At 52.5% G+C, this 70075-nt stretch overlaps 2 protein-coding genes across 3 annotated transcripts; one reads left to right on the top strand and one right to left on the bottom strand.

Moving 5' to 3' along the window:
- Positions 1–12845: 12845 nt before the first annotated feature.
- Positions 12846–55837, bottom strand: LOC129132863 (WD repeat-containing protein 7). 2 transcript variants are annotated; one of them, XM_077171151.1, is made up of 29 exons: positions 55682–55837; positions 49526–49694; positions 48757–48863; positions 48313–48391; positions 47376–47550; positions 46802–46878; positions 46020–46139; positions 45561–45706; positions 45067–45169; positions 44823–44964; positions 43688–43936; positions 42979–43199; positions 42293–42488; positions 41152–41366; positions 39436–40205; positions 39242–39330; positions 38029–38109; positions 37407–37525; positions 35995–36118; positions 34294–34407; positions 30085–30306; positions 27413–27599; positions 24697–24814; positions 23283–23432; positions 22977–23059; positions 20667–20766; positions 15606–15710; positions 14661–14864; positions 12846–13970 (listed from the first exon to the last, which is right to left on the bottom strand). In XM_077171151.1, the coding sequence occupies exons 2-28, from the start codon at positions 49679–49681 to the stop codon at positions 14661–14663; spliced, it is 4452 nt and encodes a 1483-aa protein (XP_077027266.1). In that variant the 5' UTR covers positions 49682–49694; positions 55682–55837; the 3' UTR covers positions 12846–13970. The 2 variants fall into 2 exon arrangements, with proteins under 2 accessions (XP_077027266.1, XP_077027264.1); XM_077171149.1 differs by having other exon boundaries at positions 12846–13967.
- Positions 55838–56537: 700 nt separating this feature from the next.
- LOC143692102 (thioredoxin-like protein 1) lies at positions 56538–65961 on the top strand. Its single transcript, XM_077171661.1, has 8 exons — positions 56538–56719; positions 57922–58018; positions 58354–58527; positions 58771–58893; positions 59796–59865; positions 62350–62522; positions 63555–63659; positions 65740–65961. Exons 1-8 carry the CDS (start codon positions 56622–56624, stop codon positions 65767–65769), a joined length of 870 nt encoding a protein of 289 aa, XP_077027776.1. The 5' UTR covers positions 56538–56621; the 3' UTR covers positions 65770–65961.
- The last annotated feature ends 4114 nt before the right edge of the window (positions 65962–70075 follow it).

Here is a 70075-nt window from a genome sequence, read left to right as displayed (position 1 = left end):
ACATACCATTTAAATAGAAATCAATTTCCCTTTCATGTATATCTTCCTAGCTGCTGCCCGAAATTAATAGTTTTTAGATATTTGTGTGGGAGAGGAGAGGCTCCCCTCGTAAAGCACTTCCCTCTCCTCCTCCTCCTCCTCCTCCCCCGGCTCCGGGGCTCTCCCACGCCGCTTCCCTCTCCGGCAGAGGGGCTGCAGCTCGGCGAGGAGCGCCTGCATTTCCTCCTCCCTGCTCATCTTTCCGGGCCATCATTAGCCACTTCTCCATGGGAAACTCTTTAACTGGAGCACGGATAAACAGCGGGGCCGCAGCGCAGGGACCCCAGGCAGCGCCGGATCTTCATCTCAACCCGAGCGCCAATTACCCTCCCGGGGAGAGCAAGGCGGGGATCAAGGCATGGTCCCTCCGGAGCCGGGCCAGCCCCAGCAGCCCCAGGCACCCCTAAACGGGCGGGGTCCCTCCTTGGGTCAGCTCCGGTGCCACTGGGCTCCGAGCTGGGGACAAAAGCCAGGGGAAATCCCCAGAACACACAAAAGCACCTCTTTGTTCAGGGCAGCTCTGAGTGGAGCCGGCTGAGCTGAGGTGCCCCTGCCAGTGCAGCCTGGGCTTGGTGGCTGTACTCATCCTGGCCCTCCCAGCCGCCCCAGTAAGATGGCCCTGGAACTCTGTCCTGCTGAAATGCCGTGATTTTCCCAAAGCCCAAATAAGTGCATGAGCCAGCTAAAAAGAAAAAAAAAAAAGCTTTTTTTTTTTTTTTGCTAAAGTTTCCTGGAAAATTGTGACCACAGGATCCTTGTCCTGTGCTCCATAGATCCCCTGAAGGAGGAATTTCCCCTGGGCTAAAGCAGCTCTCAGCAGTCAGGAGATGACCTTTGGTAGGGTGCCCTAAAACTGACCCGTCCCCTCATCCCTGGCTCTTAATGCCAAGGGTCTTCCCAGCCTGCTTGTCCACAGGGACCAGCCCTTTAATGCCATAATCATTTCATTTATTATCTTCTTTAGGCTACAAAATCTAATCCCCAAATTTAGGCAAGCATCTGTCCCCCTCATTTCCCACAAGGCACCGAATTATCGCTCAGCCCCTCTGCTACGCCCTGATCCCTTCGATCTGGTTTTCTATCAGTGTTATTATTAATCTCCTCCTCCAATCATTTTCCTCACCATCTGTTTTCCAGCAGGACTCTGGTGCTTAGGGGAGGACCCTGAGCCCTGAGACTCCCTGCTCTAATCCCATGGCAGGGAGGCCGTGGCCATCCTGCTCCCGTGACCTCCTTGTGTCCCGGGGTGGAAGTGGGGCAGCAGGAAAGCTGCGGTGCTGCACTGCTGCTGGGCTCTCATGGGGAAACGCGGTGCAAGGGCCAATTAGGTCAATATTTTTAGGAAATGGGGGCAGTTCTCCCAGGGGTGAGGTGGTGAAGTGTCCTGAGAGGCTGTGGATCCCAGGCTGGAGGTCTGAGCCTGCCCTGGGAGTGGGGCTGATCCAGGTGCTCAGGAGCAAGCCCCGTGCTGGGATTATTGTCTGCGGGACGATGCATCTCCAGGTCTGAGCTCTTCCCTGCTCATTCCATCCTCACCATGGGTGAGCTGGAGAATGGATGTTTGCCATCCACTCTGGATGCCCCAGACCCCCTCCAGCACCCTCAGGGCAGCAGCAGCAGCAGCAGGCAGTCACTGTCTGGGGACAGAGGCACATTCCCTGATCCCTGGGCTGGGCTGTGCCCCTGTGGTGGGGCAGAGATGCCCCAGGGTCCCCTTTCCCTGTGTCAGGACCCCCATCCAGCCTCTGGGAGCAGCTCAGGAGTGCTAAAGGCACAGGGACACCTTGCAGTCGATGCCCTCATTTACATGTTTCATTTTTAGTAATTTCTGAACTATGTCTGTGAATTCTCTAAGAGAAATCAGGTTTTCAGCTCAGCCCCTGGTAGCACAGGTCAGGAATAAAACCTGTTCACATTCTCTGTGTTTCTGGTCTCCAGGTATTGATCGCCGTCTCCATTTTCCCCACTCTCGGCTTGATTCCCGCCACTGCCTATTTTTGGTTTATGCTTCCTGCCAGCAGATCCTTCTGGAGCTTTTCTCTGTCTCCTGCCTTGCCTCCCACTGGCACTGCAGCATCTCCAGCCCCCCCAGGCCCTTCTGGCTGGCTCCCAGCCCTGCTGCTGCCCTGTGCCCATGGAGGGGCTTGGGAGCCTGGGATCAGCTTTGTAGTTACAGCACATGTTCATATTTTAATGCAGGGATTTCATTCACCTCCCAGCCAACCCCTCTGCGTTGCTAGGATTTGTATCCCCCTCATATTTTTAGATCTAGATATTTGCTAAAAGTATAGATTTTCACCCTTCTCTCAGGCTGGCAATCACTCTGTGTGGGTAGGACTGCAAATCTGAGTTATTAAATCTTTACATATCCAGGACACCATGCTAAAGGCTTATTTGGGGTTCTGTTTGCTTGCAGGGTGTAAATAGAGTCTGAGGTACCCAAATCCCTGTCCTGCCCCCATCCATTCGTTTTGCTGTGACTGTGATCTCTGTGATTTCCCAATTTTTCCCTCCCTGTGTTATTTGTTACCCGCTCAGACGAATGCAGGCTGGCAGGCTCAGAAATCAATTCAGCAGTGGAGTCTCAGTCTCAGAAGAGCTGTGTGGGGATGGCTGCCACCTTCCTGGGATGGTTGGTGACAGAAGATAAATCGCCGTGGATTTTTTGCCAACGTGCCATATTTCAAACTCATAATCAGTCCAGCATCACCCTGGGCTTCCTTCAGCAGCTCCTTCCACCGCGGGTGATTTATGGCCCCGGGTAGCGACACCAATTGTACATTTCTAATCCTCTCTTGTATAATTTCTCTTTGCTGCATTTCCTTAATTACCCTCTTTCTGACCTTCCTTTTCCTTCCTTACCCCTGCTTCCAGCTTGCTCCTGGGCTTCCTTGCCCTCACTTGACTCTTTCATTTAATTCATGGTGTGAACGTGGTTTATGAGCCCCCTCAGCCCTGGTGACATTGGGGTTTTGGGGTGGAGTGTTCCTGAGGATGGAGCAGAGGTGGGAGCAGCCCCTTGCCAGGCTGGATTTGCCTGGAAAAGCTCCACAGCAAAGGAGGTGGACAATCTCTCCTTTGGGCTGTTGAAACCACCCCAACATCCTTTCCCTGTGTGTAAAGGACTCCTGGTCCCAGTGCTGGCATTTGCCACCCTGCTGTCAGTAATTCCAAAGAGCCAAAGCCATGGAGACATCCTGGCTGTTCCCTGTGCAGAGGATCTGGGACAAAGCACCCCTCTGGTCCCAGTGCTGCAGGGACACAAATCCATGGCCAGGCGCCAGCTCTGGCATCCTGGAATAAGGGCACAGAGGAATTATAGAGTCCCTACAGGCTGGGAAAGCCCTCCAAGTTCATTGAGACCAAACATTTCCCCAGCAGTGCCAGGGTCACCACTGCCCCATGTTCCCAAGTGCCACATCCCCAAAGCTTTCAATCCCTCCAGGGACGGGGATGCTACTCTGGGCAGTGCTGGCTGGGCTGGGGCCTGAGGGCAGAGGGAAAGCACAACAGTTAACTTTAAGCAATCACTGGAACATCTTCTTCATAATTAATAAATGGGAGATGTTACTGCAGCTAATCAATAAAGTTGTTAGAGGGAATTGATCGCAGGGGGAACTCTTTTTGTGGGTACAATTTTTCACCTCTGTGGAACAAAGGGCTCCCCGGGGTGCTCTCACTGTGATGGGCGCGGGGAGCCTGACCCAAACAGCCAATGAGGGAGAGACGATTGATTAATTAATGAATTAATTAATTAACACCCTGAGAGCGGGCGGAGGGGCAGACACTGGTGGCTGTGAACATGCCACTCCTGGGGTGTGCCACTCGTGCCAGCACCGCGCAGGCAGTGCCCCTGGAATGCTCATGGCAGGATGCTTTCCCAGCTCCCTCTGGCTGGGTCAGGTTTTCCACGACACACCCCAGTGCCAGGCAGGAAACATCCCTCCAGCAGGGGCTTTACAGGGTGATAATGAGCACAAGAAACCTGGGACTGACGCTTGACCTTAAAGGATTTGCCTTGGGAGATGAAATTTGAAGCGCTTGTTTTGGGTTCTCTACTTGTTTGGGTTTTTTGACTTGTTTGGGGTTTTTTAAAGTAGTTTGTTCCTTTTCCACTGGAGAAACCATTTGTGCCCCAGCGTGTTTGGCTCCCGAACAAGGCTCAGGGCAGGGAGGGACATCCTGGAACGCTCCTGGGGACAGGGCAGGGACAGCTGTGGGCCCTGGAGGCGGTGGCTGCCCCACGGCAGGGCCATGGGCAGCGCGGCCCTTCCTCTGCTCCCTTTCCTGCCTCCTGTTCCTCCTGGCCTCGAGCACTTCCAGGGATAGCCATTGCTCAAATCAAGGGGAATATTCTTGGCTTTAGTGCCCCAGGTAGCTGTGCCAAGCCTGGGGGACAGCTTGGGACAGCCTGGTCAGAGCAGGCACTGCCAGGATGGCCCTGCAGCGGCAGCCAGCGCAGCCAGTTATTGCTTGTAATTAACTCCAGCCAGCAAATCTCCTCTAAATCAATCACAGCCTGACTAATAAATAAATCTTGGCTCAATCACTACCTGTAGAACGTGTAGGCAAGGGTGAGTGTCTCTGATTTCCCCCTTCCTTGTGCTGGGCTGGGGAATCACGGACTGACGGCAGGAGGGACACAGGGATCCGAGCGTGATGCATTATTTAAAACTTCAGAGATAATAAAATTCTGGAGGAGACCAGCCCATTAGCTCAGCGTCCCCATTGACATTTCTCCCACTGTATTAGGCACTGTGTTAATGATTTTATATTCCCCACTCATTTTTCTTTGTCATTTTGGCAGGGCAGTGGGACAGGTTCCACGGTGACACCCCAGCAGCCAGAGCCTCCCTGGCCCCTCGGAGCAGAGCACTCACCCCTGGTTTGACTGAGCTCCTGTGGCACCAGCTCAGCATCACACACGTGCCTTTGCTAATTCCAGGGCCGTGTACCTTAATCTAATGGCTAATTCCAGGAATCTGTCACTCCGTAATGGGCTGTGCCCCCCGGGATGAGCCAGGATCTGCTGCTGAGACGCTGAGCAGGCAGGATCCCGTGGGCTCTCAGATGAGAGGGAAGCTGGCTAGAATTCCCTCATTAGCTCATTAACTCACTAATTGTGGAGTATTTGTAAAACCCAGAAAATATCCTGGAAATGGAGGGAAAGGAGGGAGTCGCCCAGCCAGGAGACTCCGTGGGAGGTGGCACCTGGACCCAAAGCCGTGGACGCGCTCCCACCCTCGCTGTGAGTGCCGGGGAGGTGCTTCCTCGGGGGAAAGGAGCTGTGTGAGCCCGGCCCGTGCTGGGATACCCGGAGGAGCTTTCTGCCAGCCAGGGAATGCCGCGGCTCGGGTGGCGCGGCGGGCAGGAGCAGAGCAGCGGGCAGGAGCCGCGGGAAGGGACTGGGTCCCCCTCACACAATGCACCTTCGACTCATATATTTTTCATCCCAGTCGAGGGTACAGTGTCAGCCGATGACCTTTGTCACACCCCAGTGCTTTCTGGGATGTAAATTAGGGCCTTTTTTTCCCCCCATCTGGACAGATAAGACGGACTCCGACTCGCCCGTCTCGGAAGCCGATATTTATTGTGAGCCCACCGCTCCTCTCAGCAGGTGGACAAAGATAATACTGTCATTATGTGCTCAGAAAATGCTTTGTAAAATTTGGTAAAGTCCGCGAGATAACATCTGCCTCGAGGACCGCTCCGCTGTAAACAGGGCTTGGAAAAATAGCACCCACTGCTTCTCCCCGGGAATATCGATTTTTGGTGTTGGAAAGGGTCAAATTCAAATCGGCGGCACAAAGAGCGGCTGCAGCTCCCGCTTTTCACAAAGAACAAAGTGCTGCGGCGGCGGGAGCGGCGCGGGGCCGGCGCGGCGCCTTTCCCACGGGAGCGGGCAGCTGCTGCCCGCGGGGACCGTCCCGTCCTGCCGCGTCCCGCCGGGGGCTGCCGGGGGCTGCCGGGGGCCCGGGGCGCCGCGGCCACACCTGAGCCTCGGCCCGGCACCGCCGGCTCCGCCAGCGCCGCTGCGCTGGGACGGGGAGGAGGAGCGAGGGCTGCCCCGGCTGCTCCTGCAGCTTCTGGGGACAGTGACATTCCGGGCTGCTCCTGCAGCTCCTGGGCACAGTGACATTCCGGGCTGCTCCTGCAGCTCCTGGGCACAGTGACATTCCGGGCTGCCCCGGCTGCTCCTGCAGCTCCTGGGCACAGTGACATTCCTGGCTGCTCCTGCAGCTCCTGGGCACAGTGGCATTCCGGGCTGCCCCGGCTGCTCCCTGGGCACAGTGACATTTCGGGCTGCTCCTGCAGATCCCTGGGGACAGTGACATTGCGGGCTGCTCCTGCAGCTCCTGGGCACAGTGGCATTCCGGGCTCCTGCAGCTCCTGGGCACAGTGACATTCCGGGCTGCCCTGGCTGCTCCTGCAGCTCCTGGGCACAGTGGCATTCCGGGCTGCTCCTGCAGCTCCTGGGCACAGTGACATTCCTGGCTGCTCCTGCAGCTCCCTGGGGACAGTGACATTCCTGGCTGCTCCTGCAGCTCCTGGGCACAGTGACATTCCTGGCTGCCCCGGCTGCTCCTGCAGCTCCTGGGCACAGTGACATTCCGGGCTGTCCCGGCTGCTCCTGGGGACAGTGACATTCCGGGCTGCTCCTGGGCACAGTGGCATTCCGGGCTGCTCCTGCAGCTCCTGGGGACAGTGACATTGCGGGCTGCTCCTGCAGCTCCTGGGGACAGTGACATTCCTGGCTGCTCCTGCAGCTCCCTGGGGACAGTGACATTCCACCAAGGGCTTTCCCTGTCTCTCCGGGTCAGAGGAGTGTGGGCATCAGAGGTGCTGGAAGCTCAGAGCCTGTGGTGTGCCCCAGGTGTGTCCCATCATCCCCTGGCACCTTCCTGGGCACCTCTGCTGTGCCCCAGCAGGGAACAACCCCCAGCCTGTGCCCTAGGCACGCTCCCCCAGCAGAGGGACTCGGCATTTCCCAAATCCCTCCTTGCTGCTGAAAACCAAGCCCCTGCCTCGCAGCACCACCCCACAGCAGAGGGTCCTGGAGCACTGATAGCATCGAGTCAGCCCTGGAAATTCAGCAGCCGAGCTCTTGTCCCTCAGGAGTGCCTTGGACACAGCTCCTGCTCTAACGGGAAGCAAAAGCCTCGGCAGCAGAAAAGAAAATGCAGGAGTGGCACAGGCTGTTGGAAGGGAAGGGTTTTACCCCAGGAGCACGTGGCAGCTCCAAATCCCCTCCATCCCCAGGGCATTATTTATTCATATTCCCGTGTACAGACCGGGGGCTCGGGCAGACACAATCGATGGAGAGCACAAAAAGGGAACCTGGGATGGGCTGGGAAGGGAGGGGATCTTGCACAGCAGGCCCTGAAAGCAGGATGTGCTGTCCAGGGACGTGCAGGGCAGGGCATCCCCCATGGCATGGCTGGGGTGTAGGACAGCAGGGCAGGGCAGTGGCACCATGGCAGCTCCCAGGGGCCCTCGGAGGCTGCCAGGGATGTGCCACCGCCCTGGAGTGCCCCTCCATCCCTCAGCTCCAGAAGGCACAAGGAGAAAAGGGGGTTCAGAAGGGACCTCCTGGCTCTCCACAACCCCCTGACAGCAGGATGGAGCTGGGCAGGCATCGGGCTCTGCTCCCAGGGAACAGGAGCAGGAGGAGAGCTGGAGGAGCACGTGCTGCTCCCCAAGGCGAGGAGGTGCCCCTGGATTGTTTGGGTCTCCCCTCCCGGTGGGCAGTGCGCTGGGCTCTGCCTGCAGGACAGGGAGATGATGCTCTGTGGTTACACACAGGAGGGAGCTGGCATCTTGTAAGGGAAAAATAAACGTGCTTCCCACTCAGTGAAATGTAACTGGAGGCTTTGGAAAAGCCAGTGGGCTCCATTTGTGGCTTTGGGATGGCTTTGAGAACCGGATCGTGCTGGGAGCCCATTTGGGGGAGAGCTGCTTGTTCAGCATGTGGATTGCTTTTGTTGTGTGAGAATTACACACAGCACTCCAACGCCCCATTTTCCAGAGCAAGCTGCTCCATGTGCTGTTTTCCAGGGATGCAGGTGAGTGGCTGGAGCAGGCAGGAGGAAGGCAGGGTGACAGTGAGGACACACTGGGCTGTGCCCCTTCCTGAGTGGGTTTGGGCCTTTAGGACACCTGTGCACAGCCATGTGTGACAGGGACAGCCTCCCTGTCCCTGTGGGTGCACAGCCAGGGAATCTGCACCTCTGATCCCGAGGGCTGTCCTGCACAGCCCCATCCTCCATCCCTGTGCCCTGCTGGGTGCTCTGAGCCCGGCTGCACCCTCACGCCCTGGATGGATGTGGGAACAGCAGCTCCCAGAGATGGGCCATCTTTCACCTCCAAATCCCCAGCACTGCTGCCACAGAGCTTTAAGCTGCTTCAAAATCCATCTCCCAGCTCATTATTATGCCGGGCAATTTTTCATTCATCGGGAATCTACGGCAGCATTTTAATGTGAGAAGCTCCCTGCTCTGTTTCTCTTCCCCTGAAGAAAAATAGCTTAATTTCTGCAGTTTGATAGATTTTCCTAAGCCTTCAAAAGGTAGAGAAAGACTCTTGAAAATCGGTCGTTGAACTATCCACAGGCATTTTATAATGGCCGTAAATAGGCCTGGACTGAATAGCTCTCCAGGCATCAGCTTGAATGGTGTCCTTGACACTGTTATTATTATCCCCACGGAGAAAAAAGGGAAAAAAGAAAGGGAAAGAAAGTCTGGGAGCCTCTCCACACTGCAGTTGGTGTGTCTCTAGGCTGGAAGAGCTAAATCCCCCCCACTGGATCTACGCCCCCGGACATGTGCTGGTTTTCACCTCCTAGAATTGTCATAAATTTCATGGCATTTCCTGCATTAAAAAAAAGTCAATGAACTTGAGAAATTTTGCAAACTCTGGAGCAAATGAAGTACAATAAGTTTATGGGAATTTATTTTTTGCCTTTTTGTCCCTTTGCCCACCTAAATCTGTGGTTGCTTTCCATCAGGGAATTACTTTTGTAACTTGTAAGCTGTCGTGTCCCACTGCTCTTTGCTGAGGAGCAGCCTCTGACTGCCAGTTTTGGGGGGTTACTTTTCAGAGTGACCATTTTCAGCACCCCAACACATCCCCATGGAGCAGCTTGAGAGGTTTCCAAACCCCATTTGGACCCTTCCCCGCTGCATATCCAACAGCTCCACCACACCTGTCCTCGCCTTAGATCCTGTGGGATTGTGTCACCAGAGACACTGTGGAAAAGCTCGAGGTTAATCAGCAAGAACAATTTTCTCAGCTTAAATAGGGTGCTTTCATTTCTTGAAAGCCATTCTGATGTTTCCAGCCCCCTCACAAGGCAAAAATAGCGTGTCCTAGAAATGTCAGCGGCGTATGGATCCTTCCATATGGAAAACGAGCTCGGTGATCGGCCGTGTCTCTCCTGGAGCACCCTCCCCGTGGGGTGATGTTCTGCCAGCCTGTGGGCTGTGCTGCGAGTCACAGAATTCTGGGATGGCTTGGGTTGGAAAGGAGCTTAGAGCCCATCCAGTGCCAGCTCTGCCATGGCAGGGACACCTCCCACTGTCCCAGCCTGCTCTGGGGCACTGCCAGGGACCCAGGGGCAGCCACAGCTGCTCTGGGCACCTGTGCCAGGGCCTGCCCGCCCTCCCAGCCAGGAATGTGCTCCTTATTCCCTCCTTCCTCTGGGGGCTAAAACAGAATAAATAAATCTGCATTTTACCCCTTGGCCCGTGTTCAAACAGGGCAAACAGCTCAGCCTGGGGCTGGACTCGGTCCCTGCTGTGGGAACAGGGGAGAGCACGGCACTGCTGCTCTGCCAGTGCTGCTTCATCCACGGCTGCATCCTCGGAGTGCCCTGGGTCCCTCTGTGTGCCCTGCGCGCCCCGGGGTCCCGGCAGGTCCCCAGCAGCCCCCCGAGGCTGGCAGCCCCTCCCGCGCTCGGCAGGGCTGGCAGCGCCGCCGCCCTTCCCGGCAGAGCCGCGCTAATTGCTCGGCTCCGTTAGGGAGCGACGGCCGCGCTCCCTCCGCGCCGCTCCCCGGGGGCTCCTCTGCCGCCTTTCCTGGAAGTGTTTCCTCCTGCAGTTCCGCCTCCATCCATTATTGATGCCAGGGACGGAGCGGGCTGGTTTGGATGGAAACCTGCCCTCCGTGGGCTCGATATCGGGGATGAGCTTCGGGCGAGCTGCGCGAGTGCCGCCGCCAGCCCCGGAGCCTCCCTCCCCTTCCCAGATCCGCCGCTGTCCCAGGGAGGCGGCTCGGGACGGATTTTCAGCCCTGCCAATCTCCTGGCTTGCCGGGAAACCCAAAGTCCCCGACCCAAACTCTGTATTTAATGCCCCCAGCCCACCCAGTGGTTACATAATTCCCAGCTCCGGGCTCGGTGCAGCAAGGAGCACCCAGAGTTTTTAATTGTCTCCCTCCTCCCCGGCAGTGCAGGAGAACAGACAGAGCAGGCACGAAATGAATCCCACAAAACCACAGCTGACAGGTTTAAAAATCTATTTTCCTGCAAGGATCTACGGGAAGGACGGGTGATTAATGAAGACTATGAAGAAAAGGTTTTATCCAGCAGATTAATTCCAACGGGTGTTTAAATCCTTAGCAGAGCTGGACAAGATGCTCCGAGGAGCAACTGGGGGGGCTCCCCGGGCACCTTCCCAGCAGGGCACAGCATTCCATCCATCCAGCCAGGGCTCCATGTCCCCCAGCAGGGGCTCCCCGGGCACCTTCCCAGCAGGGCACAGCATTCCATCCATCCAGCCAGGGCTCCATGTCCCCCAGCAGGGGCTCCCTGTCCTTGTCCCCTCAGGCACCCCCTTTGGCTGAGGCTGCTCCAAGCAGTTTGGTTGCAATAATGCAGTGTTTTACGAAAAAGAGGAGTATCTGTTACCCTCCATGTGTGTTTTCCCTGCAGGGACAGCCAAGGAGAGCAGCAGAAGGAATCTGGTGTAGATGGAGGGTGACCATTTCCAGCTCCCATGTTCAGGAGCAGTTAACTATCCAAACCTCCAGTTTGGGAGAAAAAGCTGTTTAATCTCTTTTAATCCCTCAGGACTCGGACCTCTGAGCTGGAACCCACATCCCACGGGACAGGACCCAGGCACAGAGGATTCCCTGCATCCCAGAAGTGCTGCCCAGGTAAGCTTTGCTGCCAGCTGCCTCTGCAGGTGGGCTCCAGATCCATCCTGGAAGGAGGTGACCCACACCCTGCTGAGTCCCTGCACGGTTTGGCTTGGGAAGGACCATCCAGTCCTGCTGGGCTGTTGGGACAGGCAGGTCTGGAGCTGCAGCTCTCACTCCCTCACACAGAGAATAAGCCCCAGCACTGCAGAGGGAATGCCTAAGCTGTCCCTGACGGGCAGTGTGTGGTTCTGAGTGCACAAGTCCCATTTTCCTCCTTCCCAGTGCCCCCACCGTGTGTCTGACAGAATTCCATTAGGGAATCTGCTATCCTGAGCTGTGTCCCTGCCTGTGGCAGGGGCTGGAACTGGCTGAGCTTTAAGGTCCCTTCCAGCCCAAACCACTCCAGGACTCCAGGATTCTGTACCCCCCTCCCACAGCCAGGAGCAGGTGACGGCTCTGGACAACTGAAACCCACAGAAAATTGACTCTGAAAGGAGCAATCACAGCAGAGGCGGCTGCAGCTCTTCCCATTTCCCCTGGCAGAGCTCCCCCCGGGACCGTCTGCGCCTGACCCCAAACCTTCCCCATTTTCCAAGCCAATGCACTTGATGGGAGCTGATCTCAGCTCTCCCCAGGCTCCCTGGCGTGCCCGGGCTGGGACACAGCCGCTTTCGGCTCGGCTGAGTCCCTGACTCCACTGCACACACCCTGGACTGGGGCTCCCACTCCTTCCAGCTCAGCAGGCATCCTCGTCTACCGAGCACAGGCTGTCCTGCTCTCCTCAGGAGGACAGGGATTCCCCTCCGTGCCCCACAGAACACAGACCCGTGCTGCACAAACAGCCCGGCAGGGCCAAGGAAACCCCTCTGCCATGACCCTAGGGCCGTCCCTCTCCCTCCTGCCCCGAGGCACCTGCAGCAGCACCATCTCTGCTGCCTGCTCCTGGACTAAAGTGCATTCTAACCTGTTTTATGCCTGAATCCATTCTTTTATAATTAAACCTTGCAAGGAACGCAGATTCCAGCATCACTTCCAAGCTGGAAGCATCGGTCTCCTTCCACTGTGTTGTAAACTGTGAGTAGCTCTGCAGGAGTGAGTAAATGCCTGTTTAAGGTTATTTACATCAATAAATAAATATTTACCCCTTTTTAAGCATCTCCAGTCCTTGCAAACAGGTTTCCAATTTACAAAAATCAATTAAAATCTGATATTAGAATGCACCAGCCCACGGTGATGTTCCCGGAGATGTCACTCAGCCTCCATTCCAAGCCCCACATCAGCATTCCAAAAGCTCTGCTGCTGAAAGAGCAGAAAGTTTCACCTTTTAATTTTTCATAGCGGATTAATTTTTAATTTTCAGACATCAGAGAGAGGGGGAAGTTCCCCAGGAGCCTCTCCCGCTTCAAAGCGCGCTCCAGGCAACCGCTGGACCGAGTGTCAATTTATCACACCGGAGGCTCCCTTCCAGATTTTTCATGAGGGTTTTTTTGTTGCTGTTCAGACAAAAGTATTAATGCTGGTGAAGTTTCCTACAGGATTTCTTACTATCCTTCCAACCCAAACCATTGCAGGATTCTGCTCTCATTCCAAAGGAAACGGGGGAAATTGAGATTCCTGATGAGTGGGCAAAGAACCATCAGCAGGAGATCACTGACACCCACACAAACCAACGCGTTTCAGTCCAGTTTTATTCCACAGGCAAATTTACACCAGGAATGTTGATCCACAGAGGGCAGGGGTTGGTGGAGAAGCGGGGACCATCCCAGGGTGACTGCCTCCCCCCCTCATCCAGGGACACCTGCACACGCACAGGGAAGAGGCCAACAGCGCCAAGGGCACGCAAAGCTGGCAGCAGGGATGGGCACAGCCCTGGCACAGACCCACCTCAGCAGCCTGGGTTCAACCCTGCGCAGGCTCTGAGCCTCCTGACGGGAGCAGCACACAGACATGGAGCTTCTGGGCTGCAAATCCCACCTGGGCACTACACAGATACTCATCTATCTCCTCTTTTGGAGCCATGTGAAGAATGGATTCCTTCACTTTTGGAACAAGTACCGTGTTTAGCTTAGCAGGTAGTGCCAGCCTCAGGTCTGAGCTCTGCAGCCAAGGAAAAGCTGCACAAAGAGAGATACTGAAATAAAAGGATTTGAGAGATTTTTTCTCTTTCCCATGAACAGAAAACAGAAAATTTCACACAAAATATTCCACAGAATCAGATATGTAAGAAGGAAACACAGTCACAGCGGGTGTCACACAGGAATATTCCTACTGAAGGAAATATTTCAGTACATCCAGTCAATAATTCATTTTTTCCATAATTTTGATAAATTTTCCATTCAAAATGGCCCCCTTTGTCCTTTATTTAAATAAATACCTGCACTGGTGGCAAAAACCACCTTTCTATATAAATACTGCTTTTTTCCAAGTCTGCCATTGAACAGGATTTTTAAATTATTTATTTACACATGTATTATCATTTTTCCTTCGGGCCTGGGCACAGCAGCACTTCCAATCCCCCGAGGAAGGAGGATCGGCACAGGCCACGGCCCCACATTCCAGCCCCATTCCCAGGCAGGTGCCTGGCTCTGGGGACAGCACTCCGCGGTCACCAGGAGCACGTCCATGTAAACACGAGCCTTTTTGGTAAACACTGACATTCTGGGAGGCTCCGCAGGGAAAAGGGGTCGGGTGACATCCAGCGCCGCGGGGCCGGGCTCGGCCGGCTTCGGGAGGAGCTGCTCCTGCTCCTGCATCCTGATCCCGCTCTGCCCGGAGCGCCCCCGCGCCCTCTCCTGCTGGAGGCACGGAAAGGCGGTCAGAGCCACCGGCCGGCCGGCAAAGACGGGTCAGCCCCCGCAGCTGGGCAGGGCTCCCGCACAGCTGGGCAGGGATCCCTCAGACCTGGGCACGGATCCCTCAGATCCTGGCAAGATCCCCTCAGATCCCGGCTGAGCCCCTCAGATGCTGCCTGATCCCCTCAGATCCTGGCTGATCCCCTCAGATCATGGCTGATCCCCTCAGATCCCGGCTGATCCCCTCAGATCATGGCTGAGCCCCTCAGATCATGGCTGAGCCCCTCAGATGCTGCCTGATCCCCTCAGACCCTGGCAGGGTCCCCTCAGATCCCAGCTGATCCCCTCAGACCCTGGCAGGCCCTTCCCAGGTCCCGGTGCTCCCTGGCACAGTTCTGGCACAGCTCCTGGTGCCCGGGCAGGCTCACTCAGGCCATGCAGCCATGCTCCCTGTGCCCATGCTCACCCAGGCCATGCAGCCATGCTCCCTGTGCCCATGCTCACCCAGGCCATGCAGCCGTGCTCCCTGCTCTCACCCAGACCATGCAGCTCCCTGTGCCCATGCTCACCCAGACCATGAAGCTCCCTGCTCTCACCCAGACCATGCAGCTCCCTGTGCCCATGCTCACCCAGGCCATGCAGCTCCCTGTGCCCATGCTCACCCAGGCCATGCAGCTCCCTGCCCATGCTCACCTAGACCATGAAGCGGTGCTCCCTGCCGTCGTGGGCCATGAGGATGATGTTGCGGTTGGAGGTCCAGATGAGGCGGGCCAGGCGCAGCGCGGTGTGCGAGCCGGGCGAGGCCGGCTGCACCGGCGGCACCTGGTACGTCTTGACGCAGCGCAGCTGGGGCGCCGAGTTCAGCATGCCGATGCTCCCCAGCAGGGAGGTGTTCATCTGGGGACACAGCCTGCCTCAGCCCGGCCCCGAGGGTCCCCACAGCACAGAGAGCACGGGGGCCGGGCTCTGACACTGCCCAGCAAGAGGCTGCGCTGAGGAGCAGGGGCTCTTTCGGGTGGGAGGGACCTCAGAGCCCACCCGGCCATCCCCGCTATGCTCTCCAAGCCTGTCTACCCTTGGAACCCTCCAGGGGTCTGCTGGCTTCCACTCTTGGGAAACAGGCTGAGCACTGCTGGTGCCAGCTCCAAACTCCCCATGCCCCCACAAGCATGGCAGCCTGGGGTTCCTGTGCCCAGCAAACCCCGGGTGTTTCACTGCCATGCCCTGAATCCCGAGCAGCGCCCTGTCCCAGCCACCCTTGTCCCAGCTCTCCCGTGTCAGGGTGTAAATCACGGCATCCGGGCGGGCAGCGTGCGAGCCCCGCTGACATTTTCACAATTTAAATCATCCTGAGTAATAACCCTTTTAGGATGACTAATGTGCCTGATTTTCCTGCATTAATAATCGTGCCAAACGGGACACGGAAGGGAAAAATCACCAGCGCACGAGGTCACATTTGAGAACTGCACAGAGGCTGTTTAACCCCTTGTGTCTGGGCTGGGAGGGGTTTCAAGGACCGGCTCGTTCCACCAGCCCAGGCTGCTCCGAGCCCAGCCCCGCTGTGACCTGCCCTCCGTGGGGATTTTCTCCCTGCTGGAAATGCTGTAAAGAGGGGACAAACCCCTCAGGTGTGCTCACCTGCCAGAAGCAGAGGTGGCTGTCGGAGTTGGAGTAGGTGGCCAGGTAGCGGCCGTCGGGGGCGAACGCCACGGCAGTGATGGGCCCCTTGTGGCCGTGGATAGTCTGGGAACAGGGCACACAATGGCAATGAGGGACAGCCACCAGCTGGCAGCCCCAACACAACAGCCCCCGTGGAAATGCCTCCCCAGAGAGCTCCTCTCCCACAGCAGCTCCCCAAAAGCACCAAAAAGCCCAAGTCTGTATGAAGCCCAAGGTGCCACATGATTTTCTCCTGGAAAATCCCATTCCCTCCTGGACCAGCGCTAGCAAAACCCCATTAGCAGGGCTCCTGTGCCCATGCCCAGGTTATTAAAAGCCCTGCTCGGGGTGTGCACCTGGAATGAGCCTGATATATTAACAATCCATTAAGATATTCATTTATTCCTGGTGGAAGAGGTGGGTGAACCCCGGATCTCTCGCTTTAATGGGATCCCCACAGTTAATTAGTTTAGCCCCATCCCGCTCTTTAGCACTTAACAAGCACGGAACACTTGTCAATAAAATATGTTTTGGTGAGACAAAGGTAGAAATCAATAGGAGCAGCACACTTGTTGCTCTTTTTACTCCTGGAACACGTTCCAAGAAGTACAAATCCTTCAGGGAATCCAGCTGCTTTGTTATTTAAAGGAAGCGCTTCTCTAATTGATGCTAATCCTTCCCAGCCAGGATTTCTGTGCTCTTAGCTCGTGTTTTCCAGCAGGAAGTGAAGCAGCTGCTTCCAGCTTCCCTCTGCCAGGGCTTGAACGGGAAGGGAGCACTCCTGGGAGCGCCCGCTGCAGAAATCCCAGACACCCAACCCCAAACCCAGCGCTTGGCAAAGAATCCCCTGAACTGCTCCGTGCCACTAAAGGTGATGTGAACACCGGATCAATTCTATATTCATCAATACCAAATGGTCCCACCATGCCTTTCACAAGAAATCCCTATTTTTGGAGCAATGTAAGGGAAATCTCTATGAACCCACACGGGTTTCAGCACCTTCAATAATTTGATTCATATATAAATCAATGAAAATCCCTTCCTCTGTTATTTCTGTGTTTAGAAAAGGCCTTTATCCAGCTGAGGTTACACTCAGGAATTCCCTTTTCTCTGAAATTTCAGGATGTGCTTTCCATGACCTGGAAATGCAGGTGTGGAGTGCAGGATAAACACCTTTAAAGCGCTGTTTTCAAGAACAGCATCTTCTACCCTGTAATTAATTAAGCCAAGCCACAATTCATTCCAAATGGAATATTAAATCCTTTTCTGCCTTCCACATAAATCAAACTTTGCCAAGGCATCCAGGACTGAAATAAAATCAGCCCTGCACAATCCAATTAATGCTCGGATTGCTGGGATTTTAATTCTGGAAGGACCCAGGACCAAACAGTATTGATTCCAGCCCAGGCTTAAAAGTAGTTTTTGCTTTGAAATAAACCCAAAATAACTTATGTTTCCCTTTAATCTTCCGGTGCAAATGACCCAGGTTTTAGGTACAAAAATTACATGTATTTCTGAAATGCAGCTCTAAATATTTATGATGAATCCCAAGATTTAATCAATAAAAATGGAATATTTCAGAGTCTCTCCTTATAGACCCAAATACGGTCGTAAAGGAAAAGAAGATAATTAAAGAACCTGTACTGAGGAATTAATTGGGGGATTTTGGGCCAGACTCCGGTACTCAGCAAGAATTTACCTGGGAAAATATGAATATTTTCCCATCATCCCAAAAGCAACTATCAGGTATCCTAAAATTCAGTTACCTGCAATCTCTCTCTCCAGCCTCATTTTAGTGTTTAATTTGATGTAAAATAGTATTTATGGCATCAGCATTTTCCTGTGTTACTGCACCTTTAAGTGCAGGATTTTTAGCTGTGTGTTAGTAATTAGGAATCTTATACAAAATATTAATAATTTGGTTGGAATTTAATATTATTTTAGTGTTTAATTGGGCAAACAGAGCTTGTGTTCAACGATACCTTAATCCTGTTGTCTAATCCTTTTAGTATTGTTATAGATGAATTACAGCTGTAATTATTAATCCCAGTGGTTTATTTTGGGATAAAAATTGCCATTTGTGTTCAATCCTGTGTGCCTGTCTGGGCTGTGGCCGTGGGGCTCCGAGCTGGGCAAACAAAGGGCACATTTCCAGGTGGAGCTGCTGCTCTCAGAACTGTTTTCCAATTCCCTGTGCAGCATCAATTATCTTTATCAAATCCCAGATCTCATCTCAGCCCTGATCAAGATGGAGCCCCGCTGGAGCAGGACTGCCAGAGCCAGGGAAAAGCTGGGGAGGGAGGGAGGGATCGATAGTCATCATCGGATTGTGCTGCAGCTCCGAGGTGCGCAGGGAAGCTCCACCTTCTTTTTGGGAAGCTGCTCGAGTTTAACCTCTGCCTCACCTGAGACAGGAGAGCTCCAAATCCTGCTGGAATGGCGGGAGAGCCGCCCAGCACAGGGATGGAGCTCAGGAGCAGCACAGCCCGGGCTCCCCAGCCCGCCGGGAGAGCCATGTGCAGGGACAGCCCCGGGACAGCCCGGGCAGGGATCTGCCTCTGGAACGGCAGGCACAGGCTTGATCCTGTGCTCCAGGAAAAACACCAGGAGAAAATCATACTGAGCCCTTGTGTGGGGAACTGGATCCTCCAGGGGCCGGATCACTCCCCAGCCAGCAGGGAAACCCTCGCTCAGAGCCTGAGCTCCCACCTGTCCAGGCTTTTCAGGAGCTAAAGAACCTGCCCAAAGCCACTGCTGCTCCAGCTGGGAAAGCAGGGATCCCACAGCAAAGACTGCTGCTGCTTATTCCCAAAATTCAAATGGAGCTGGTTCGGGAGGAATTCGGAGCTTCAGAATGGAATCCCTGCAATCTCTGAGGGGGAATGTGGGAGGGGGAACATGGAGGAGGAATATGGAGGAGGAATATGAGGGGGAATATGAGGAGGAATGTGTGAGGGGGAATATGGAGGAGGAATACAGAGGGGGAATATGAGGAGGAATATGAGGGGGAATATGGAGGGGGAATACAGAGGGGGAATATGAGGAGGAATATGAGGGGGAATATGGAGGGGGAATACAGAGGGGGAATATGAGGAGGAATATGAGGGGGAATATGGGAATATGGAGGAATATGTGAGGGGGAATGTGTGAGGGGGAACATGGAGCAGGATTGTGTGAGAGGAATATGGAGGGGGAAAGAGTGAGGGGGAATATGGAGGAGCAGTGAGTGAGGGGAAACATGGAACAGAAATGTATGAGGGGGAATGTGTGAGGGGGAACATGGAGGAGGATTGTGTGAGGGGGAATATGGAGCAGGAATGTGTGAGGGGGAACATGGAGGAGCAGTGAGTGAGGGGAAACATGGAACAGAAATGTATGAGGGGGAATGTGTGAGGGGGAACACAGAGGGGGATTGTGTGAGGGGGAACACGGAGCAGGATTGTGTGAGGGGGAACATGGAGGGGGAATGTGTGAGGGGGAACACGGAGCAGGATTGTGTGAGGGGGAACATGGAGCAGGATTGTGTGAGGGGGAACATGGAGGGGGAATGTGTGAGGGGGAACATGGAGGGGGATTGTGTGAGGGGGAACATGGAGGGGGATTGTGTGAGGGGGAACATGGAGCGGGATTGTGCGAGGGGGAACATGGAGCAGGATTGTGCGAGGGGGAACATGGAGGGGGATTGTGTGAGGGGGAACATGGAGGGGGATTGTGCGAGGGGGAACATGGAGGGGGAATGTGTGAGGGGGAACATGGAGGGGGAATGTGTGAGGGGGAACATGGAGCGGGATTGTGCGAGGGGGAACATGGAGGGGGAATGTGTGAGGGGGAACATGGAGGGGGAATGTGTGAGGGGGAACATGGAGGGGGATTGTGCGAGGGGGAACATGGAGGGGGAATGTGTGAGGGGGAACATGGAGCAGGATTGTGCGAGGGGGAACATGGAGCAGGATTGTGTGAGGGGGAACATGGAGGGGGAATATAGAAGGCTGCTGCTGCTGGTGCTGGTGCTGCCGTGTGGGACAGCACCTGAGTGCAGGGCATGGACCCTCCCTGGTGCCCTGCTGAGGAGGAGCTGCTCCCAGAGGGAGAAGGCCTGGCTGAGGAGGAGCTGCTCCCAGAGGGAGAAGGCCTGGCTGAGGAGGAGCTGCTCCCAGAGGGAGAAGGCCTGGCTGAGGAGGAGCTGCTCCCAGAGGGAGAAGGCCTGGCTGAGGACAGGCTGGCTCCCGGAGGCACGGAGCTCCCAGGCAGTTTATCAGGAGCATCATGGAGATGGGTGAGGGAGCAGAGCCATTGCAGCGAGCGGCTCTGGGTCAATACCCTGTGAGCTGCTGTGGGAATGAATAATCAACACCCAGCCCTGGGAGCAGCCGGCAGCTGAAGGACAGATCAATGGCCATGGGAAGGGCACTGCCCGGCCCCAAACACCCCATGGAGCCAGCAGCAACACCCAGGGAGGGGTCACAAACTCATTTCATGGCAGGAGGAGGAGAAAGAACCTGCTTGGATATGGACTTACGGAAAAATAGATTCAGTGTTTGCATTTGGAATAGTCATAATACAGTCTACTAACATAGTAAATTTTCCTGAGGGGAAACCCCCTCCTAGATAAATGCTGGTTTATTTTTTGTTAATAAGGGGGGATTTTTGACATCCATCATCCTATTGATCATTCCAAGTAATTTCTCAGTCAGTTCCTACAACCATCTTTCTTAAAAAAATTAAAAGGGGAAAAAAACCAAACCCAAAATGTTTTTCAGGATCTCAAAACCCCTCAACAGGAAAGGAAATTAAAACCCTGAGCTTTTCTCCATTGGCACAGCTTTTTCAAGTTATTCCATGTTTTTGAGCAGCCACAAAAATCTGCCTTTGTGAGAAATTACGTATAGAATCAGAGGCAGGAATCTGTATCCAATAGATGGTGCTGCCCCACAGTAACCTATCTGGAAATATTTTGTACCTCATGAGTAGCAATGAACCCTGAAGAGGACCTGTCCTACTTATCCCGGGGGTCCCTTTGGTCAGCCCAGCCGCTCTCACCTGGCACTTGCCCGTGCGGATGTCGTAGAGGGCCACGGAGCCGTGGCGGGCGCCCACGGCGATGCGGTGGCTGCGCTCGTAGTAACTCACCATGTAGAACCTGGGGGCACAACAACGGGCACGAGAGCTGGGGCTGGCACGTCACACCCATCTGGGCTGGGGCTGGCACATCACACCCATCTGGGGTGAGACTGGAATGGGGCTGGCACGTCACACCCATCTGGGGTGAGACTGGCACATCTGGGGTGCCACTGAGAGCTGGGGCTGGCACGTCACACCCATCTGGAGTGAGACTGGCACGTCACACCCATCTGGGGTGCCACTGGGCTGGGGCTGGCACATCACACCCATCTGGGGTGCCACAGAGAACTGGGGCTGGCACATCACACCCATCTGGGGTGAGACTGGCACATCACACCCATCTGGGCTGGGGCTGGCACATCAGACCCATCTGGGGTGAGACTGGCACATCACACCCATCTGGGCTGGGGCTGGCACATCAGACCCATCTGGGGTGCCACTGGAATGGGGCTGGCACATCACACCCATCTGGGGTGCCACTGAGAGCTGGGGCTGGCACGTCACACCCATCTGGGCTGGGGCTGGCACATCACACCCATCTGGGGTGCCACAGAGAGCTGGGGCTGGCAGGTCACACCCATCTGAGGTGCCACTGGCACATCACACCCATCTGGGACTCACTAAGGGCTGGAACTCAGAGATGATTTAAAGATGCACTCGCTGCCAGTGTAACACCTGGCATTGCTCAAAACCAGCTGATGTTACCATGGAACCTGATCAGATATACCCAACGGATTTATTTAGTTATTTGGGAATAATCTATGGGATAACCCCCAGCTCCCTGATGGCCATGGGTGTGCCCTCCCTGTGCTGGAACACCTCAGTAAAACTGTCAAAGTGCCCATCCTCTGTGTGACAGACAGAGGGCATTGCCCATGACAGAGGGCATTGCCCATGGAAGTCACACAGGAAGGAAGGGAAGTGGAAGGAGAAATAAATAAACTCATCAGTTTCTGATGGGCATAAAGAAAAAGGAAGAGGGAAATGGGCCATCACACACTCTGTACTCCAGGAACACCCTTGGGGTAAAGGCTGCAACAGTCCTGAACACACGGTGTGACTACGTGGCATTTACTGGAATTCCAGCAGCTGCAAATTCCAAGGAATTTCACCACTTTGAAACCCAAGAGACCCTAAATCCTAATTGCAGATTCGAATCCTTGGGGATATCACTGTGCCTTATCACAGGAGAACACACCTGTGGAAGTGCCAGCCACATTCCAAAGTGTGCTGGAATTTTGCAGCTAAATTTTCCTCTACCAAAATGCACCAGAAATACCTGGAATTAGTCCCAAAACTGCATTGCTGAGCATATTTAGGGCTTCAAACCAGCCACCCTTCAGACTTGTCTCCCGGTTCCTGGGGATTCCCAGTGCCACAGCAACTGCTGTGTACGAGACACGTCCTGCACTGCAGGATGGCAGCTGGCAAGGAAGGCAGATGAAACACGGGGCAAAACCAACAAAGAGCAGCAGGGAAGGAAGAGAATCCCTGGTTTTTGTGCAGGGAAAAGGGAACTGCAGCTCAGCTGCAGCTTTGCAGGGCAGCGTGTCCCTCCCTGAGGTATGACCACCGTCCTTGAACTATGACCCAGGGATTTGGCCACACAGCTCCAGTCCAGCATGGGAACACTGGGAAAATCAGAGGGATTAACCATGGGATGCTGCAGGTGCTACCCTGGAATCCCTGCAGAGATCCCCCACCTGCTATGGCCCGCTGGCAATTCCCCCTGGGCTCTCTCCATCGCTGGGTGCTGGATCATTTTTACACTGGCTATAACCAGGAAATATTAGCAGAGAATGTAAAATACTGGATGGCTATAAATATACACAGCAATAGGGAGATTGGGCACTAATTCCCATTTATCCTTCCCTTCATGTTTTAAGGAAAGCCACTTAAAGCATCAGGAAGGAGGAAGATCATTCCATCAGGATCCAGCCTGGCAACGGGATAATTGTTCTTTCCATGAAACTATTCCATATTTTAATAGGTTATTAAATTAAAATGTAATGGCCGACAGGTGATTATTAGAATTTATTGGCCGGACCAGTTTAAGAGGATGACTGGGATATTTATCCACCTTTAAAGATACTGGAAATGCTCCCATTTTATAAATCACCTTTTACTCTTTGTTGTGTCACCTAAAAGACTGTTTCACTCTTAATTAGGAAATAGATCCTGCTGCTGACCCTATCATTTACTTCACAGTGTTCCCAGAGGAAGGCTCACCTGCAGATGGCTGGAAAACACTCCTGGAGACCCTTCTTCTTAACTAAAGATCCTTCCAGGCAGTACATGATGATGTCCATCACCTTGGAAACAAAAATTACCAGCAGCTGACAATCGCGTTCTGAAGGTCATCCCATCCCAACAGATCAGGCCATTCCAAGCTGTGTCCAACCTGGCTTTGACCTTCTTCAGCTTGGGATATTCTCCCCAACCATTTAAAGTTTCTGCAGTACAAAGCAAATCCTTCCTACTCCCAAGGTCCACACGGAAAGCAGCTCCTGGAGCGGAGCCTCGTCCCTGCCTCACCTCCACCAGCAGGTCCACGACGTCGGAGGGCATCTTGTCGATGAGGATCTCGATGACGCGCAGGATCTCGCCCTTGGCGCGGGCCAGCGTGCTGGTGTGGATGTTCTGCTGCGACTGCGTGTTGGCCGCCAGCGCCGTGTGCCGGTGCACCTGGGGACCAGGGACAGCTCTGACACCGGGGAAGGGCCTCCTGGACCATGGCGCTGGCCCTGGACCTGCACCACCACCAGGGCTGGCCCTGGACACTGCACCTCCTCATGGCCAACAGGGCTGGCCTTGATCCCAGCACCTCCTCCATGGCCACCAGGGCTGGCCTTGAACCCAGCACCACCCCATGGTCACCAGGGCTGGCTCGGGACCCTGCACCACCTCATGGCCACCATGAGGCCACCCTTGAACCCAGCACCACCCCATGGCCACCAGGGCTGGCCCTGGACACTGCACCACCCCATGGCCACCAGGGCTGGCCTTGAACCCAGCACCACCCCATGGCCACCAGGGCTGGCCTTGAACCCAGCACCACCTCCATGGTCACCAGGGCTGGCCTTGAACCCAGCACCTCCTCCATGGTCACCATGAGGCCACCCTTGAACCAGCAGCACCTCCATGGTCACCATGAGGCCACCCTTGAACCCAGCACCTCCTCCATGGGCCTCCAGGGCCGGCCCTGGACCCAGCACCACCTCACGGCCACCAGGGCTGGCCCTGGACACTGCACCAGCCCATGGCCACCAGGGCTGGCCTTGAAACAGCACCTCCTCATGGTCACCATGAGGCCATCCTTGAACCCAGCACCACCCCATGGCCACCATGAGGCCACCCTTGAACCCAGCACCACCCCATGGCCACCAGGGCTGGCCTTGAAACAGCACCTCCTCATGGTCACCATGAGGCCATCCTTGAACCCAGCACCACCCCATGGCCACCATGAGGCCACCCTTGAACCCAGCGTCACCTCCATGTCCCCACCAAGCCCTGTGTGTCCCTGAGCTCCGCTGGGCTCCGGGCGGGGCTGGGGCGGCTCAGCCCAGCCTGGGACAGGACGGGCCGTGCCCGGGCACACCGAGCCCCCAGCCCCGCGGTGCCCTCACCTCCAGGTGGCTCAGCCCAGCCTGGGACAGGACGGGCCGTGCTCGGGCACACCGAGCCCCCAGCCCCGCGGTGCCCTCACCTCCAGGCGGCTCAGCCCAGCCTGGGACAGGACAGGCCGTGCTCGGGCACACCGAGCCCCCAGCCCCGCGGTGCCCTCACCTCCAGGCGGCTCAGCCCAGCCTGGGATAGGCCGTGCCCGGGCACACCGAGCCTCAGCCCCGGCCGGCGCTGGCCACCCTGCCCAGCCCGGGGAGAGCCCCCGGCCCCGCGGTGCCCACCCTGCCCAGCCCGGGGAGAGCCCCCGGCCCCGCGGTGCCCTCACCTCCTTGGCGATGGTGGTGATGAAGGCGGGCGGGCGGGCGGTGGCGATCAGGGACAGCGCGTGGCGAGCCGAGCGCGCCGAGTCGGCCGCGGGGCTCAGGGGCAGCCCCATTGTGATGCTAAACGGGAGCCGCACAAAGGCAGGCACAAAGGGAAGAAATATAGAGTGAAAAGATTAGAACCAGCTTATAATGTCAGTTCAAGGTCACCGGGAGCACTCCGGCAGTTCCAGGATAATGGACTCCCAACAAAGAGCAGTGATTAGGAGTCAGGGTGTTCCAGCATCAACCCCAAATCGAATAATTAACCATGAAGATTGAAAACAGTAAGTGCATCTGTCCAAAGTGGGCAAAAGGCCTTGTTAACAAATTATCTGTATGTGCTGAATACATATCACCCCACGGAGGCCCACGGCGTCTTGCCAAGGATTTATGGTTTGGTCTTTTACAGTATTTTAAACACAGCCTGAAAAATCCCCTGGCCAGAGTAATTCTCCTTAATTCAAGGCTTTTACTGGCTGTGACAAGATAAAAGCAAAAAGCAATAAGGTGGTAAGTACCCAGTAACTGCAAAAATAAAATTTCTACGTGCCCTGCACATTATCCAAAAATTCCCCAAAATGTAGGAACATGGACTCACGGGCTGGCTTGGGTTGGAGTAGGGGTTTTATAATCACCTATTCCACCCCTGGCGTGGGCAGGGACACCTTCCACTACCCCAGACTGCTCCGAGCCCTGTCCAGCCCAGCCTTGAACACTTCCAGGGATGGGGCAGCCACTTATTTTTCTGGATAACCTGTGGAAGGGGTTCCTCCTTCTCCCCTGTGCCCTCTGACTGATTTTTTGGGAAGAGAATAGCAGTGTATAATCCCAAGCAGTTTATTTTCCTTTCCCATCCCTCACCATCACTGCACAAATTAAAACTCCCAAATGTGAAACTAAATAAAGTCTCTTCCACAAGGTGATGTCCCCACTGGCCTTTCCCTGGAAAAGCACATGCAAATGTAAGTTCCAAACCCCTGTCCATGAGGTGTTCCATGGAAAAGGGGTGAGCCAGGGAAGGAGTTATCCCGGTTAACTTCTGGAGGAGTTGCCAAAGCCAGCAAACCCCAAGTGCCTTTTTCCCTCTCTGAAGGCTCAGTGCCACACCAGCAGTGCTTTCCCTTCAGGATGTAATACCAAATGTGCATTTTCCTGGAGAGCAACAGGCTGTTGGTGAACTCCATGCCTCGGGAGGATGTGACAGGGAGAGCGTGGGGCAGCGCTGGCGTTGCAGCCAGGACAAAAGCACCCCCCAGACCATCCTGGGGTCAGAGCGCTCCAAGGCACAGATGAAATGCATGGATTGATCCGAAGGTGGTGTGCTGAGCTGGCTGCTCACATCACAACAGCCCAGAGAAGCTGTGGCTGCCCCATCCCTGGAATTGTTCCCGGCCAGGCTGGATGGGACTCGGAGCAGCCTGGACAAGTGGAATCTGTGTGAAACACAGCTTAACTCAGAAAGCAAAAACACAGCCACAAATGATTCCCATCATCATCCCAGCCACGACCCCAGAGGCTCAGAATGCTGGGAGAACAGAGTTCATCCTCAGAGCTGAGCAGCCTCCCTTGGCACAGCGTCACCTCCGGAGCCGGGGCGAGCGGAGGAGTTCCGAGCACCTGAGTTTTGCCTAACAGCTCGGATATTCCCTTGATTCAGCAGGGAAAAAAGAACCCCACTCGTTTTGCTGGTCAATAAACGTGATTTCTTCTTTTCTATCTAAAAGCAGAAGCTTGACATAAAAGCTCTTTAATAAAACCTCCGGGAGAGGCGCCGGCAGCTGTGTGCCGTTATTGTGTCCACGGCAAATCCGGCACAAAGCGGGAGCTCAGCGGGGCTCCGCCAGGGTGAGATCCACACTTAACCCCTGCACACATTGTTGCTCCATTTCTTTCCATCTCCCTCCATCCTGGATCTGTCAGCAATGTAACAGGCCATTTTCAATCTAAATCTTGTTATGGATTAATAAGCAAACGCTTTCGCGCTTATTATGCAATTTATCATGAGGAAAATTGTGCCGGGCTCCTCAAGGCTCCACGCTGATCCCTTCATTTATTCCCTGCTCTTTGGAGGGAGAGCCAGACTAATCTTCCTGACAGCTGAGGGTGGAATCACACCAGCACAAGGACTTGCTGAAGAGCTGTGGGCGCTGGGATCCTGGAAGTCGGGATTTACATAAAACGGGGCTTTGGGAAGGGACGAGGTGCTGCTGCCTCCTGTCACACTACACCGGAATTCACACAACAAACAATGGTAATCCAATTTGTCCATATTTCTCCTGCCAACACAGGGCAAGGACCCGTTCTTTGTATCTTGAGGAAATTAAAACTTACATAAAATGGGCTTAGAACAGTGTCAGAACCCTGAAGACTGATGGATGTGGGAACACATTTCTGGGATGGAAACAGCCCTGGGCAGCTCCTTATTGCAGGAGCCATTTAAATTCTGTGTTTGCCAACAAACATTTCATGGAATTACGGAATGATCCGGGATGAAAGGGACCTTAAGGACGCCACGGGCAGGGGACCCTGTCCTGTCCACCAGTGCAGGCTGCTCCGTGCCTTGTCCAGGCAGGCTTTGGGCCCTTCGGGGATGGAGCAGCCAGGGCTCCTCCCCGGCACCCGCCCGTCCTTGCCCCGGGGGCCGCCCGAGCCTGGCACGGCTGGCGCTGTACCCACTTGGCCAGCTGCTTCTCGGCGTCGGCGCAGAGCTCCAGCAGCCCCATGAGCACGGCCGACACGTCCATGTAGGGCTCCCAGACGGTGAAGCCGCGGCCGATGAGGTCGATGGCGGTGCGGCGGATGGTGCTGTGCGCCGGGAGCCGCGCGCTGGCCGGCTGCAGCAGCAGGAACGTCAGCGCCTTGCCTGCAGGAGAGCGGGGCTCTCAGGGCATGCACACACCCTGGGCACCCTGGGCACCCTGGGCACCCTGGGCACCTTCCCCCGGCCCAGCCTGCCCCGAGCGGCTGAGCCAGCCTGAGTGCCAAACACAGCCCTGCCTAAGGAACAGCAGCAATGCACACTGCGGGGGGAATAGAAACGGAATCCTGAACCTCGATCCAGGCTCTGCACGTTTGGGAATATTCATACTGAACTGAACAGCCCACTTTACTCACATGTAAACAGAGGAGGGCAGCGCTGGCCAGTAATTTATTATTATCTCGCCATCGTTATTTATTACCCCTCAAAGCTGCTTCTTGTGGTAAAGATAATTGCTGATTTTATCAGGGTTCGCTTGAACTGTCCTCAACAAGTTGCTTGGTTTGTTTATTAAACAAGACCAGGAAAAGCCAACAGAGCTTCTCTGGTTAATTCACACCAACCACTCCTGATCCGTGTGGAACAGCCCCCAAAATCCCCTCCTGTCATGCCACCAGGCTGATTTCCTGCCTCAAAACCAAACCCTTGTTAAAAAGGTGCTCAGATAAACCCTCTGCCCTCAGCACCCAGCAGCAGCCCTGACCAGAGGCGGTGCCAGGCTGGGACATCTTTGTTTAAAGCTCTGCCCGGGCTGGAGGCAAGGAATGAATATTGACAGAAGCATCCCGGCGCTAATGAGCTGTTCGTTAGGGCAATAAACATGTCACATTAGAGTCGGCAGACGAGGTAATTAGCCCTGGAAAGGCTCTGGAAAAGCCCAGCACCCATGCACCTTCAAAAATGCAGCTGGGCACAATTCCTCAGGCAGCCCGGGAATGCCATTGCCACTCCAAGTGGTGCTAAAACAGAGCTTTACTGCAGGTGCTTCACTCTGCACTGGCACATTTGCTTCTTGCATCACTTTATTAACCCAGATGTGCCCAAATGTGCAAATTCATCCGTTTTTGTCAGTGCACAGAAGCCCCTGGATTCCCAAAATGTCTCTCCTTGCTGTGGGATCTCTGTGAGCACACGGCTCCAGGCAGCCTTGTTATCCCCAGTTTGCCAATGGGTTTTAAAAAATGAAATTATTTGCTGGGCAAAATCAATAGCCCAGGCAGGAATGAGCCACTGAGAACTCTGATCAAGATCCAACTAAATCCAAATGATGGACTCCAAGAATAGGATTTAACTTGATTGTGACCCTTTCTAGATGATTTTTTTTCCCCTGATTTTCCACAGAGAGACAGAAATTTGGAGATTTTCTGGGTTAAGACTCCATATCCCTTCATCCCTTTCTGCTCAGTGGATTTTTAGTCTTTTGTTTTTACACCAGATCTTGTCTCAGGTATCAAATCAAAATATAATTGAAAATCACTTGGTTTTTTTTGCATAATGATGATCAGATTATTTTTTCCCCCAGTTTCAATCAATCACCTCCCATCTGGAATTGCTCCAGGGCAGGCTGGACAAGCTTGGAGCACCCTGGGCTGGCGGGAGCTGTCCTTGCCCATGGGATGGGGCAGCCACAGCTGTCCAGGGCCTCTGGGCAAGAGCTGTGAGGGATTAATGCAGGTGCCAGGCAAGGGCACAGCTGGAATTCCTGGAGAATTCCACCCTCTCCAGAACACTCAAATCCCAGCTCCTGCCACTGGAAGGCACAGAAACTCCTTGATGGATTTAGGCTTGCCCAGAGAAGCTCTGGATTGCCCACCCTGGAAGTGCCCAAGGCTGGGCTGGGTGGGACTTGGAGCACCCTGGGGCAGTGGAAGGTGACAAACAACAAAGGACAAACCAGATAAAAGCAGTGACAGTGCTCTGCACTCCCTAATCCCGCTCTTTTCCAGGAAAACTGAATGAAGACATCCCCAGGGGAGGCAGGAGATGCTGGGGGTGCTCCCAGCCCATTCCCATTCCCCAATCCCACTGATCAAACCCATCCCCAGGGATGCTGGGGGTGCTCCCAGCCCATTCCCACTCCCCAGTCCTGCCCTTTTCCAGCTAAACTGAACAGACCCATCCCCAGGGGATGCTGGGGGCACTCCCAGCCCATTCCCATTCCCATTCCCATTCCCATTCCCATTCCCATTCCCATTCCCATTCCCCAATCCCACTGAACAGTCCCATCCCCAGGGGATGTGCAGGGGGCACTCACAGCCCATTCCCATTCCCCAATCCCACTGAAGGAGCCCATCCCCAGGGATGCTGGGGGTGCTCCCATTCCCACTCCCCTTTTCCAGGCACACTGATCAGACCCCTCCCCAGGGGATGTGCAGGGGGCACTCCCAGCCCATTCCCACTCCCCAATCCCAATCCCACTGATCAAACCCCTCCCCAGGGGTTCCAGGGGCACTCCCAGCCCATTCCCACTCCCCAATCCCACGGATCAGTCCCATCCCCAGGGGTTCCAGGGGCACTCCCAGCCCATTCCCACTCCCCTTTTCCAGTCCCACTGATCAGTCCCCTCCCCAGGGGTTCCAGGGGCACTCACAGGTGTGCCGGGCCAGGGAGTAGTTGGCGCCGGCGCTGGTGAGGCCGAAGCCCTCGGGGATCTGGCTGGAGCTGCGGGGCCGCGCCAGCAGCTTGGGGGGCTCGATCTCAGCGCCGAACTCGGCGCCGATGACGCCCAGCAGCACGATGGCCGTGGCCTGCTTGCGCCGCTCCTCGTAGGACGAGGACGCCTTCCTGGGCTGGGGCAGCGCCGCCGGGCAGCCTGCGGGACACACGGACGGACGGACGGACGGACGGGGCACGGGGTTAGTGCGGAAAGCGGCGGCATCGGCGCCTCGGCCGCGCCCTGCGAGCACCGCCGCGCCCCCATCCACCCCCAAACACCTCCGGGCAACGACAGAAAGTTCTGTGTTTATCTGAGGATTTCTGGGCTGCTTCTCGCTCACTTTAAACTGACAGGCTGGAATTGTTATTGGTTTTAAAAGGTGGGGTTTTTCAGGATAGGTTCTTTGCATTATATAAAAGCATCTTTTTGATATAGGATCCATCACCACATCCAGCCTCCTATTAAATGTCAGGATATTTAACTTTTAGGATAACACCATTAAACCAAAGGGATATTTTCATACAGCAAAATGGCACCCATGGAATTACAAAACCACAATTATGAATTGTACATAGAAGTGAAATATTTGTTATTAGTTTAACGCAGTCCAGAGATTCTGAATCCCACCAAGCAGAGGAGGTTTTTTTATTTGGAGTAAAATCCCAAAATCTGGGAAGAAATTATTGGAACAAAACCAGATTCATTTTAACAAATAAAGCCCACTCTCACCTAGCTGTTGATTTCCAGCATCCTGGGAAATTCCCTACAATGTATTCCAAAATTTAAGAAGTTTTAATCCTTCCCAAGTGCTGTTTGCTGAGGAATTGGGAGGCATCCCCTGGATTAATGAAGGGTGGATTAATGAAGCGCACGGGATGTCCCTGTTAATGACATCCATGGGGCTCCCGAGGAAAACAAGGAATTAACCAAAATTTAGGAGCTGTGCTCGAGCCAAAAGGGAGAGAAAAACAAGGGAAACCTTAACAATGGGAAGGGAGGCAGAAAAGAGGGAAAAAATCGATAGCAACTGCCTTTGGAGGAAGAAGGATGCGAAGGGGCTGGAACAAAGCAGGGCAGGAGCAGCTGGAGGTGCCCAGGAGCCGCCGGAGCCTGTCCCACACGCTGTTAACCCTTGCACAGCCGCAGGGAGCCTCCCTCACACACGGAATGGGCTGGGCTGTGCGGGACCCAGGGCCCATCCCTCACCCACAGCCCAGGCACTGCCCAGCCTGGCTCTGGGCACTTCCAGGGTGGGGAGCCCTCGAGCTCTGCGGGCCACAGAATCTGCACCAAGGGAATTTTCATGTATCGACCTGGAACGGCCCAAGAATCCTGCTGGGAATGCGTGGATTCCCCTGGGAAAGCTGCCAGCCCGGGCACCAGGAGCTGAGCTCCCTCCTGCTGCTGCTGCTGTGCCAGGACATTGCTCCTTATCCACCCCACAGCAATTGCAGCCAGCACAGGGGGGAAAGACCCACAGTGTCCCATGAGCTCCATCCTCGCAGCTGCAGGGCAGGATTTGCTGCCTCAAACAGAGAACAACCCCCAAAATCAACTCCAAGGAACCCAAAGCGAGCCAAGGCAAGCCCTGAGGTGCAGCAGAACCCCCTCTGGAAGAGGAGATCCCACCTGGCCGTGCCACTTGGGTGCTTTGTCCCCATGCTGGGCGCCCCTTTAATCACAGATCCATTTTCCTGACAGGAGCCTGGATCAGCCCATCAGGGGCAGGAAATGAATAACCCCAATGGCTCCACGGGAAAGCACAAGCTGTGCTGCCAGGAGGGCAAAAACCCCGGGACTGCAGCTGGAAAAATCCCAGTCCAGGCTGAGGGAAGGACAAAACAATCCCCGGTGTTCCCACTGCAAGCCCTGCGGCCTGGGGGCATGGAAACAGGGGGGAAAGTGCCTAAACCTGCCTGGATTGCAGGATGGAAACAGGGAAAGTGCCTAAACCTGCCTGGATTGCAGGATGGAAACAGGGGGAAGTGCCTAAACCTGCCTGGATTGCAGGATGGAAACAGGGGGAAAGTGCCTAAACCTGCCTGGATTGCAGGCTGGGCAGGAAGGAGGTGCCCAAAGCCCCTTGGCTGCAGGCTGGGCAGGGGGAAGGAGGTGCCCAAAGCCCCTCGGTTGGGAGGCTGGGATGGAAGGAGGTGCCCAAACCCCCTTGGCTGCAGGCTGGGCAGGGGGAAGGAGGTGCCCAAAGCCCCCTCGGCCGTTCCTGGGTGCGCGGCTCCCTCTGCTGGCTCCACTCACGGAGCGGGAGCTGCAATTCCCGCAGAATTTGGGAATTCCTCCCTGCCGGCCCATCCTCTGCGATGGCTGCCATCACTAATCCGGTGCCGGCTGCTTCTGACAACAAATGCAACCGGTGCTCTGGAATAGCTGGGATTCTGAATGGGGAATAATGGAATGGCAGAGCTCTTTAGGAGCTGGGAGCTGTCATGCATTAGAAATCACACCTTCATTTCTTTTATTGCAGGTAGAAGATGTGCTTTGCTTTAAATGAGGGTGTTTTTCATTCCCATCTGCTGCAGTTCAGTGGAATTTGCTGAGGGAATGTTTCCCTGTGCTGCAGCAGCACCTGGGAACACAAAATGGGTGAGGATGCTGCAGCCTTCCCAGGGAAACAGGCAGAGACAAAATGGACCCTGTGCTGCTCAGATGGGGAATTTCAGGCACCTTTCAGCCAGGTTTGACAGCACTGGGCCCACCCATCAAAATTTCCCTCACTGAAGGGATGAGAATCTCAATTTTTTAAAGATCTGGTTATTGTTAATGGGATCTCAATATAAAGTCTGCAGAGCAATGATATTTAATACTGGATTTGAACTTCAGTGGCAACTTCCCAATGGGATCACTTGGAACAAGCAGTGATGAGCAAGGTTTAATTTGGAGTAGTTGCAGCCAAAATAAAATTAAAGAAAAAAGCAGCACACACCCTTCCACCAGATTTCTGATGTGCAGGAATGGGATTGTGGAGTTTCAGAGTCACTGGCATCAATTTTCCTACAAAAACTCACCCAAAAAACCAGACCCACAAACCAAAAAATACCATTTCAGAAGTGATGTCATGGCTTTAATGGCAGCAGGCCTGGAGCTCAGGAATCCATCCCAAAAGGAAAATGCTGGGAAGAAACCTGGGAAGCTTTAATGGCAGCAGGCCTGGAGCTCAGGAATCCATCCCAAAAGGAAAATGCTGGGAAGAAACCTGGGAAGCTTTAATGGCAGCAGGCCTGGAGCTCAGAGGAATCCATCTCAAAAGGAAAATGCAGGAACCCAGGTTGTTAAAATTCACACTGCTACAAGCCCAACAGGAGCAACTACAATTAAAACTGCACTTACCATTTGTTACAAAGCTTCCTTGTGAAGGATTTGATTTCTCCAAGTAAAACAGTTGTAATATCACACAGGACAAATAATGAATCACTTGGGAATTCATTTGAGGTTACCCAAAATCAGAAAGTCTGTAATTTACACAATTCAAAATATACCCTGAATAAGCCAATTCACCAAATTCCCAAATTCTGACCACTGGAGCCAGGAGAATTTATGCCCAAGTGGGAAAAAACGCTGCTGCCCATGTGTGAAGTATTTAAACAAAACATTTGGTCTATTTTTAGTTATCCAAAAAAACTTTTCAGGCATTAAAAGGAAATTTGAGGACAGACCGAATTTTCTAAGTAACTTCTGAATAAGAACCACTGGAGTGTATTAAGGATCCTCAGCTAAAATGTTTCCTTGTCCTTTAGTTCTGAGGTGCAAATGATCCTTTTAAGAAATGATCTTTATGAGGGGAAGCTTTGGGGAATCCCAAGTTGGAAAAGATCCTATTGAGAGGCAATCCCATCAACAAACATTGGTGCTCATGGGACCATCAGAAACTGAGCTGAAGGTGTCTGAAAATTCTTATTTTCCCTCTCTTGCCCCCGTACAAAGCTCACTGTGTGCCCCGGCACCCAACATTTGGGATGCAGCCCCTTGGTTCAGCTCCTGCCCCGGAAGGGACGGTGTGGGGAGCCAGTGTAAGGGATGACAACAGCCCAGAGACCCTTTACTCCTGCAGAGCTCCTGTGGGCAGCTCTGAGAGCATTAATTAAGCACCTTCGTTATGCTGGGAGCATTAATGGTCCCGGGGCTCACCTGCTGCGATGTCGTCATCCACCAGGTCGTGCTCCTCCTCCTGCGCCTTGGCCTCGGCTCCCGCGGGCTCTGCGGCGGTGCCCGCGCTCTGCAGGGCGTCTGTGGTCACCCCGGCTGGAGAACAACCAAATCCAGGGCTGGCAACGGCTCCCTGCTCCTGCAGCAGCAGCTGAACCTCACTGCAGCCCTCCCTGCCCCTGCAGCAGCAGCTGAACCTCACTGCAGCCCTCCCTGCCCCTGCAGCAGCAGCTGAACCTCACTGCAGCCCTCCCTGCCCTGCTCCTTCCCCTCCGGCCTCGCACGAGATCCTCGGCCCCAGCCAGGAACAGCAGAGTCTGGAACGGGTCTGGCTCTGGCATGGATTGCTCCCCATTGCTCCCCATTCCAGCCAGGAACAGCAGAGTCTGCAGTGGATCTGCCTCTGGCATGGATTGCTGCCCATCCCTGGGAGTGTCCAGGCCACTCTGGCACAGCCTGCTCTGCTGGGATGTGTCCCTGCCTGCTCCACAGCATCCAGGACAGCCAGCACATCCCATTTTCTGCTGCCACACTGCAGGTTTCCCTTCAAAACAAACCACAGTGCATCCAAACTAAAAGAGCTTTAGGAATAGGAGAAGCACAAGGCCCCACAGGTCATTTCTGGGCAGAAAGGAGCTAGAATAAGGAACATTTCTTTATCTTTCCTATGGTCCTCCCTCTCCTAGCAGAGAGCTTTTCACAAGTCTGTTAGATCCCAAATAATTCTTATTCCCTTCAATTCCTCCAGCTCTGCACCCTTCATTCCAAGAGTTTCAACGCTTACCATAAAAACCTAATCCCAAATTTGCCAGTTTTGACCCACAGGAATGACTTCCAGTCTAACTGAGCTCAAACCACATCCCAACATGTTCCATTAGGATTCAATACCACGGACACTGGAAAACCAGCTGGGGAATACGAATGAAAAATCATTTCCAGGGGAAAAAAGCTCCTGGGAATGCCCTGAATGCCTGCAGGGAGAATCTCGTGCCAGGATGGATAACTGGGAATGTGGGGTTCCCAGGATAGATGGGAATGTGGGGTTCCTCAATGGATAACTGGGAATGTGGGGTTCATTCAGTGGGTAATTGGGAATGTGGGGTTCCCTCAGTGGATAACTGGGAATGTGGGGTTCCCTCAATGGATGAGTGGGAATGTGGGGTTCACTCAGTGGATAATTGGGAATGTGGGGTTCATTCAGTGGGTAATTGGGAATGTGGGGTTCCCTCAGTGGATAACTGGGAATGTGGGGTTCCCTCAGTGGATAACTGGGAATGTGGGGTTCCTCAATGGATAACTGGGAATGTGGGGTTCCCTCAATGGATAACTGTGAATGTGGGGTTCCCAGGATCAATAACTGTGATTGTGGGGTTCCCAGGATCAATGACTGTGAATGTGGGGTTCCCTCAAGGAATGACTGTGAATGTGGGGTCCCAGGCCCTGTCCCTCAATGGATAACTGGGAATGTGGGGTTCCCTCAATGGATAACTGTGAATGTGGGGTTCCCAGGATCAATAACTGGGAATGTGGGGTTCCCAGGATCAATGACTGTGAATGTGGGGTTCCCAGGATGGATAACTGTGAATGTGGGGTTCCCTCAAGGAATGACTGTGAATGAGGGGTTCCCAGGCCCCGCGCCCCCGTTTCCCGGGCGAGGGCAGTGCCTGCCAGGGTGCTCCTTACGGGAGATGACGCTGTCCATGTACTGGGGCAGGTAGGGAGCCCAGGTGTCGATGGTCTCCTTGCGGCCGGCCTGCTCGATCCTGCGCAGCTCCGCCAGCAGCAGCGCCTGCGCCGCCTCCCGCACCTGCAACGGGGCAAACTCAGCTCCAGAGGGGCACCACAGGAACTGCACAGACAAACACAGCTCCAGAGGGGCACCAGCCACACCAACACCCAGCCCTAGTGCCCTTCCTGAGGGTAAAACCGGGATTGAACTGGGAACTGTTCCAGCAGCAGCGCCTGCGCCGCCTCCCGCACCTGCAACGGGGCAAACACAGCTCCAGAGGGGCAACAGGAACTGCACAGACACAGCTCCACAGGAACTGCACAGACACAGCTCCAGAGGGGCACCAGGAACTGCACAGACACAGCTCCACAGGAACTGCACAGACACAGCTCCAGAGGAACTGCACAGACACAGCTCCAGAGGGGCAACAGGAACTGCACAGACACAGCTCCAGAGGGGCACCACAGGAACTGCACAGACACAGCTCCACAGGAACTGCACAGACACAGCTCCAGAGGGGCACCAGCCACACCAACACCCAGCCCTAATGCCCTTCCTGAGGGTTAAACTGGGCTTGAACTGGGAGCTGTTCCAGCAGCAGCGCCTGCGCCGCCTCCCGCAGCTGCAGGAACACCCAGCACAGCAAACACAGCTCCAGAGGGGCACACACTGAACAGGCACCAAGGCTTAGTGCTGTTCCTGAGAGTCAAACCAGGCTTTAAATTCCATGAAAATGGAAATGGAAACTATTCCAGCACAAACACAGTTCTGATGCCTTCGGTTTCAGCGTTCACGTTTTCCACGTTCTGCACTGCATTAGTGTGTAACTCTGAATTTCACATAAAGTGTTGGCAAGTTCTCTTCAGAGTTTAGTTCAGAGTTTAGTCACACCAAACAATCTTTTTCCAGCCACAGAGCCACAAGCACAAACAACAGAGAATTGAGGAGAACAAACTGGGAGGGTGGGACTGCACAACCTGGAGATGGGATTGGACAAGGAACCCCGATATGGAAATGGAGCAAAACTTATAAAAGTGTGAAATTTGTGACCTGGAGTCCATCAGGGGTGCAGCCCTTGCACTAGCCAAGGTGTTTCCTTTAAAAGCCTTTTATTAAGGCAGAAGGGTGATGGAAAACATTTCCTTTTAAACTGGTGCAGCATGGTATTTAAAAGACAAAAAAGACCAAGAAGGACTCTCATATTAAGAAGTAATTGTGCTTTGTTGGACTCAAACCTGCTTTTGCTGTTACTCCTTTTTTCTCGCGGTGGAAATAACAGTGGCAACAGCAGGAAGGATGATGATGATGAGCAGCAGTTAATAACAACAACAATAACAGTAACAAAGAAGAGGAGGGCTGGGCTCACCTCCAGGCAGCGATCCTGCCACCGCCGGGCCAGCATCTCCAGCAGGGGCGGCCGGAACCTGTCGAGCCCCAGCAGGTCGGGCAGCATCACGCAGTGCATGGCAGCCAGCTGGCTCCAGCCTGGGGAGCACAGACAGTGAGCCCACGGTCCCCAGCACGGCCCTGAGCATCACCCAGCCCAGCCTCACTGCCCTCTGCTCGCGTTTCAATAGCAGCAGGGACACCAAACCCATCCTCGCTTAAAGGCGTGCAGACAGAGCCGAGCGCAGCTCATCCTCATCTGCACACTGCTGTCCTTATTCTCCACCTGGGGTCTTTATCTTAGCACACTCAGTCCAGGGGCATTCCTACTACAGCTCTGGGCAGGTAAAACCAGGAGAGAAAGCCAGAGTTCAAATAAAAATGTCCCATATTCTATTAAATACATGTCCGGTGTTCAATTCAAATCTCCACCAACACCGAAACTCAGCTTGAAGCGGTGTGAAAAGCCAGCAGGAAAGCCTAGCCCAGGCACCCTTGGAAGAATTCCCTTAGAAATCAAATACATGATTTGGAAATCAAAGAACAATGAGGAGGGCTCTTAGCTGGAGTAAAGGACAAGTAGAAAGTGAGGAAGGAAATACCTTCGTTGACTAAGAAACAGGAATGGAAAGCAGAAGTGTCAGAGTGCCCAGATTCCGTGCTGGAAGCAGCAGCAGGAGCAACTTGCAGAGGAAAGAAGAAGAAATAAAAAGAGAGAGAAAAAAAAGAGAGGGAAGTGAGGAGAGCAGCAGCAGAAGAACGGGTTAGTATCACTGGAGAATGGAAAACAAGGGGAGGCTGGCGTGATCTTCAACTTAAATATTCAGCTTAAAAGTAACACTCAGCTTCAAAGTAATATTCAACTCAAAAGAATATCCAACTTAATGAGAATTCCAGGTTTTCCAAGAAGGAAGAGGCAGACATGCAGCTGCAGAGGAACATGGAGACAGTGGCAGGAGCTGGGATGTTTTGAAAAGACCCAAGTACATCTAAATCGAGTGATTTAAAATATGTTTATGGGCAGGTGGCTTTGCTTTAACCTCATGCTTGACTGTAAGCTAGAAACCCAGGAATTTTTCTGCTTCTTCCTGTGCTTTTCCCACATTTCCACAGATTTGGAAGTTGTGCACCAAAGGCCAAGAAATAACCCCCAATCAGCCCGAGCTGCCCCGTCTGTCACTCCAAGATGTCCAGGATGAATTCCTGCCTGGAATTTACCTTCATTTTAAACGGGCCTCTAGGCAGAAATGCAACTCTTTACCCCAGGAATGCCAAAAAGCCTGAAGGAGAAGGACACAAGCCCCCTTTTTTCCAGGCCTTCCACCCCACCAGCACATGGGAGGCACAGAGTAGCTGCAGTAAATCCCTTCCCACCCCACTGGCACAGGGTGCACCAAATTTAGGAAAAACAGAAATGACAGCTGCAACAAAACCCCCCAGCCTGAAACCAAAGCCTCACTCCAGAGTTTTTTGCCTGGTTCTGCTGGATTTGCTCACTCTGTTCCAACGTGAGCAGCTCCAACCAGGCGAGGGGTGATCCTGGCACTGGGATCATTCCTTCCCACAGAAACACTTTGGGAGAGCCTGCAGAGCCTTTAGCTGCAGGCTTTAAAGCCCCCTCAGAATGTGTGGGAGCACTCGAAACAGGCAATGGTGATGCCAGGGCAGAATCAGCAATTGTAGTGGTTCTTAAACAAGTCCCCAGTAATTTCATGGAGATTAACACTGCCTTACTCTGTCCTCCCATGCAGCCATTGCCAGCGAGGTGTAATGGGCTGCAGTAACAGATGCAAGGGTGCAAAGCTGTGGCTTTACCTTGTTTGATTTGCCCTTGTGCTGCATGGCTGGACACGGGAGGGGGCGGCTTCGCCTTGGCCGTCTCGGGGGTGCCCGGCCGGGGTGGCCTGAAAGGGGAGACCCATCAGAGGCAGCCATCACCCAGAGTGACCAAAGCACAGCAAACCCCGCATCCCAGAGGGGCCCGCCCAGCCACGGCAGCGCTCCCCTACCTGCTGGGGCCTTTCTTCATGTGCTCCCCGATGAAGGTGGCGTTGGTCATGCTCATCAGCGTGTTGGCCAGGGAGATGACGGACAGCAGGTGCTGTGTGGTGACGGCCCGCGACACGCCGTAGGTGCCCTTGCCCGGGCCCTCCGTCACCGACGCCTTCCTGCCCAGCTGCTCCAGGGGCAGGGCCGCCCTGCCCACGGGCTGGTTGTAGCCGGGCAGCATCAGGGACATGTGGCCGCCCCGCGACAGGAGGCCGAAGGACACGGAGCAGTGCGGCTTCAGCATGCCCAGGCGATCCAGGCACAGCTCGTCCAGCACCGAGTTGAGGCCCCAGGCGTGCAGGCAGGACATGAAGAGCTTGGCCGTGTCCATGGTCAGGTTGTACTCCAGCAGAGTCAGCGGTTTGGATTTGCTGGAGCGGTACTCCGGGTCGCCGTCCTCCCTCCTCTGCCGCGCCGCCTCCTCGTCCTCATCCTCATCGTCCAGCAGGTGCTCCTTGATGTTCTCCTTGATGGTCTCCTTGACCTGCTGGAAGAGCACGGCCGCGCGCTTGCCGGCCAGGAAGGAGCCGCCCTTGTCGGCGCCGCCGGGCGCCTTCTGCAGGCTCTCCGGGGAGGCGGCGCCGGCGCTGGGCCGCGAGGCCTCCTCGGTCAGCAGCTGGATGATCAGCGCCTCCACGTCGAAGAACAGCACGTGGATGTCGGGGTCCGTCACGTTGGTCTTGATGGCCTGCACCGTCAGCGAGTTGTGCGAGTATTTGGGTAAATTCCCCTGGAAAGGACAGAGCCGGGTCTGAAAGGCACCCACAAACCACAGAAATCCCGTTTCCCAATAGATGAACAGAGCTCTCCAGGGGAGACACAAGCTCACACCTCCTTCTCCTGAACCCTGTGAGAGTGGAGCTCTATTCCAAGCAACAGCAACGTTGTTATTCAGCTTAAAACGCAGGAAATATTTCATGTTTGGAGGGTGAACCATGGAATCCATATATGGCATTGGAAAAGCAAGACCTGCAGGTACTGCACCACTTGGGCACTCCCTTCAGTTCATCTTCCTCCAAGGGGGAAAAAAGGGAGGAGGCAGGGAATGAAGGGAACAAAGCTGGAGAATGTCAGAAAGGAGACCGGAAACCAGAGCGTTAACAGGAGTTTTTAAGCACTCTTGTCCCTAATCCCTTCATTCCCAGCACCCTCACTGGATGAGGAGCCCACACACAAACCCTGCAGCTACCAGGGCTCCCAGCTCTGCCTGGATGCAGCAGAAGCAGCAGCAGAGACCCCGAGCAGACAGTTTTTAATGGGAACATGCTGGTGGCGCTCCAGGGAATGTTCTCAGCACATCACTCCCAGATTCCTCTCCTGACAGAAGGTGACAGCGCCAGGCGCAGAAAGGGATGCATGGAGAAGCTGGGAACGGAGTTTTGCTGCTCTCTGCTGGCCACAAGCTGTGCCAGGGGGAACAGCTCCTCATGGAATGGGCTGGCCAAACCCAGGGCAGGGGGAATTAAAGCTTGGACTTCATTTTACAGCCTACAGCACTGCATGGGTGCAGATTCTGGAACTCGACCTGCATAAAACCAGAGAGCAGGACATGACCAGCAGCATACCCTGGGGAAGAACCGTGTTTGTGTTGCTCTGGCCGAGAACCTCACCCACAGGTTTTGGGAGGACAGAAACCTCCCAACTCTCATTTCCCTCTGGCAGCACAGCCCACGCACCTTGTCCGAGGCCTCGGGGGCCAGCAGGTTGGTGGCCAGGGTCTGCAGCTTCTGGTGGGCCACGTTCTTGAGGGCGGCCAGGCTGCGGCGGGTCATGGCCTGCTTCAGGTTGACGGCGGGGTGGCTGAGCGCGTCCAGGGCCGCCGGCACGGCCTCGTCGCAGGCGCTCAGGATCTCCACGGCCGTGATCCCCATCACGCAGCGGTCCAGAGCCCCTGCAAGGGCACAGGCACAGCTCAGTGTCCCCCTGTGTGGGCGGGACAGCCGGCTGTGACGTGCGAGCAGCTGGCTCTGAAAGGATCACGGGAATTCCTGTGTTTCCACGAGGGTCACACAGCCCCCAGCGTGAGGCTCCTAATGGAATGTGCCAAAGTGCTTGAATTCTCCCTCTGTTGGGGAGATGAAACAGGAAAGCTGTACAGATATGATTGCCTGGCCAAAGATTGTGAGAATATGGGAACTGTAAGTGAGATTGAAATGGAAGCAAGCTTTGAGATCCCTCAGTTACTGAACAACTGGAAAACAATGGTGTGGTTGGCTGAATTGATGGACAACACCCTCTGCTTGCAGGCAGGCCCAAGGGTCACAGCTTGGCAGAAGGGACCTAAAGAGGAGTTTTTAGGGTTTAAAATGTAACACAGCGTGGTAATGTAGTGACTCTTACAGGCTGTATGGAAATGCTGTAGGATTTACATGAGTCCAGATTCTGGAACTCAACCTGCATAAAACCAGAGAGCAGGACATGACCAGCAACATACCCTGGGGAAGAACCGTGTTTGTGTTGCTCTGGCTGATACCTCCTGGTTCCAAGGAGCTATCTTGTACCAGGTTGGTCAGTGAGAATCAGAATATTCAGCACAGAAGATTTATGGTATTGTAACGGGAACCTCGCTCTCTCATCCCCTCTCTGCCCCTCTCTTTACTTCTCTCAGGCTGCTCCAGCTGTGGCTGGCAGCTCCAGCAGGGCCCTGCCCCAGGCCCTGTGCAATGAACCCCACATTCCACAGCCTGGCTGCAGAGATCTCTGCTCTCCATCCTACCCCCCTCACACTCTGGCAGCACTAGCAGCAGATCTGTCCTCCTGCATTCCAGATCCCTCTCTCTGCCCACGAAGAGGGATCAGCAGGAGGTCTGAGCTCACCGGTGTCCATCTGCCAGACGTACACGGAGCCGTCGGAGCAGCCCACCACCAGGTAGTCGTCGGCTGGCCTCCACTTGATCACCTGGATGGGGAACAGGTGCCGGGACGCCAGCATGATGCACTTCTTCTCCCTCAGACTCAGCAGCCCCACCGAGTGGTCGCTGGCCACAGAGCAGACGCAGTGCTGCACGCGGGCCTGATGGGGGAAAACAGAAACAGCTTCAGCATCATGCAGAGCTGGTGTGAAAAACTCTAAAAACTCTTGCCCGCTGGGCCGAGTGGGGTGACCAAAGTCAGGCACCTAAAGCAATGTTCAAACTCACTGAGGTCACTGGGAACAGAATTCCCTGACCAGAAATGAAGAGAAAATGGGTATTAAACCCCATTTTGCTAAGCAGACCCCAGTTTTCAGTCAATGTCACTTGGTTCATTAAATTCTATTTATACAGCTAAGTTTCAAGAGGCAAGATTGTCTCTAAACCCCATTTTTAATAGGTTTGATAAAGCCCCTATTTTCAACCCTTTATAGAATTAAAACCTGGTGGCAGAAAGCATAAAGAACAGAATAGCCAAGCTCTCCTTTGTGAAGCTCTTGCAAGAGCTGGGTCAGCGATGCATGCCCAGCACTCACTCCCTGCTGCATTCCCAGCCCCGAGGAGCACTGAGGCTCATCCTGGAGAACTCACGCTGCAGTTTTCTGGTGGAACCAGCAGCTGGGTGATCTCCCCGCCGTGCACACAGAAGATATGTTTCATCTCTCCCGAGAAGATATCCCAGATGATGACCGAGAAATCCACGCCTCCTGAGATGAGGTACCTCTGGTCGTAGCGGGAGGACACCTGGTGAGGGTACAGCAGGCAGGTGACCTTGTTCCGGTGGCCTCGCAGCGTCCTGTGAGGGGGCCAGCCTGCCGGGGAAAAGCACAAGAGAGGAGAGGAAAATCAGGCATTCAATGAACAATGCACTGCCAAGGGTTTGCTCTGCACCCAGAGCCCCAGCTGTGACGATAGTGTCACATGGAGCCCACACCCCAAAGCGACCCAGGCACAGCACACGGGTCCCACCCTGGCAGCTTTCCCACTGAGACTGCGACTGGAGCAATCCTGGCAGCACAGGAGATGCTCCCTCACCTTATCCCCCGCAGAAACACCCACACTGACCCGGCCAGGCTGGCTGGACACCTGCAGGACTGCCAGCACAGAGGGCACTGCAGACTGCTGGGGCTGCTCCTGCACGCTGTGCCTTGGTGCTGCCCTGCAGCAGCTGCACCATGGCAGCAGATTGGTGCATTCCCACCCATGCATGGCTGTACCTCGGCGCAGCGTGTGCTCGCCCTGCAGCAGCTGCACGATGGCAGCAGATTGCTGGTGCATTCCCAGCCGTGCATGGCCGTACCTCGGCGCAGCGTGTGCTCGCCCTGCAGCAGCTGCACGATGGCGGTCTGCGTGGCGGGCACGATGACGATGCTGCCGTCCTCGCGGCCGCACACCAGCCGCCCGTGGGCCGGCATGTAGACGCTGGCGGTGACGCGCAGGGGCTCGCTGGCGCTGGCCACCATGCTCAGCTGGTCGATGATGCCCGCGGGCCGCGGGCTCAGCTGGTCAAAGGCCTCCTGCAGGGACCTGGACGTGGCTGCCGGCAGGCCTGGGAAGGGAGGGAGATGCCAGGGCTGAGCTGGGAGGGGCTGGGAGATGGAACTGGGTGGGTAAGATGTCCCCAGCCCACGGTGGGAATGAAGGCACTACAAGAATAATGCTAATTAAGATTTTGGGCATCTCTGATAAGGTGAAGATGCTACAACTCCTGCAAGGAGGCAACAATTAAACCCAACTTCGTGTTCTGTGGGAGAACCAGCACGGATTCATCCAGCACAAACACACAGAGAGCACCAAGACCTGGCTGTGACTGAGGCACCTTTTGCACCCTCATCCAGCACAGATTCATCAGCACAAACACACAGAGAGCACCAAGACCTGGCAGTGACTGAGGCACCTTTTGCACCCTCACCCAGCACAAACACACAGAGAGCACCAAGACCTGGCTGTGACTGAGGCACCTTTTGCACCCTCATCAGCACAAACACACAGAGAGCACCAAGACCCGGCTGTGACTGAGGCACCTTTTGCACTCTCACCCAGCACAGATTCATCCAGCACAAACACACAGAGAGCACCAAGACCTGGCTGTGACTGAGGCACCTTTTGCACCCTCATCCAGCACAAACACACAGAGAGCACCAAGACCTGGCTGTGACTGAGGCACCTTTTGCACTCTCACCCAGCACAAACACACAGAGAGCACCAACACCTGGCTATTAATGAGGCACCTTTTGCACTCTCACCCAGCACAGATTCATCAGCACAAACACACAGAGAGCACCAAGACCTGCCGTGACTGAGGCACCTTTTGCACCCTCACCCAGCACAAACACACAGAGAGCACCAAGACCTGGCTGTGACTGAGGCACCTCTTGCACCCTCACCCAGCACAAACACACAGAGAGCACCAAGACCTGCCGTGACTGAGGCACCTTTTGCACCCTCCTGCTGGTCCAGGCTGTCGGGCACGCTCCAGAGGCAGAGCCTCCCCGAGGAGTCCCCTTGGATTAACAGCCTGTAGGCAAACTCCCTCTGGCCACAGAAGAAGCGAGTCACTGGAGGACATATGAGGAGCTGTTGGAAAAGCAAGGAACAAGCTCAGAGCAGGCACAAAGCAGGTGCTCAGCTCCAAGCTTCCCTCCTTTCAAACCAACTCAGCCCCTCACAAAGGTGTACCTGCTTCTCTGCTCTGTCCAACACGCTGTACAGCAAAGGGGGGATGGAGTTCTCCACTGCCTTCCCCACATCCCTGCGGAATGAGTCACTGGCTGGGAGGCAGCTGGGGGCAGGAACAGACACAGGAGATAATAAATTTATAATAATAACATTTAAAGAGTGATTCCCGCAGCAGGACATGGGTGCTGCTGCCATCCTCATGCTCTGATCACATGAGGGCAAGGAAGGAGTTCCCACATGATTTATGTGGGAATATCCAAGACAAAACACAATCACTACCCAGAACAAATCTGCACACCATGAAGATGTCAGAATGAAAGTCTTTGGTTTTACTCCTGTCATTTTTAACCTCTTTGATGCCAAATTTTGAATTGATTTTATAGCTTTATATTTACATGTCTTCCCTTAGTGAACCAATATTTCAGTATGTCTTCAATAAACTCAATTCAAATTGATCAAAAATTAAATAAAGGGGGTATTTTTCTGTTGAGTACCTGGCTGGTAATTTATAGATGAAACTCTGTCCATCCTCTGTCCATACAATCACTTTATCAGCTGCCACAAAGTCCCCACCAGTCCAGGTCTGCTCATTTTCACTGGGCACTGAACATAAGAGGGAATAATCTCCAGCATCAAAGACCTGAGAGGAAACAAAGTCTCTGGTTATTAACCAATCAATTAAATATTAAAATGCCCAAGCAGCAGCTGGTTTTGGGTTCAGTATCACAGAATCATGGAATGGTTTGGGTTGTTAAAGACATTTAGGGCCATCTCGTTCCAAAGCTCACCACGGGCAGAGACTTGGATCAAATATCTAGAAATAGATTAAATATATGTGTATTTACATTAAATGTATTTCAGTGCAGGGGTGCACTGGAGAGACCTGGAGCCCCTTCACCTGGGTGTTTGGTGTGGTTTAATGCAGGCTCCTGAGGCAGGAGGCTGAGCCTTACCCTCCAGTACTTGGAGCACACGACGAGGAGCGAGCGCTGCGTGAAGGCGCAGAAGGAGATGCTCTGGCAGTTCTCGCAGTAGATGGGCTTGGACTCCTCCTCAAACACCGGGGTGGTGTCCTGGAGCAAACAGAACGGGCCCTCAGCTGCCTGCCCCTGCTCCCACTGCCCCCAGCCCCTCCTGCAGGTGGGTTCCTGTGGGCAAACCCAAACCCTCGGGGCAGGCTTTATCCCACACCTCCTCCTAGCAGACCTGCAGGGCACGTGGTGTCCCCTCTGCAGGGCACACCATCCCCAGGCTCCCCAGCAGCACAGATCAGTGCTGCTGATCTCACAGCCACTGAGGCAGATTCCACTCCCAAAGACAAGATGATACCATTCTACATGAGGTTTCCCCCTGAGGTCTGGGGCAAATCTCCTTTAAGACTTTTATTCATTAGTACCCAGGAAATGCCAACTAACAATTGCCAATGATCTCCAGGGAGCTGGAGATAATCCCATATAATGAATATTCCTGAAAATGGTATGGTCTGCTCAGAAAAACGTTAACCCAAATCACTACATGGGCCAAATAAAAAACGGATTTGGAAAAACTGGACACAATCCTACACTTCATTTGGAAATCAGTTCTCTGAGAAGTATTAGGAGTTCTGGTGGCAACTTAAATCAGTAAAGGAAAATTCAGCAATTATTTTCCACTGGAATAGGGACAGGGCTATCAGCAGAATATCAGGGACAGAGCCCTCCATCCCACCAGAAGTGCCACTGATGCCCGTGCCCACCTGCATCCGATTGACTTCCGAGGTGATGATCCAGACCTTCAGGATGCCAGTCACGGACACGGCCACCACGGTGTCCTCTGGGAAACACAAAAGGAGCCTGAGGCACAGGGAGCTCCTCAGCTGGGCGGGAGGGAACCCTGGCCCAAGCATTCCTGAGCATGTGCTTCCAGATGGAATGTTTATTGAATGGAAGCCTTCACAGCAGAGCTCATTTCCAGCTCTCCCAGCAATTTATCTGCTGTGGGGATAAGAGCCGAGCTTTCCCACCCCAGGATTTTGGGAATGCCCAGTTTACAACTGTTGCTGAGCCTTAACTCAAGGGAGAAGTCCTTTAGTCGGGATTTTCTCCCCAGTGCTCCCCAAACCTCTCAGGAATTCCACTCTCCACAATAGGAACACCCCAACAAGACACTTGTCTGCCAGAAACTGAAGCCCACCAAATTAACAGAATGAGCAGAACCAACCCAGTCTGTGCTCAGCTGATCCAGGATTCCCAGGAAAGCCTGGCAGTGCCCAAGGCCAGGCTGGATGCAGTGGGATGCTGGGAGGAGTCCCTGCCACGAGAAACACTCACCTTGTGTCCTGTTGGAGCGGATGATGGTCATGGAGCTGATCCAGTCAGGAGAGATCTTGGATATCAGAGAGTACAGGACCTCAAGGCTGGTTGCATCCACCACCAGAATCTCAGGGTAATGCCCGTGGCACAGGAGTCTCCCCTCCCTCTGCGTGCCGACTGTGAACTGATAGAACTGCGGAGAGGGGAGCAGACACAGGAATCTGTGCAGGGCAGGGATGAACCAGGCTGGGCCCGAGGGTGCTCCCAGACCCACTGTGCTGCCTGCACTGATAGAACTGCAGAGAGGGGAGCAGACACAGACAGGAATCCGTGCAGGGCAGGGATGAACCAGCCTGGGCCCGAGGGTGCTCCCAGACCCACTGTGCTGCCTGCACTGATAGAACTGCAGAGAGGGGAGCAAACACAGGAATCTGTGCAGGGCAGGGATGAACCAGCCTGGGCCCGAGGGTGCTCCCAGACCCACTGTGCTGCCTGCACTGATAGAACTGCAGCAATGGGAGCAGACACAGACAGGAATCCATGCAGGGCAGGGATGAACCAGCCTGGGCCCGAGGGTGCTCCCAGACCCACTGTGCTGCCTGCACTGATAGAACTGCAGCAATGGGAGCAGACACAGACAGGAATCCGTGCAGGGTGAGGATGAACCAGGCTGGGCCCGAGGGTGCTCCCAGACCCACTGTGCTGCCTGCACTGATAGAACTGCGGAGAGGGGAGCAGACACAGACAGGAATCCATGCAGGGTGAGGATGAACCAGGCTGGGCCCGAGGGTGCTCCCAGACCCACTGTGCTGCCTGCACTGATAGAACTGCGGAGAGGGGAGCAGACAGGAATCCGTGCGGGGCAGGGATGAACCAGGCTGGGCCCGAGGGTGCTCCCAGACCCACTGTGCTGCCTGCAGAGCACCCTTCCCTCCCTGGCAGCCCTCACGCTCACCTGGATGCCCGTGTGTGCGCAGGCCAGCTTGGTGAACTCGATGCACCGCCCGTCGTTCACATCCCACAGGCACATCTCCCTGGAACACAGGGAAAGCACCACCTGGAAAACAGGCACTTCAAACCCCTCACAGGGGGGGAACTTCACTCAAACTGTATTAGGGCTGTGTTTAGAGAAACTCAAAATCAACTGGACTTTGCAGTCCTCCTAAATCCACACAACCTCCTGTTCCCTGTGAGGAAAAATTACAGAACCTGAGCAGCTATTACCCCCTTCTACCACTTAACTGCTGCTCTCTGATTAATAAACAAAACGAATCAAAAAATAAAATGTACTTCTTGAGGAATTTTCTCTTGAGGATAAAAATCAAACACAGTGTTGAGTATATGGATAAACTGGGCACAAATTCCCATTATTGCACATAATAAACACTTAGAAACTCACCCACTCTCTGATGCACTCACTATATATTGCTTTTCACTGGAAGCTGAGGCCTTGGATAAACAAGTAACTGAGGCTGTATGACCAAAGAGCAGAGCTCTGGGATTGATCTGGGAGCAGGGAAAGAAAACAGGGAGTCAAAATCACACAAATGACCAGAATATCCATATTCCAGCCTTCTACTTCATGTGTTATATGTGCATTAATATGTGCACACATGTTCAATTAACACAGCAGTGAAGGGATCATCTTGGAAGATTTTCTACTTCACACAGGAATGAGAATTTGGGGGGAAAAAAAGCATTTTGCAAACTCCTCTCAATGTTTACAAATCAGGAGCTGAATTTGGCTCAATTCAATTTCAATTGAGTTTGGCCAAATATAAAAGATTGTGTTGCACATTAAGAGTTTTCCCCATAAATCCATAAATAAGGGGAGACCTCAGAGCCCCTTCCAGTGCCAAAAGGGGCTCCAAGAGAGCTGGAGAGGGACTTGGGACAGGGAATGGAGTGCCAGGAAAAGGGGGAATGGCTTCCCACTGCCAGATGGGATATTGGGAAGGAGCTCCCTTCCACAACACAATATTAAACACCTCAACTAGAAAGCAACTGGTTTAGAGCAGCTCCAAGAAACTGGAACGAGTTGAAAAAGGTGCTGCTCCTGTTGGAAGACCAGGAGGCAAAACCCCTCTTTGTAACCCCCGACAGCGCTGTGGGCAGGGCAGAGCGTGGGGAGAGGGAGGACAGGCCAAGGAGCACGGCGCCTCCATTACCTGCAGGTCAGGAGCCAGGTCCCAGAGGCAGATCTGCCCGTCGTGGCAGCCGGTGACGATGACAGAGCCATCCACGAGCAGCAGGGAGGACACGCAGTGCGTGGGGGCGCGCCGGCCCCACAGCACGATGGGCAGCACCAGGCTGTTCCCGGCCATGGCCTCCGCGCGCCTGCAATCCCAACAGCGCAACAGCATCAGCCACGTCCCGGCTGCTCCCTTCCCGCAGGTGTCTGCCATCTCTTCCCCTCATGTTTCTACTATCCTGCCCCTCCCTGTCTCTGCCGTTCTGTCCCCTCAGAGTTCCCGCCCTTTTCCCCTCACGTTCCCTGCTCTTTTCCCCTCAGGTTTCCGGCTCTTTCCCCCTCATGTTCCCTGCTCTTTTTCCCTCAGAGTTCCCGCCCTTTTCCCCTCACGTTCCCTGCTCTTTCCCCCTCATGTTTCCTGCTCTTTTTCCCTCATGTTTTTGCCATCTTTCCCCTCACGTTTCCTGCTCTTTTTCCCTCATGTTTTTGCCATCTTTTCCGCTCATGTTTTCTGTCCTTTTCCCCTCATGTTTCCTGCTCTTTTTCCCTCATGTTTTTGACATCTTTTCCCCTCACGCTTGCTGCTCTTTTCCCCTCATGTTTCTGCCATCTTTTCCCCTCATGTTTTCTGTCCTTTTCCCCTCATGTTCCCTGCTCTTTTCCCCTCATGTTTCTGCCATCTTTTCCCCTCATGTTTTCTGTCCTTTTTCCCTCATGTTCCCTGCTCTTTTCCTCTCATGTTTTTGCCATCTTTCCCCTCATGTTTCCTGCTCTTTTTCCCTCATGTTTTTGCCATCTTTTCCCCTCATGTTTTCTGTCCTTTTCCCCTCATGTTTCCTGCTCTTTTCCCCTCATGTTTCTGCCATCTTTTCCCCTCACGCTTGCTGCTCTTTTTCCCTCATGTTTCTGCCATCTTTTCCCCTCATGTTTCTGCCATCTTTTCCCCTCATGTTTTCTGTCCTTTTCCCCTCATGTTCCCTGCTCTTTTCCCCTCATGTTTCTGCCATCTTTTCCCCTCATGTTTTCTGTCCTTTTCCCCTCATGTTCCCTGCTCTTTTCCCCTCATGTTTTTGCCATCTTTTCCCCTCATGTTTTCTGTCCTTTTCCCCTCATGTTCCCTGCTCTTTTCCCCTCACGTTTCTGCCATCTTTTCCCCTCACATTTCCCGCTCTTTCCCCCTCATGTTTTTTCCATCTTTTCCCCTCACGTTCCCTGCTCTTTTTCCCTCATGTTCCCTGCTCTTTTTCCCTCATGTTTTTGCCATCTTTTCCCCTCATGTTCCCTGCTCTTTTTCCCTCATGTTTTTGCCATCTTTTCCCCTCATGTTTTCTGTCCTTTTCCCCTCATGTTTCCTGCTCTTTTTCCCTCATGTTCCCTGCTCTTTTCCCCTCATGCTTGCTGCTCTTTTCCCCTCATGTTTCTACCATCTTTTCCCCTCATGCTTGCTGCTCTTTTCCTCTCATGTTTTTGCCATCTTTTCCCCTCATGTTTTCCATCCTTTTCACCTCATGTTTCCTGCTCTTTTCCCCTCATGTTTCTGCCATCTTTTCCCCCATGTTTTCTGTCCTTTTCCCCTCATGTTCCCTGCTCTTTTCCCCTCATGTTTTTGCCATCTTTTCCCCTCATGTTTTCTGTCCTTTTCCCCTCATGTTCCCTGCTCTTTTCCCCTCATGTTTTCTGTCCTTTTCCCCTCATGTTCCCTGCTCTTTTCCCCTCATGTTTCTGCCATCTTTTCCCCTTACATTTCCCACTCTTTTCCCCTCACGTTCCCTGCTCTTTTTCCCTCACGTTCCCTGCTCTTTTTCCCTCATGTTTCCTGCTCTTTTTCCCTCATGTTTTTGCCATCTTCCCCTCACGTTTTTGCCATCTTTTCCCCTCACATTTCCTGCTCTTTTCCCCTCACATTCCCTGCTCTTTTTCCCTCATGTTTTTGCCATCTTTCCCCCTCATGTTTCCCACCCTTTCCCCCTCATGTTTTTCTATCTTTTCCCCTCATGTTCCCTGCTCTTTTTCCCTCGTGTTTTTGCCATCTTTTCCCCTCACGTTCCCTGCTTTTTCCCTCATGTTTCTGCCATATTTTCCCCTCATGTTTCTGCCATTCTGTCCCCTCATGTTTCCCACCATTTTCCCCTCACATTTGGGAGGCCCCAGGATGCAGCAGATGAGGAACAGCAGACGGACAGACAGACATGACCCCCCAGGTATGAGGCAATAGTGCTGTTTATTTACTTTATGGGGGGGTGGGGGGGGGAAGGCTGCAATCTCCCAAAATCCAAAATATTATCCTTCAAACGAAAAGGGAGGGGAGTAAAAGTTGGGGGCCAAACAGCACATCTCCGTGCACACAAGGATTTTTGCTCAAATCCCTCTTTTTAGAGTAATTTTGAAGTTACAAATGTTTTAAGTCCTGAGGCTGAAGCAGTTTTTATACCCCTGATGTTGTTATGTCCCTGCTACACAGACATTCATGTTGGGATATGGAATATGCTGCCTTAGGTGAAATCAACCTTGTATAATCCACTGACAAACTGGATGCTGGCCACTCTCCAGCAGGAAATGTGTCCAGCACTATCTTTACAGCAACATTTTGGATATTCTGAACATATTGACACAAAAAACACAGTGGAATTTCAATTGTCCCTGGGCCAAAACGGTCTCAATGACTGGGAATAGCAACTCAAGTTGTGGCAATAAAACCCTCTTGAATTTGCACAAGATTTAAACCCCACAACAACCCTGTGTTTGTGGTAGCAACATTCCCAGCTTGCCCAGCACTTCCATGCTGTTAGAACTGAGGTTTTCTTATCGGTGAAAAGGTCGTGTTAAATTAATAACCAAACACTCCTTGTGTACTATATCGTGGAGGTTTATGCTCTGAACTCACCCCGGCTCAAAGCAGAGCTCTGATTTAGAGGAGCATGAAATACGTGTGGTTTTGTGGGGTTTTTTATAGCTATATACACGTTCTCCTACCTTGAGTTTCCCCAGGTCTGTAAACCTGTGTCACAGCACTTCAGAGGGAATAAATCTGAATTATGACAGAAAAATGGAGGTCACTCTGACCTGCACAAGCTGTGCCAGCACCCCAATCTCTTCCAACAGGAATCCCTGTCATTCCTCATGCGTGTAAAAGCACAGGAGCTGTTACTCCATGTGCTGAGCGCTGCCACCCTCTGCAGCCAGAGAACTGGAACGGTGGAAAAAAGGGGGAAGGGAGCGAGCAAGGGCAGGCTAATGAATGGCTAAGGATTACACACGGCTCCCGGGAGGCTGCTGACAAGTCAGGGATCAACTCTGGGCTTGCCACAAAATCCACATCACCAAATGATACCACATCAAATGACCCTTGCCAGGGAAGCAGCTCCTTTCTGGCAGCCCACCGGCCCATCTTCATTAAAAGCTATTTAATTCAAGCTCGAATGTAATGAGCAGGATCAATAAAGAGCAAAAATCCAGTCTTTCTGCACGCTGCAAACCACACCTGGCCCTGCAGAGTTAATTGTTATGCAATGCTGGATCAATTGCTCTGTCTGGACCATAAGAGCACAGAAAGAGAAATTAATTCAGCATTTTAAACAACATTTTAAACAAACCAAGAGCTACAATTAAACCAGGCTTGATTTGCAGGGAAATCACCATAAAAATGGAATAAAAGCAGGAATAAAGTGTCCAGATGCAACAGACCAAAATGCAAATATCAACAACAAGAACAAAACCGCCCACAGCAAACATAAATACCCACTCAATTTTTGTGAGGAAACAAACCAGAAATGACTAAAGCAGAGCTGAAAAACACCCATGAGCAACACAAAAACCCCTTCCCACTGCTGTGCTGTCCTACTGCTCCCAGTTCAGGGAACAAGTCACAGTGTTCCTGTGTCACCAGGCTGTAAAAAACAGCTGCATTTTTGGATAAATACAGAAAGTCCCCTGCTGGGGACCAGCATTGCTGCTTGAGATCCTGTATTTAACAATTCTGCATTTAGAGCCACTTCTGAACACTTCCAACCCACCCCACTCTGAATGAGGGGAATTTTCAGAGGGAACATACAGGAGGGTATTACAACATACAAGAGCACTAGCACAAAACTAACCCTAAGAGATTCGGGATTTTCCATGCAGAAACCACATTACCAACCCCATTTCAAACCCAGTTCTCAGAGCATTTCACAGCAGGGCTCTGGGAGGGAGAGGAAAAACACAAACTACCTCTTTCCTTCTAGTTTTTGACTGTGGCAGCGCAAAGCCTTCATAAAAAACTTCCTTTTCAGGAAAAGCCACATCTTAATTCCCCAGGAACTTGGGTTCCACAGCTTAGCCCCAGCACGCACCAAGTGCAGCCCCTGGCAGCACCAAGATCCCTTTTTGTCCGAAAACAATCAATAATTCCATTTTTTGACATCAGTGATGACAAAGTACAGGAGCAAATCAGCACTGTCCCAGTGCCAAAGGGGCCCAAAAGCAGGCAGGGAATCACTGCACACCAATTCCCAGCACTCAGAACTGCCCCAAACCTTCTATTTCCTGCAGAAAAGGGAACTTGGAAATAGAAAATGGAGATGCCACGAGTACAATTCCTCCTGTGTCTCCATGGGGTAAATTTGTGTCTGTCCACAAGTGCCAAAATCCTGGTTTTCCTCCAAAAAGCCAGTGAGGCAGATTATCCTGTTATTCCATGTACACAGGGATATACACACATCATCCTTGTATTTATTTCCTTCCCTTGAAATTTTCTAACACAAAACCTTGCAAATAATAATAAATAAATAATATGGAAATAATTCCAATCTTAGACATACAGTTAATGCAGGGATGTGGGAAACACACAACAATATTGTACAAGAAACAGAACAAATGCAGGGATGTGGAAAAACACCTTCCCAAAACCAGGATTTTAAAAATATTTTAACAGAAAGCAATTCTTTAAACGAGGAAATGAACCAAAAGAATGTTAACTAATGTGTGACTCTTTGAACTGCTCTGCTTGAAGGTGGGACTTAGGCGCATTTAATCCCGGATCAGTTCCTATTTCAGTAAAGCCACTAAACTGATTGTTCCAGTACAAGGAATTAAACACTGAATCCAGGACTCCAACCCTTTCCAAGCTGCCTACCCAGAGATCCACACTGTGGATTTTTACAGCCAGAAAAGCCCCCAAACAGAACAATCCCATGGGAGGAAGGGGTGAAACAGAAGGAACCCCACCTCTGTTACACCGGAGCAGCTCTTCCCAAACACTTTTATTTCCATTGAGGAAGGAATTAATCACAGGATTTGTGTGCACACTCCAATAATCTGCCCCCAAAACGCTAATAAATAGCACTAAATAGGGTTAAATAGTATAATATAGCTATAAATGGGCTATATATGCATTTTAGGAAAATGCAATGATTTTAAAATTAATGACAGGTTAGACTTTCTGGTTGTTACTTAGGGATGGAAAGAAGGGACCATTGAGGGAAGGAGAACACAATGAGAACACCTTCCCTGGGTATGCAGGAGCTTCCAAACGTAGACAGAGAACAAACCAATCATTTGGGACACGAGACTGGAGTTAATTAACACCTTCGGAAGCCACTTGCAGGTTTTCCCGGTGCTTAATTTGATGATACACTGAAGCCACAGTAATTTTTCCTGTTTCGAACTGTCACCAAGGACAGTTATCCAAAGCAGCTGGAGCACTCCAAATCCCATGCCTGGGTGCCAAGCGCACACTGTCTGGCACAGGAAAGGGAAATAAACCCTGGGAGGGCTGCGAGGTAGCAAAAACAATCGGCAGGTAAAGGCATTTAAGCCCCTCAGAGGATCCATTCCTGCCAGGAGCCTCTCCGTTAGCAGCGATGGAAACCTCCATCCATCCATTTAATAACTCGGCGCTCGTTTTGAGGTGAACCCTGATGAATTCCAAACCCCATCCTGCTCCGTTACCGGTGTCCCGGGCTCCCTGGGCTCCCTGGGCTCCGGCCCAGCCGAGTGTGGGTCCCGGACCGCCCGGGTCCCTGCGCTTCCCTCTGCCGCAGCCTCCTCAGCGCTCCCGGCGCAGGGGATGCTGCGGGGCCTGCGGAGCGCCGCGGGCTCGCCCCGCGCTCCCGCTGGCAGCGAGCCGCTCTCCCGCCCCGGTCCCCGGTCGCACCTGTTCGGTCCCGGTGCCGGTGCCGGGGGCTGTCCCGGCCCTCACGCGTCCCGGGCGCCGCGGCCCCGCCGCGCTCGGTGCGGCAGCGGCCGGATGACAGCGCGTCCCGCGACACTGGCGCAAAGCTCCGGCCGGCGCGCTTGACGGCAAGGTGCCGCCGCCGTGGAAACTGCCGGGTGACGCTGAGGGCGCAGTGAGCCGGTGATTACTTGCTAAAAAAATAATTCATTAGTTAGCGATTACTGCAAGGCTTTTGAATTACAGCAGGCGAGAGTAGAGTGCTGGGGATATTCCCGGTGTTTAGCAGGAAAAGCGGAATTATGAGACATCTTGAAGTGACATTATGTTGTGTTCTAAAGTACGTTGGGAAGTTGTCAGGAATGACTCTGCAAATTGGGTCGGAGAAAGTCCTGGATTTAATTTTGGTTTTATTTTGTGGTTATTACAAGCACTTATATCTTATTTCCCCCCATTTGGCTTCAGCGTTTATTTCACAATTCTTTTCCGTATCGCGACAGCGCGACTTTATTAAAAAGCATAATTTAAGTAAGGTGACAAAAATTTACATCAGCCATCCCCATAACGTCACCAAAAAACGAGTTGATGACGAAACTAGTACTAAAGTTTTATTTTGATATTTAAAATCGCGTCTCCTCTCACAAAATTCCCGCGCTTGCCCGTTCCCAAAATGGCCGCCGGGGGGCGCTGCGCCCCTCACGCCTGCCCGTTCTCAAAATGGCGGCCGGGGGCATCGCTGCCCGTTCTCAAAATGGCGGCCGGTGACGTCACTGCGTCCCTCGCTGCCCTGCCCCAAGATGGCGGCCGGGCGGGAGCGGAGCGGGGCGGGCGCGCCTGCGCCCGTGCCAGCGGTGCATGCCGGGCGTCCTGCCCGCCGTGACGCTGCACATCGCACCCGGCACCGCCACCGGGGCCCGCGGCCATGGCGGGCGTGAAGGTGATCGCCAACGACACCGAGTTCCAGCCCGAGCTGAGCGCCGCCGGCTCCCGCCTGGCCGTGGTGAAGTTCACCATGAGGGGGTGAGTGAGGGCGGGGGGCGGCTCCTGCGCGCCCGTTCCCCCTCAGGCTCCCGGGAAGGGCTCCGCTCTTGCCGTGTTTTTATTCGGGGTTCCCCGGCGCGGTTTGCAGCGTGAGGGGCGCTCCGGAACGCGTCAGTGCAGTCGCAGCATCAGCGCCTTTCTAAGTTCCGTGATTTTTAACACAATGTTCCCAGGTCCTGGCATAAATTCCCGTTTTTCCCGCCGAACCCACTGCCCGCGGACCCGCCAGCCCTCAGGCGCTCTGAGGGAGCAGGGGCTGCGCTGGTGTAAAGCCCCGTTAAAGGGCAGGAAAGTGATGGGAACAAGGCACGGACAACGCTAAATGCAACTTAAAACTTGGAAAAACATCTTTCGCCCCATAAAACTTGACTGCATCCGCACCCCATTTGCCCAGGACAAGTAGATTATCCCTTTTCCCCTCCTCAGCAGGGAGATGTAACTGTGATGAAATCGAGATGAATTTGTCACCAAATGAACCTCGACATCTGAATGATTCCCGTTAATTTGTGAAATTAGGGAGAATAGTGATAATCTCAGGGATTTGGGGGTTCATAGGCCACCTCATTATTTTTTGTCTGCTGCCTCTTAGTTATGGATGCTTTTTTGCCAATTTACTACGTCGGGGTTTTTTTATTCCACTTTTTGTTTCTCTTTCTCAGTGAGAAACTCCCTTTACAGGAATTGGTGCAGCTGAGCACTTCCTACACTTTTGTTGACGCAGAATAAATAAAAAATACACATTTTCATCCAAGCCAATGCAATTAAATCAAAATAAACCAACTCTGTCTTCCCAGGGCCAAATAAATACGGGAATAACTGGTTATAGGTGTAAATGAGATTTGTTGTGGGAACAATTTGATACGTGTTGACCATTTGCGTTGTGTGTAAATACAATTTTTTTCCCAGGAGGTAGCATGGACTAATGATAGGAGTTTTTTGCTGCTTTTGCCCTCCTTTGTAACACTTTCTCGAGCAGGACTGTGGTAAAAATGCTGCAAATAAAGACAATAAATTGCAGGTTCCCAAATGTCATCCTTCACTGTATCACCCGGGCAGCCAGGTGGAGGGACTGTTCTTACAGCAGGATATCAGGAAGAGCAGGAACCTTCTAATTCCATTTGGGGCAGGCAATGACAAAGAACCAGAAGTGGAATTCAGTGGAAGTGTCACTTTTCCCCCAGGTGTGGCCCTTGCCTGCGGATCGCGCCCGCCTTCAACGCCCTGAGCAACAAATACCCACAGGCAACGTTCCTGGAGGTGGACGTGCACCAGTGCCAGGTGTGTGCTCCAGAGCCTTCCTGCTGCCCGGGAGTGGGGACAGGGGAGGGCACGGCAGCCCTGGCACTGATTGCTCCCAGACTGGGAGAACAGATCCCTCCTAAGGAGGAATAGCCCTGCTGGGCTGCCCTTCCTTTGAGCAGTGTAAAAGTGCAGTAATTCACTGATCCTCAGCCCCAAGTAGTACTTGAGATATTGCACACGGCACCAGGGTGAATGACATAAATGTAAATAAAATAAAATAAATGAATGGGTTTATCGGTGGGATGAGGCAGCTCCCAGTGGTGCAGGTGAGATTGCCTGAGGCACTAATGGGGACTCCCGTCTGCTCCCAGGGCACGGCTGCCACCAACAACATCTCAGCAACGCCCACGTTCCTGTTCTTCCGCAACAAGGTGCGCATCGACCAGTACCAGGGAGCAGATGCCGTGGGCCTGGAGGACAAGATCAAACAGCACCTGGAGAACGATCCTGGCAACAGCGAAGACACAGACATCCCCAAAGGATACGTGAGTGTCTCCCCAGAGCTTTATTCTCTAGCTCAACTGCTAAAACAATGCACTTGAAGTCAAATTTTAGGCAGAGCTGGCCGAGAAAACCACTTGTCTGGGCTCTCTGTTCCAGAAAAACTGTGAATATTGACATGTACACATTTAGTAAGAATGGAGAATCTCTGTAATGATTAAAATGCATTTTGTGTGCCGTGCTGTGGCTGTCCCAGCTGTGAGCAGCTGTGTGCTCTCTGTCCCCAGATGGATCTGCTGCCCTTCATCAACAAGGCTGGCTGCGAGTGCCTCAACGAGAGCGACGAGCACGGCTTCGAGAACTGCCTGCGCAAGGACTCCTCCTACCTGGAGTCCGACTGCGACGAGCAGGTGTGCTGCACATGGTCCAGGGAGCTTCTGCTGAGGGGCTGGGGCCTTCAGGAGAGGGACTGCAGCCCAGGGATCCGGGGATGTTCTCCTGCCCATGGATCCGGGGATGTTCTCCTGCAGGAGCCCATGGATCCAAGGCAGTGCTGCCCATGGATCCAAGGCAGTGCTGCCCATGGATCCGGGCATGTTCTCCTGCAGGAGCCCATGGATCCAAGGCAGTGCTGCCCATGGATCCAGGGATGTTCTCCTGCCCATGGATCTGGGGATGTTCTCCTGCAGGAGCCCATGGATCCAAGGCAGTGCTGCCCATGGATCCGGGGATGTTCTCCTGCCCATGGATCTGGGGATGTTCTCCTGCAGGAGCCCATGGATCGAAGGCAGTGCTGCCCATGGATCTGGGCATGTTCTCCTGCCCATGGATCCGGGGATGTTCTCCTGCAGGAGCCCATGGATCCAAGGCAGTGCTGCCCATGGATCCAAGGATGTTCTCCTGCAGGAGCCCATGGATCCAAGGCAGTGCTGCCCATGGATCCGGGGATGTTCTCCTGCAGGAGCCCAGGGATCCAAGGCAATGCTGCCCATGGATCCGGGGATGTTCTCCTGCAGGGCCCATGGATCCAAGGCAGTGCTGCCCATGGATCCAGGGATGTTCTCCTGCAGGGCCCATGGATCCAGGGATGTTCTCCTGCAGGGCCCATGGATCCAAGGCAGTGCTGCCCATGGATCTGGGCATGTTCTCCCACAGGCTCCAAAGGTTTCCCCCCTGAGGATGCCCAGGGCAATAAGGGGCCAGGATGGGTGGAACAGGAGAAGTGAGCCCAGCGTTTTATTCCAGAGCTGCCTTATCCCTGGTTCCAAGTGCAGAAATCAGAGTGTAATTTTGGTTTTTTTTCCTTCCACAGCTGCTCATCACTGTAGCTTTTAGTCAGCCTGTCAAGCTGTACTCTATGAAACTGCAGGGGCCAGACAATGGTGAGTGCTGCAGGTAGAATGATTTATTGTTGGTTGGTGGGCAAAAATTCGAGTTTGACACACAAATCACAGGATTTATTATAGATTGATACACAAAGTATTCATTATAGTTTGATACACAAAGAGAAGTGATGCACAAATCAAAATGTTTATTATAGATTGACACACAAAGTGTTTATTAGAGATTTATACACACAGAGAAGTGTTTATTATAGACTGATACACAAATATAAGTATTTCTTATAGATTGATAATCTATACACAAATATATATTAAGTATTTCTAAGAGATTGATATAGACATATAAGTATTATAGATTGATACCCAAATTATTTATTGTAGTTTAATACACAAATAGAAATATTAGAGATTGATTCACAGGTTGAAGTGTTTATTATAGATTGATAGACAAAGAGAAGTGTTTGTTATTTATTGATACACATTTACAAGTATTTATTATGGACTGATACACAAATAGAAATATTTATTATGGATTCATACACACATAGAAATATTTATTATAATTTGATACACAATTTATAAATTGAAATATTTGTTACAGATTGATGCACACACAAGTATTACACATCGATACACTGAAAGAAATATTTATTATAGGTTGATACACAAATAAAGTATTTATTATAGATTGGTACACAAATATTTACCATACTTTAACACACAAACAGAAGTGTTTATTGCAGTTTGCTACACAAAGAGAAGTGTTCATAGTTTAGTAGGCTGCAGAGAGAACCTGGCTGTAATTCCAGGCTGGAGTGAGAGCCACTGAAATCTTCCCATGTTCTGTAGTAACCCAATCTCCTGGCTGGGTTCTGCCATCCCTGGGCTCTGCAATTCCCATTTCCCTGTCTGTGTGTCCAGGCAGGCCCCAATCCATCCCTGGGCTCTGTAATTCCCATTTCCCTGTGTGTGTGTCCAGGCAGGCCCCAATCCATCCCTGGGCTCTGTAATTCCCATTTCCCTGTGTGTGTGTCCAGGGCAGGCCCCAATCCATCCCTGGGCTCTGTAATTCCCATTTCCCTGTGTGTGTGTCCAGGCAGGCCCCAATCCATCCCTGGGCTCTGTAATTCCCATTTCCCTGTGTGTGTGTCCCAGGGCAGGCCCCAATCCATCCCTGGGCTCTGTAATTCCCGTTTCCCTGTGTGTGTGTCCAGGGCAGGGCCCAATCCATCCCTGGGCTCTGTAATTCCCATTTCCCTGTGTGTGTGTCCAGGGCAGGCCCCAATCCATCCCTGGGCTCTGTAATTCCCATTTCCCTGTGTGTGTGTCCAGGGCAGGGCCCAATCCATCCCTGGGCTCTGTAATTCCCATTTCCCTGTGTGTGTGTGTCCAGGGCAGGCCCCAATCCATCCCTGGGCTCTGTAATTCCCATTTCCCTGTGTGTGTGTCCAGGGCAGGCCCCAATCCATCCCTGGGCTCTGTAATTCCCATTTCCCTGTGTGTGTGTCCAGGGCAGGCCCCAATCCATCCCTGGGTCTGCAATTCCCGTTTCCCTGTGTCCCCCAGGGCAGGGCCCCAAATCCATCAAGATTTTCATCAACCTGGAGTGAGCTCCACTGAAATCTTCCCCATGTTCTGTAGTAACCCAATCTCCTGGCTGGGTTCTGCCATCCCTGGGCTCTGCAATTCCCATTTCCCTGTGTGTGTCCCCAATCCATCCCTGGGCTCTGCAATTCCCATTTCCCTGTGTGTCCAGGCAGGCCCCAAATCCATCCCTGGGCTCTGTAATTCCCGTTTCCCTGTGTGTGTGTCCAGGGCAGGCCCCAATCCATCCCTGGGCTCTGCAATTCCCATTTCCCTGTGTGTGTGTCCAGGGCAGGCCCCAATCCATCCCTGGGCTCTGTAATTCCCGTTTCCCTGTGTCTGTCCCAGGGCAGGGCCCCAAATCCATCAAGATTTTCATCAACCTGGAGTGAGCTCCACTGAAATCTTCCCCATGTTCTGTACTAACCCAATCTCCTGGCTGGGTTCTGCCATCCCTGGGCTCTGTAATTCCCATTTCCCTGTGTGTCCAGGGCCCCAAATCCATCCCTGGGCTCTGCAATTCCCATTTCCCTGTGTGTGTGTCCAGGGCAGGGCCCCAAATCCATCCCTGGGTCTGCAATTCCCGTTTCCCTGTGTCTGTCCCAGGGCAGGGCCCAAATCCATCCCTGGGCTCTGTAATTCCCATTTCCCTGTGTGTGTGTCCAGGGCCCCAAATCCATCCCTGGGCTCTGTAATTCCCATTTCCCTGTGTGTGTGTCCAGGGCCCCAAATCCATCCCTGGGCTCTGTAATTCCCATTTCCCTGTGTGTGTGTCCAGGGCAGGCCCCAAATCCATCCCTGGGTCTGCAATTCCCGTTTCCCTGTGTCTGTCCCAGTCCATCCCTGCCATCCCTGGGTCTCCAATTCCCGTTTCCCTGTGTGTCCAGGGCCCCCAATCCATCCCTGGGTCTCCAATTCCCGTTTCCCTGTGTCCCCCAGGGCAGGGCCCCAAATCCATCAAGATTTTCATCAACCTGCCGCGCTCCATGGACTTTGAGGAGGCGGAGCGCAGCGAGCCCACGCAGGCCCTGCAGCTGGGCCCCGAGGACATCAGGGAGGATGGCATCGTGCAGCTGCGCTACGTCAAGTTCCAGAACGTCAACAGTGTCACTGTGAGTGCCACCGGCCCGGGGGGTGGCCCTGCTCTGCTGGTCCTCATCTCCTGTCAGAGCCCAGCCAGGCAGGGGCTGCGGGCAGTGGGGAATCCCAGCTCTGGGCTGAACAGGCTGCCAGCAAAACAGAGCTGCTCTCTGAGTAGTTATGGAGTGGAGAGCCAGAGACCTGGGTAATGGAGATAGAGCTCCCACAGCTGGAGCAGCTGGAACAGGTGTGCAAGTGTCACAACCCAGGACATCGCTCTGGCTGCCCAGGACAGCCCAGAAGCCCAAAACACCTTGGGTTTGATTGGGACCCATGGATTGTGACCCATGGATTGTGACCCATGGATTGTGACCCAGTTCCCAACCTTAGATGGAGATCTGCAGGCCACAACAGTTTAGGTAGAATAGCAGCGAAGTTATCACGGGGTGGAAAAGCAGATTTGGGTTTTTAGAATGGGGATCCAGGGGGCTGGGTGTGCCCAGCCTTTCTCCTGCTTCTCCTCAGCCTCCATGTTCTGCTGTGAGGGTGGCACTTTGGATTGGGTTGGAGTAGAAGCTGCCTGTCTAACACAGGTATTGTGAACCTTGCACAGGCAGCTTTCAGTGTAAAGACACAACACAGAGTGCCTGGAGCTGTCCTGCTGCACAGACCTCAGCAGGAGCAGGGAAAGAACTTTCTAGATAAGGTACAATAAACAGCCTTGAGAGCCCTGACTCCTCCTTCAAGTGCCAGGCTGGGAAAAGAGACTTTAACTCTTCTTGAATCAGCCTGATCCAGCAATGAGGAGCTGACTCCATGTTTCACAGGGCTAGTTTATTATTTTATGTTTTGTATATTACTAAAGCTATACTAAAAGAAGAAAGGATTTCATCAGAAAGCTAGCAAGGAACAGAAAGGATTGATAATAAAATCAACAACCACATGGAACCAATCCCAGACGCACCAGCACTCACTGTGCTCCTGAGGCCTCTCAGAAAAAAGGATTTCCAGAAATTCCAATCTGGGATGCAAATCCTGCCCTTATTTTGCTTTTCCTTGTGCAGTTGTTCGTGCAGTCCAATCACGGCGACGAAGAGACGACGAGGATCACCTACTTCACCTTCATTGGCACCCCAGTGCAGGCCACCAACATGAACGACTTCAAACGAGTGAGTGCTAAATAAAATCAAATAAATCCTCCCTTCCATTTATTTCTACTTGAAAATAAACTCCTGCAGTAGTCATGGTGCAAATTGCAGAGCACTGACACCAGAATTCCCAGCAGCAAAACTTGATCTGAACTAAAACTTCATTCGTTTTTTGAACTAAAACTTCATTTCTTTATTGAATTAAAACTTCATTCCTTTATTGAACTAAAACTTCATTCCTTTATTGAACTAAAACTTCATTTCTTTATTGAACTAAAACTTCATTCCTTTATTGAACTAAAACTTCATTCCTTTATTGAACTAAAACTTCATTCCTTTTTTGAACTAAAACTTCATTTCTTCTTTGAACTAAAACTTCATTTCTCCTTTGAACTAAAACTTCATTTCTGCCATGCTAAGAACATTCAAAACTCATTCTGCTGCTCTAAAATAAACACAGACCTCCCTCATTCTCCCAGCCTGCAAACACTTCCTGTTTCTTTATTTCCAATTTCTTTTGCCATTTTTCCCCTTTTTCTCCTGCTTTTTCTACTTTTCCCTTTTTTTTGTCCATTTATTCCCATTTCCTCCCTCATTTTTCCCCAAAATCCCATTTTTTGTGGCCAACTCACACATCTGGAGCAGCTGCAGGTGTTAATGCAGGGATGAAATGAAAGTCCCAATTTTCTTCTATTTTTTCTACTTTTCCCTTTTTTTTTTGCCTATTTATTCCCATTTCCCTCCTCATTTTTCCCCAAAATCCCCATTTTTCTCCTTTTTCCTCATTCTCCTGCCTTTTTTCCTCCTTTTCCCATCTTTTTCATTTTCCCCTAAAATCCCATTTTCCACCAAAATCCCCATTTTTCTCCTTTTTCCTCATTCTCCTGCCTTTTTCCTCCTTTTTTCATTCTCCTCAACATAACCATTTCCCCCCTGTAAATTATTTAATTTTTTCCCCAAAATTACCATTTTTTCCCTATAAAATTCCCATTTCATCCCAAAATCCCAAGAAATGGGGATTTTGGGGCAGAAAAAAGGGAATTTTGATGGGAAAAAAGGGAATTTTGATGGGAAAAAAAGGGAATTTTAGGGAAAAGAAAAGCGAACTTTGCTGGGGAGGCAAATTGAGCATTTTTGGTGGGAAATGGGGATTTTTGAGGGGAAAAAAGGGAATTTTGGGGAATAGAAAAGTGAACTTTGCTGGGGAAGGGAAATTGGGGATTTTTGAGGGGAAAATGGGGATTTTTGAGGGGGAAATGGAGATTTTTGAGGGAAATTGTGGATTTTTGAGGGGGAAAAAAGGGAATTTTGGCAAAAGAAAAGCAAACTTTGCTGAGGACGGAAATTGAGCATTTTTGTGGGAAAATTGGGATTTTTGAGGGAAAAAAGGGATTTTTGGGGGGAAATAGGGATTTTTGAGGGGGAAAAAAGGGAATTTTGGGGAAAAGAAAAGCGAACTTTGCTGGGGAGGGAAATTGGGGATTTTTGGGGGAAAATGGGGATTTTTGAGTGGAAAAAAGGGAATTTTGGGGAAAAGAAAAGCGAACTTTGCAGGGGAAGGAAATTGGGGATTTTTGAGGGGAAAAAAAGGGAATTTTGAGGGGAAAAAAAGGGAATTTTGGGGCAAAGAAAAGCGAACTTTGCTGGGGACGGAAATTGAGTATTTTTGAGGGAAAATTGGGATTTTTGAGGGGAAAAAAGGGATTTTTAAGGGGAAAAAAGGGAATTTTGGGCAAAAGAAAAGCGAACTTTGCTGGGGGAGGGAAATTGAGCTTTTTTGGGGTGGAAATGGGGATTTTTGAGGGAAAATGGGGATTTTTGAGGGGGAAAAAGGGAATTTTGATGGGAAAAAAGGGAATTTTCGGGCAAAGAAAAGCGAACTTTGCTGGGGATGGAAATTGAGCATTTTTGGAGGGAAATTGGGGATTTTTGAGGGGGAAAAAAGGGAATTTTGGGGCAAAGAAAAGCGAACTTTGCTGGGGACGGAAATTGAGTATTTTTGAGGGAAATTGAGCATTTTTGAGGGAAAAAAAGGGATTTTTAAGGGGAAAAAAAAGGGAATTTTTGGCAATAGGTTTGACTGTGCTGTTTCCTCCTGCAGGTAGTGGGCAAGAAGGGCGAGAGCCACTAGGGAGCCCCCCTGGGCAGGCTGGGTTTGCTGTGTCCATTCCGGATGGGTGCTGCTGCGAGCAGGGACTGTCCCTTGGTTTGTGCCATTCCCAATAAACCCTTGCTTTAGCTGGAGCTTCTTCCTCCTCTCCTCCTCCTCCTCCTCCTCCTCCTGCTGCTGCTGCTGGATTTGTAAATAAAAGCGCTGACTTTTGCCAAGGTGCATTTTCTACAGGCAGGAAACACAGCTGGGAGTGACTCTGGGATTTATGGCATTTATAGGGTGCATTTCCTGCACACACAGCTGGGAGTGACTCTGGGATTTATGGCATTTATAGGGTGCATTTCCTGCACACACAGCTCACAGTGACTCTGGGATTTATGGCATTTATAGGGTGCATTTCCTGCACACACAGCTCACAGTGACTCTGGGATTTATGGCATTTATAGGGTGCATTTCCTGCACACACAGCTGGGAGTGACTCTGGGATTTATGGCATTTATAGGGTGCATTTCCTGCACACACAGCTGGGAGTGACTCTGGGATTTATGGCATTTATAGGGTGCATTTCCTGCACACACAGCTGGGAGTGACTCTGGGATTTATGGCATTTATAGGGTGCATTTCCTGCACACACAGCTGGGAGTGACTCTGGGATTGATGGCATTTATAGGGTGCATTTCCTGCACACACAGCTCAGAGTGACTCTGGGATTTATGGCATTTATAGGGTGCATTTCCTGCACACACAGCTGGGAGTGACTCTGGGATTTATGGCATTTATAGGGTGCATTTCCTGCACACACAGCTGGGAGTGACTCTGGGATTTATGGCATTTATAGGGTGCATTTCCTGCACACACAGCTCACAGTGACTCTGGGATTTATGGCATTTATAGGGTGCATTTCCTGCACACACAGCTCAGAGTGACTCTGGGATTGATGGCATTTATAGGGTGCATTTCCTGCACACACAGCTCAGAGTGACTCTGGGATTTATGGCATTTATAGGGTGCATTTCCTGCACACACAGCTCAGAGTGACTCTGGGATTTATGGCATTTATAGGGTGCATTTCCTGCACACACAGCTGGGAGTGACTCTGGGATTTATGGCATTTATAGGGTGCATTTCCTGCACACACAGCTCAGAGTGACTCTGGGATTTATGGCATTTATAGGGTGCATTTCCTGCACACACAGCTGGGAGTGACTCTGGGATTTATGGCATTTATAGGGTGCATTTCCTGCACACACAGCTGGGAGTGACTCTGGGATTGATGGCATTTATAGGGTGCATTTCCTGCACACACAGCTCAGAGTGACTCTGGGATTGATGGCATTTATAGGGTGCATTTCCTGCACACACAGCTCAGAGTGACTCTGGGATTGATGGCATTTATAGGGTGCATTTCCTGCACACACAGCTCACAGTGACTCTGGGATTGATGGCATTTATAGGGTGCATTTCCTGCACACACAGCTCACAGTGACTCTGGGATTTATGGCATTTATAGGGTGCATTTCCTGCACACACAGCTCAGAGTGACTCTGGGATTGATGGCATTTATAGGGTGCATTTCCTGCACACACAGCTGGGAGTGACTCTGGGATTTATGGCATTTATAGGGTGCATTTCCTGCACACACAGCTCAGAGTGACTCTGGGATTGATGGCATTTATAGGGTGCATTTCCTGCACACACAGCTCACAGTGACTCTGGGATTTATGGCATTTATAGGGTGCATTTCCTGCACACACAGCTCAGAGTGACTCTGGGATTTATGGCATTTATAGGGTGCATTTCCTGCACACACAGCTGGGAGTGACTCTGGGATTGATGGCATTTATAGGGTGCATTTCCTGCACACACAGCTCACAGTGACTCTGGGATTTATGGCATTTATAGGGTGCATTTCCTGCACACACAGCTGGGAGTGACTCTGGGATTTATGGCATTTATAGGGTGCATTTCCTGCACACACAGCTGGGAGTGACTCTGGGATTTATGGCATTTATAGGGTGCATTTCCTGCACACACAGCTCACAGTGACTCTGGGATTTATGGCATTTATAGGGTGCATTTCCTGCACACACAGCTCAGAGTGACTCTGGGATTTATGGCATTTATAGGGTGCATTTCCTGCACACACAGCTCAGAGTGACTCTGGGATTTATGGCATTTATAGGGTGCATTTCCTGCACACACAGCTCACAGTGACTCTGGGATTTATGGCATTTATAGGGTGCATTTCCTGCACACACAGCTCACAGTGACTCTGGGATTTATGGCATTTATAGGGTGCATTTCCTGCACACACAGCTGGGAGTGACTCTGGGATTTATGGCATTTATAGGGTGCATTTCCTGCACACACAGCTGGGAGTGACTCTGGGATTTATGGCATTTATAGGGTGCATTTCCTGCACACACAGCTGGGAGTGACTCTGGGATTTATGGCATTTATAGGGTGCATTTCCTGCACACACAGCTGGGAGTGACTCTGGGATTGATGGCATTTATAGGGTGCATTTCCTGCACACACAGCTCAGAGTGACTCTGGGATTTATGGCATTTATAGGGTGCATTTCCTGCACACACAGCTCAGAGTGACTCTGGGATTGATGGCATTTATAGGGTGCATTTCCTGCACACACAGCTGGGAGTGACTCTGGGATTGATGGCATTTATAGGGTGCATTTCCTGCACACACAGCTCACAGTGACTCTGGGATTTATGGCATTTATAGGGTGCATTTCCTGCACACACAGCTCAGAGTGACTCTGGGATTGATGGCATTTATAGGGTGCATTTCCTGCACACACAGCTCAGAGTGACTCTGGGATTGATGGCATTTATAGGGTGCATTTCCTGCACACACAGCTGGGAGTGACTCTGGGATTGATGGCATTTATAGGGTGCATTTCCTGCACACACAGCTGGGAGTGACTCTGGGATTTATGGCATTTATAGGGTGCATTTCCTGCACACACAGCTGGGAGTGACTCTGGGATTTATGGCATTTATAGGGTGCATTTCCTGCACACACAGCTCAGAGTGACTCTGGGATTTATGGCATTTATAGGGTGCATTTCCTGCACACACAGCTCAGAGTGACTCTGGGATTTATGGCATTTATAGGGTGCATTTCCTGCACACACAGCTCACAGTGACTCTGGGATTTATGGCATTTATAGGGTGCATTTCCTGCACACACAGCTCACAGTGACTCTGGGATTTATGGCATTTATAGGGTGCATTTCCTGCACACACAGCTGGGAGTGACTCTGGGATTTATGGCATTTATAGGGTGCATTTCCTGCACACACAGCTCAGAGTGACTCTGGGATTTATGGCATTTATAGGGTGCATTTCCTGCACACACAGCTGGGAGTGACTCTGGGATTGATGGCATTTATAGGGTGCATTTCCTGCACACACAGCTCACAGTGACTCTGGGATTTATGGCATTTATAGGGTGCATTTCCTGCACACACAGCTCACAGTGACTCTGGGATTTATGGCATTTATAGGGTGCATTTCCTGCACACACAGCTGGGAGTGACTCTGGGATTGATGGCATTTATAGGGTGCATTTCCTGCACACACAGCTGGGAGTGACTCTGGGATTGATGGCATTTATAGGGTGCATTTCCTGCACACACAGCTGGGAGTGACTCTGGGATTTATGGCATTTATAGGGTGCATTTCCTGCACACACAGCTCACAGTGACTCTGGGATTTATGGCATTTATAGGGTGCATTTCCTGCACACACACAGCTCACAGTGACTCTGGGATTTATGGCATTTATAGGGTGCATTTCCTGCACACACAGCTCACAGTGACTCTGGGATTTATGGCATTTATAGGGTGCATTTCCTGCACACACAGCTGGGAGTGACTCTGGGATTGATGGCATTTATAGGGTGCATTTCCTGCACACACAGCTCAGAGTGACTCTGGGATTTATGGCATTTATAGGGTGCATTTCCTGCACACACAGCTCACAGTGACTCTGGGATTTATGGCATTTATAGGGTGCATTTCCTGCACACACAGCTCACAGTGACTCTGGGGTTTATGGCATTTATAGGGTGCATTTCCTGCACACACAGCTGGGAGTGACTCTGGGATTGATGGCATTTATAGGGTGCATTTCCTGCACACACAGCTGGGAGTGACTCTGGGATTTATGGCATTTATAGGGTGCATTTCCTGCACACACAGCTGGGAGTGACTCTGGGATTGATGGCATTTATAGGGTGCATTTCCTGCACACACAGCTGGGAGTGACTCTGGGATTGATGGCATTTATAGGGTGCATTTCCT

The sequence above is a fragment of the Agelaius phoeniceus genome, chromosome Z (assembly GCF_051311805.1).
Source record: "Agelaius phoeniceus isolate bAgePho1 chromosome Z, bAgePho1.hap1, whole genome shotgun sequence".
Lineage (NCBI taxonomy): Eukaryota > Metazoa > Chordata > Aves > Passeriformes > Icteridae > Agelaius > Agelaius phoeniceus.
The sequence above is the reverse complement of the archived record's forward strand: the minus strand, read 5'-3'. Positions and strand labels throughout refer to the sequence as shown.

Excerpts from the sequence above, each read along its gene's own strand:
- LOC129132863 (XM_077171151.1), bottom strand. The coding sequence starts at position 49,681 with ATGGCCGGGAACAGCCTGGTGCTGCCCATCGTGCTGTGGGGCCGGCGC. Across the intron at positions 44,965-45,066 it reads TGGACAGAGCAGAGAAGCAG|CTCCTCATATGTCCTCCAGT; the intron begins GTACACCTTTGT and ends CTTTTCCAACAG. Across the intron at positions 30,307-34,293 it reads GGATGACGACATCGCAGCAG|GCTGCCCGGCGGCGCTGCCC; the intron begins GTGAGCCCCGGG and ends TGTGTCCCGCAG.
- LOC143692102 (XM_077171661.1), top strand. The coding sequence starts at position 56,622 with ATGGCGGGCGTGAAGGTGATCGCCAACGACACCGAGTTCCAGCCCGAG. Across the intron at positions 58,019-58,353 it reads TGGACGTGCACCAGTGCCAG|GGCACGGCTGCCACCAACAA; the intron begins GTGTGTGCTCCA and ends GTCTGCTCCCAG. Across the intron at positions 62,523-63,554 it reads AGAACGTCAACAGTGTCACT|TTGTTCGTGCAGTCCAATCA; the intron begins GTGAGTGCCACC and ends TTCCTTGTGCAG.